The following is a 72,089-nucleotide window of genomic DNA, read 5'->3' as shown; positions in this document are numbered from 1 at the left end:
CGAGAAAGAAGGTCAATAGCAGAAACCAATTTGACATCCCTGAGCTTGTAATAGGATTTACCCTGGGCTCACAGACCTTGGAGATGTCGCCTATGCAAAAGCTGGTTGACAATTCTGCAGCCCTGGAGTGTGTATTTGGGACCAGAAGAGTTAAGTCTTGACTGCTTTGCCTCTAGGATGTGCTTAATGGAACACAAACAAAAAGGAAGAGACACAGTGTTAAAATAGAACTAGGGCACAGATTGAAATGAAATGTGATTACTAGCAGTTGTACACTTTATGGAAAAAATGTGCACGCAGGTCTTTTAGGAAGTGTAAATAAAACAGATGGATTTATGAAGGGGCAGAGTATGCTTTATATACCCAGCTCCTACATCAACAAATGTTGCCCTCAAGGTAAATTAAAAAAAAAAATGTTCTAAGCTTGTATTAGTCACACCCATTTATTTTTGGCATAATTTGTGCACTATTTGGAAGTTGGCAAGAACGGGAACGTTAGGGCCAACATTTGGTCTTGCTTCAGGAGTTTTTATGAATATGAATGCCTGAAGTTTACATAGGCTTATGCCATCTCTATAGCAACGCATGTTTGTTGTGAAAATCTATCCTTTTAAAGTCAAGAATCTGTATGTTACCTCAAATTCAACACGCTATCTAATTCTGGTGTTTTGAAACACTTTAGGGCTGTTGCACGTTCAATATTGGATTGGATTGGATTAGAGGGTGAGTTGGTGGGTGTCCTTGGAAACACACACACACACACACACACACACCTTTCACAGTTTTTTCGAGGGTTAGCTCTTGCTTATGGAAGTTAACCTTAACGTGCTTCCAAATAAAGCCAGATGAGAGGAACATCAGATCTTGGAACAGCCCAGGCAGATCTGAGAGTCTAGTTTGAAGCACCAAAGGAGAAAATGATTGTTAGATTGTGATTTTTTCCCTGGGTTTTTAAACTTGGGGGAGACCTTCAGAGTATGTGTCAGGCTGGCTTCAGTCCTTTGGAGGCTGGAGAGCAGAAAGGGGGCTGGGTGGGCGCTGGCACGCATGAAGTGGAATAGCCCAAATCTTTTTGTCAGCCCAAGACACTGGAACTCATCTGCGTGGCTCCATCTCTGTTAGGCTTTCATGTATGTGTGTGTGGGGTCTGGTCTTGCCTTTGATGGGATTCTTGGTGGAATTCTAGTCAGTTACCAGTTGTGGTTGGGAACTTGAATGTATTTACGGGTCCTCCCAGTGAAAAGAGCTGGCTTTTGGCAAAATTATGGTGTCACTTATGTCCACAGCCTCTGGGTTCTAATATTGGGGATGCTCTTTCCTAATCCTCAATGCTTCCCAGGGTCCTCAAACTCTCCCCTCCCCAAACTGGCTCTCAGAAGAGGATAAAATCAACTCTTCTATACTGAGGTATAAGAGAGGAGTGCTCTGGGAAAAGCGGTGAGCTTGGAATGAGGATTAGGTTCTGTATTAGAATTTGGGACCTGTCTCTTCATAGTGACATGTCCCTGAACTGCTGTGGAAAGGTTTAAATCCTCCATTTTGGTGTAAAGGAAAAGAAGATAATGCCTGCTCGAATGAGATAATAGGTGTGACAGAGCTTTGTAAAATTCTCAACTCTTATTTAAATACAAGTCTATTATTGCTCTCATGTTAATAAGGGACGGCAAACGGTTTTCCACTCATATTCCAACCTTGCTCATTTGATGATGGCTGCTTGGAGTGTTGTGCTGAGAAGGATTCTGAGATGCTCTCACAGGGAGAAGTGCTACAATTGATCAGTGATGCCTGTCATTGGCACAGGGAGGCTGGAAGTGTGCCTTCCAGTGTAAAGTGTTGGCACTCCGGGGTCCATTTGACTTTCAAGAGGGGTAGAGAATATGAAATAAGGCAATAAACCTTTAACAGTAAAATTGCAGGTATTAGAGCACGGAGAAAGCATTATTTTAAGGAAACAGATCCCCTGATGCCCAGAATCAAACATGTGTATGGTTCTGACTCTGCCTATAGGAGAGAATTCTCGTATTTCCCAAGGCTGGTCCCCTTGTTGCCTGGTTAGGGAGATGCTAATAATTGGGGCCAGCACTGCGTCTTTTCTTTCTGTTGTCCCGTTGATCCTATTGTCTGTTCTAGTCATTCTGACATTTGGTAAGATTCAGTTTAGCACTTGGCTGTTTGTTGTCCTGTCTTGGTCTCTAATGGTTTTTAACTATGTGTATGGATTCATCTGTAAAACTGTAAATTCTTTGAGGGACAGGATTATGTCCCACATTTTTTCTCCTCTTGATTTTTTTCTCCTCTGGTATAGGATAGATAACAATTTGCTTAGCAAATTCTGAATTGATCATTACATTTTTTTCTGATTGTAGAGTCACACACTGCATAATGTAGTTTCAGTCAGTGATGAACCACACATACGATGGTGGTCCCATAGATTAGGACCATACAGCCTAGGTGTGCAGTAGGCTATACAATCTAGGTTTGTGTAAGTACACTCTATGATGTTCACACAACGACAAAATCACCTAATGTGTCACCTAATGACGCATTTCTCAGAATGCATCCTCATCACTAAACAATGCATAGCTGTATCTAATATTAATTTTGGAAAATTTGAAAAATAAAAAAATACAAAGAATCAAGTAAAAATAGGTTGTAACATTATACCTAGAGGTAATTAGCATTACCATTTGGTGTGATTCCTACCAGCATTTTTTCTCCTGTATATTTAGATATAATTTTTAAAATAGCTGAAAGCATGCTCACTTTAATTATGCAATCTGGCTTTTGCTTTTATGCTACATTATAATTACTTCTCTGAGTCTTTAAATGAGTATTGATAAATATTGAAATGCTTAAATTTTAATTTTTAAAACTTCAGCTGTTTATTAGTTTGTGACTTAAATAGTAATACCTATTCATGGTCAAAAAAATCTTGAAAGGTACAGAAAGATGTGGAATGAAAAGTGAAAACCCTTCATCCCCTCATTTTCTCATTCCTTCACTACCTGTAACCCCTTTTAAACAGTTTCTTGTTTCCTTACAGACATTAGTTTTATGTTCATGGACATACAAAATATGGTTCATATTATTGATACAGGTTTTCAACAAGATTTTTGAGCTTACTATATCTTGGACATCTTTTGCGTTATTGCATTCAAATTCATTTCATTCTTTTAAACTGCTATGAGGTATTCCATTCCACGGAAATCTTATCCTTAACCGAATTCCTATTGATAGCTATTTAAGTGGTTTCCATTTTTTTGGCTGTTATAAACAACACATCATTGAACATCTTTGCACATATGTTTCTGTGCACAAGTGTGAGTGTTTATGTAGGATTAATTCCTGGGAGTGAAAATTCTGGGCTAAGGGGAGAGTTCACATTTAAAAGATTGAAGGATATGGGAAATTTGTCCTCCAAAAACGTTTTTCCATTTATATTCTCACTAGCTATGAGTTTTCTGGTTTCTCACATCCTTATCAATAATCGGGCCTGAAACGAACAAATGAGAATCTCACCGTTGTTTTAACTTGCGTGTCGTTCATTATTATTGAGGCTGTACATTTATTCACACATTTATTGGCTACTTGTATTTCTTTTTCTACAAAATGCTGTTTGTGCACTTTGCACTTTTCTATCGCGTGGTTGGTAAGTTTGTTATTGATGTTATAAGTCGCATGCTTTCCCCCCAGGATCCTCAGGGATCCTGAGTTCACTCTTCACTAAGATCGGTGCTGAGCAGACTTTGGAGACATTTCGTGTAGTAAATTCTTAGGTCTTTTGGAAATTTCAGTTGTCCATTGACATCTAGGAATGGAGAGTGAATTTTGAGAGGTGTCCTTCCATTTTGCTATGAAAAAGCAGAAAAGACAGAGGAGAACCCTGTCCCACACACACACACACACACACACACGGCTGAGACTCTGCAAATTGCACAGAGTAACTTTGGGTTGAAGTGGGCCAAAGGGGAGAGGTTTCCAAATTCCATACCCCAGATAGGTCTCTGGAACAGAAGGGCTCCTCCCGCTTTTCAGTAGAACATGTCATTTGGATTGCCCATGTTTAGAACTGAGACGTGTTCATGTATAACAAGCAAATGCCAAACTTAATAGGAAAGCCTGCGATGGACAGCCGGACAGCCCTCCCCGGGAATGCTTCTTTGCTTTGTGGTTTTTATTCACTCCTGTGTACTTTGGTGGGCATTGAGCGTGGGAATTAGACCCTTAAAATGCTCTCATTCCATCTGAATACCCCTTCTGCTGCCACCACCTTGCCATCGAACCCCCTCCGTCAGGTTTTTTGGTGGGGCGGGTGGTGCTTTTACAGGGCGGTTTCTTTCAGGGCGAGTCTATGAAGCCTGCAGGATGTTTTAACTGGGGTGGTGTAATGGTAGGGTGCTACAAGGGCCCCAGCAAGGGGTACTTCATAAATCACATTATTATGCTTAGTTGTGTTAATGGGCATTTATATGCCTTAAATCCTTCATACAGCAGTGGGATAATAGCCATTAAGGCCATAGTTACTATTTTGGGTTGGGCCCACTTGTAAAACTGGACCTTTTTATTGTGAAGCTGTTTTTAGTTAGAGGAGTACATAAAACCCTTTGAAAGACAGAATTTAATTTTGTGGTTGCCGTCTTATAGAGTTTAAATGGTAAAATCACCACATATATTTTAAAGTCTAGAACCAAACAGTTAAAATCTTGCTCCTGAAGCAGGACTTCTTAACAATGAAAACTACAAAATCTTAGTGGAATTTGGCCAAATATACATCCTTTCCCCGACCAGTAATAATTTTTAACTTTTGGGGACAGCTTCTCTTTGTAACATTGGTTCTCAGGGGTTGCAGTGCCCCCAGGAAGATTTGGAGACTGCAGTCCCGTGCCGGGCGCTGCTGGGGAGGACACAGGCTGTGTGGGCATTTTTGGGGCTGTGAACACACTGGTGTTCATTGACAAGGTTTTTTGGGGACATTTCCACCCCTAGGGGAAAGACAGAGTGCCACGTGGCCCCATGGGAAGTCCCTGGGCTCCCCGGGAGCCTGGCGACTCTGTTTAGTGGTCCCCAGTAAGCAAATTGAATAGATTGTAGGCAGCTGGCCATGCTAGTTGTGATGTGTAGATGTGGCTGGAATCTGTTAAGACTGAAAACTGCCTGCCATGGAGGATGAATCATTTCCCAACCGAGAGGGTCCAGTGCATGGGGAGATGCCCTCCTGATCGCAAACACCTGTGTCCGCCTCTGCCACCGATGGACTTTTTCCTAATCCTTTTTCCTTTACTTACAGTGAGAGGGCTGTTCCTACCTTTGCAGAGCACACACCTGCACACACCCACTTGATTCTGAGGAGGTGACTGGGAATATTCCGAGGAAGCTACGCTGGGGATGGAAACTTTATCCCAGATACCGGAGCACTGAACAATCAGATGCTGGGACAAACTTCTCATGCTCTTTCTATGCTTACTATGTACTTACAAAACGAACCCTGGTGACTATGGTCTCTCTTCCCCTTTGCCTCCTGTCCTTCTCTTTCTGGTGCTAAATTTGTTAGTCTGAAGGACTAGCCATCAATCGTAGTGATTCCCATGGCACCAGTCAGGCTGCTTCAATCTCCCAGTTTCCACATTTGCTGCCAACATTTCGCCTGTATGTGACCCCAGGCCCCTTGTCTGCCCTTCCCTTGTAAATCTGCATCGGGCTCTCTCTTCTTTGAAGCTTCTCTCACTACTCCAGGTGTTCGCAGACATTAATTGTATGAGTTGTATGGGGCTTATATCTCCCCGCTCAGGTATTTATGTAGCAAAGAAGTGGTAGATATACTAGTTAAGAGTTTGGCCCCTGGAGTCAGACAGACCTGATTTGAGTCCTGGTTCTGTCCCCTGCTGGATGTGTAACCCTGGATAGGACAATTCACCCCTCTGAGTCTCAGTTTCTCATGAACACCAGGACCTACCCCATTAGGTAGTCATGAAGATTAAACATGAAGCCATTGAAAGCTCTTATCATGGTGGCAGTGGACGGTGAGCACTCAAAAAGTCTTAGCTGCTATCACTGTTGCTGTTATTATTCTTTTGATTGATTCCTCACGTCCCCGACATCCTCATATGTCCTTGAGAGCTTGCTTGTATCCACCTGAGCACCTAGGCCCATGCCTGCAGGGGTGGTTCTTCATGGAGGCTGAGGACGGTGCAGGCCCCCTCTCCTCCCAGTGCTGACCCTTTGGTTCCTGGAATGCCATGTTTGGCAGCACAGAGGTCCTGCTGAAGTTCTTGGCAAATAAATAACAGCATGTTCTTTAGGAAGCAAATAAGGTGGCTTTCCATTGTCCCGTGGTTTCCCGTGTGTGTGGGTGGGGTGGGAGGAGGTGAGGGTGGCAGGAGAGATGAGAGCTTGCAGAGGTGGGATGAACAACTGGAAGCCAGTTTCCTCTTTATCTGTCCTATAGTCCTATAAATTGCTGCTTTTGGAGGCCACGTGGTTTAGGGGAAGAGCATAATGTTGGAGTCAGAAGGGCAAGGTTTTGGGTCCTAGTTCTGTCACTAACCAGCTACGTAAGACTGGGAAATTCACAAACTTTTGGGGCCTCAGTCTGCGCATCTGTAAAGCTGGGATAATGCACTTCTCAGGGCTGTTGGGAGATCCAGTGAGGGAGTCCCTGTGTAAGTGCTGTGTGAAAGAAGACGCAAACATTAGCTGTTATAATTAGACATGTCCTGTATTAATAGCTCACTTGTTTCCTTTTTCTTTGCCCTTCTGTGCTGGGCTTCCCTGCCTCTTTTTTTGCCCTCTCTCCTTCTCCCTCTTCAGTTGCTGGGGCAGATCCTGAGTCTGCAAGGAAACAGCAGAGGGGAGTAGAGCTCCAGATTTCTGGCCGGGGCCTCTGCACGGCTCTCACTTGGAATGGTTTTTCTCATACCTTTCAGACTGGCTCAGTGCTGAAGCTGGGACCTTTCAAATCCCTGCTCAGAGCTCCTTCCCGCTCATACACGTTCCTGGGTGTTACTATTGTCTTCCCAGCTACAGCATATACTTGTTTAGGGCAAAGATTATGGTTTGTATTGCTTCGTACAAAGGTATGCACACAGCAGGCAGTCGATAATTGTTTACTCAGTGGTGCTCCTTGCTGGGGGATGGATGAGAAGAATGGGACAAGTGCCCCTATAGCCTGTGGATCAGTAGCCCCTGGAGGGTATGCTTGAGTGGTGGCCTAAAGGGTCATGGGCTCAGGCTCCTGGCCTCTCTTTTCCATCAACGAGTATAGGCTTGAGAGGTGGTCTTCAGGGTGGGGAGGTGGGTGAGCTCCTTGTTGTCCAGGTAGTCTGGGCTGAAAATTATTCCTGATTCCTAGCCTGAGGAGGAGAATTTGGGCAATCTTCATGGTCTACAGCTTGTTCGACGTCGCAGTTCCTCTGATTACTGAACAACATGGTGTCAGGGTCCTGGGGGACTTCGTTTCTTGTATGTGGCTCCGGAAAACCCGCCTCCTGGACTTCCATCCTATGGCTTAGAAGGGTGGAAATTTAGACAGTTGCTGAAGGGGGCCTTAGATATATTCATACAGCAGATAAAAGCTGTTTTGCTCAAAAAGAAGCCCATGTGGTTTAATCATTCATTTTTCCATTTGTTTCTTCTCAGTTGAGTATGCCCTCCGTAATGGACTCAGGGTGATACAGGACAGAGCATTTCAGAAACTGTCATTATCCCTTGGAAACTTACAGTCCATTGGAGAGACAGACACATCATAAATAATTACCAAACATGTATAACTATAATTGTGGTAAGTGCCATGAAGGGAACGTGGAAGGATAGTGACTGACGGGGAGACCTAACCTTGTTTGGAGGGTCAGGGAAGGCTTTTCCCTCCGAGCAATGTTTAAGAGATCCAAAATACAAACAGGGAAAGGGTGTTTCAGACAGCCCTGATGCTAGCTGATATGATGAGACTCTTAGATAATTAGAAAAACCCACTTCTTCTTTAAGACAGTTTAATTCTATGCATCCGTGAGGCCAATGAGGTGAATGGTGTCCCAGGAGTCATGCAACCTACAACTGATGTAGTGCAGGTGAGGTCCCCATTTCAGGAAGAGGAACAGTATGTGTGAAGGCCCCAAGGTGACAAGGAGCAGGTATAGCAGAGAACAACACTGTGCACTAGGGTGCAAGCAAGCTAGGGGAGAGGAGTGAGCAAGAATGAAGAGGCAGCCTGGGGTCAGGGCACGTAACCTATGATAGTCCATGCTAAGGCATTGAAGAACTTAGAGCAAAGAAGTGACTCAATCATTTTTATATTTTAAAAAGCTCACTCTGGTTGCTGGATGGAGAAGAGTCCAGAGGACTGAAGTGGGTATACAGAAGAGCACAGATTAGACAAGGTTTTAGGAGGTGGAATGGGTAGAATTTAGGAGTTAATGATATGTATGTGGGAGGCATGAAGGGGAAGTAGGAGTCCCTTTTTAAAGGCTGTGTTGAGGAGCAGGAGCTGGCTAAGGTGATTGAAAGGCGCGTCCAAGGAGGTAGCAGGTAAACCAGGAGAGGATGGTGTCCTGGAAGTTAAGGAAGGAGATTGTCTCTAGAAGGAGGAAGCAGTTTGTTGCTGTGTTGAAGGTTGCTGAGAGGTCACGTCGGGGGACAACTTGGACCTAACAACTCAGAGGTCATTGGAGGCTTGGCAAAGTCAGCCTTGGTGGAGACATGAGTGTGGAAGTCAGACTGGAACAGGCTGAGGGGTGGACAGGGGATGGAAGAGGAGACACTAAGTTCAGGTAACTTGCATGATGGAAGGAAGAAAGAGTGGGTAGTAGGTAAAGGGGAATGCAGGTCTGGGGGTTTTAGGGAGGGTAACATGAGAGAGAGCAGGATGGAAGGATCTAGTAGAGAGATAAAGGGCGAAGAAGGGGTAAAATGATAATGTAAGATTCCGTGGGAGGCAGAAAGCAATGGGAGCAAGTTACTCAAGGCAGAATTGGCCTTGAATAAGGGGAAGAGAGATCTCCTTGGAAGCAGGGGTGAAGGAGGAGAAGATGGAGTAGATTCAGGAGTGTCTGTCAATTTGGTGGTACGAAGCTGGGAGAGTTTCTTTAGTGTGGATTCTATTAACTATGTGGAGTAAGCGGTAAGGTTGTCTGCTGGGAGGCTGAAGGGGAAAGTGAGATTTATGTAATGGACCAGCAGCAGATGAAGATTAGGAAGAACTTCACCAAAAGAATGAAGGAATGAGTGGAGTCACCAACATCCGTGTAGCATTTCATAACTTATAAATCACCCCTGTATATTTCCTTTCATTTGATCCTTATTTCAACCACACTAGTTGGGTGATATTATCCTCCATCTTTCAGATGAGAATAAGGTTTAAATTGAGTTCAAATTATTCTGGGACCCACACCCTCTCAAAAGGACTCCAGGGAGCCAAGGCAGCACTCCACCCTAACCAGCTTAGTGTTTTTTGTCTTTGTAGGTCTCCACTGTTTCTGAATCCCCTTCCTACATTTGGAGAATATGTCATCATGTGATTCTTGGTGTGAGCAGAGCTGGCCTCTCAGCAGTGAAGTCTAGAAGGCCGGTTACCTGACCTCCGGGGCCCCTCTGGTGTCCAGTATGCAGGAGACTGCCCCATGCTCCAGCAATCACATGACCCTTCCTGAACTGTGAGGCTAGGAAACAGGGATAGTGGAGGATGCTTTGGGGGGGGGGGAGGTGGTAGCAGTGGCAGTGGCAGCAGCATTGGGTTTCCAGGGGCTGTGCCAGAGATGAAGTCACATGCAGCAGTGACGCAGACTGAGGGAAACTTTCCAAACTGTCTGCAGGGAGCTGGGGTTGTGCTTCGTCGGCCTTCTTTCTTTGGTGTCTGCCTGTTCTCGGAGCCTTTCTCCAGCCATTCTGAAGAGTTTGTGAGCTGCCCAGTATCCTCTCAGTCAAGTCCACTTCTGCTCTGTTCAACCAGAGTCATTTCTGCTGTTTGTGACCAACAACCCTGACTGGTACACTGGTTTAACCCAAAAGCTTAGTTCTGTCCGAGAAAAGAGCCTGCAGTTCACCTTGGTGTATTTAAGTTCTCAACATTCAAGTTATGTAGAAGACCCCAGATTAAGGAGTGGGCACTGACACTCATCCTGCTTGCTCAGGAAACTGTGCCTCATTCAGACTGTACCATCAGAGGAGAACAGGAATTCTTACAAACAGGAGGACACCTTACTCATGCATTAGGTGTTTTCACGTGACTTGGAGGAGTTTGAGGGTGGAATGACCCATGTGTCAGAAGCTTAGGAGCAAATCAGGAAGCAGTGTTGAACCATTGGGTTGACTTTGCCACCTGAGGGTCAGGGATAGTCTTCAGTTTTTCAGAGATGGCTTAAGTCTCAAAAGTCTGTGTGGTATTTATTTGCCATTGACACCAGGCTTGCCAAAAATCTCATTCTGACTGTTGGAAGGCTAGCTGGAGAGTGGTTGATTGGTGATGTCTGCCATGAGTGCAGGGATGGGGGCTTGTGCCGATCCCTGATTTAGATCCAGATCTTGGAGGCAGAAGCTCATGAAGGGCACATCAAGGTTAGCCCCAGCTTCATGTAGTTATATTTATGAGTTCCCCTTTGGCAGATGAAGTAGCCAAGACCTATATTATCACCATTGAAGCTCAAACCAAGATGGAATACAGGCCTTGTATTTTCCTTTACTTCCTAGCATGGAATCCTTACGTGGCATTAGGGGATCTGGCAAACTGTCCTCTACTCCCTCTGTTGTTCATCTACAAAGGGCATTTGTTTTTGAGAAATTCATAAAGCAACAATTATAGTTATTATTACACATCAGTGTTAGAAAACTGATAGCTCAAATGAAACAAAAGTAAGCAGAGAAATAGATCATTTGACTAATACAAAGAAAAGCTTGAGCTATTACAATTGTGTAGAACTCTACACCCAGCAATAGAAAATGCAACTCTTTTTGGACACACGAGAAACTCTTGTAAAAACTGATCATATACTAGGCTGCAAAGGAAGCCTCAATAAATTCCAAGGAATGATAATTATCTAGATTATATTGTCTGATCATAATGCTATAAAACCAAAAGTTAAAATAAAGTTACCAAGAAAAATTCCAAATGTCTGAAAACTAAATAATATTACTAAGAAACTCTTGGATTAAAAGGGAGATTTACTTGTTAAATTTCTAATAATCATGAGAAAAATTAGTAAAAATAAAAATAATACTGAAAAAAAATAAGAATACTCTGTATCCAGTTAAGTGGGGGCATAGCTAAAACAGTTGTCAGAGGAGAATCTTGCTTTAAATCTGTTTTTCAGGAAACAAAGATGATTAACATTGAATGAGTTAAGAATTCAACACAAGAAGTTGCAAAAGAGCAACAGAACAAATCAAAATAAACAAAAAGGAAAGAAATAAGAAATATGAGGGCAGGAATCAATGGAGAGCATACAAACAAATAAAAACAACAGAGAAGACTGATAACTAAAAGCTTCTTTTTCATTTTGGAAATATAAACAGCAGAAACCACCCTATTACTATTTAATAATTAATAAAGATATAAATTAACACAGACTAATCAGGGAAAAAGATTTAATAAGGAAAATACAGATCTTTTCAACAGAAAAAGCTATAGATACAGAGATACAAAAATGATAAGAGAACTAAGTTATGAATAACTTTATCCTACTAAATTTGGAAACCCTGTATGAAATGAAAACATCTGGAGAACATGATTAAATGCCTATATTGGTAAAAGAATAGAAAATTTGAATAAAGAAATAAGCACTAAAAATTAAAAGAGTAATCAAAGAGCTCCTCTCCGAAAAGGTACCTTGCCCTTACAGTTTTACAGTTCAATTCTAGCAATCTCAAAATAGAAAAACACTAAAATCTGTCTCCATCATTTTTAAGTTGAAGATAATCTTTATCCAACGTTTGATAAGGACAATACAAGAAAAGAAAATTACTAATCTCTTTGGCTTATGATCACAGATATAAAAGTCCTAAATAAAATATTGTAGTAGCTTGTTAAATGTTAATAGTTAAAAAAATTAATGTATTGTCATTTGGGAGGTTCATTCAGGAATCAAAGGATGACAACATAGTAATATAGTCACCACATTAAGAGACTAAAGGAGAAAAAAAAATCACATATTTATCTCAGTAGATTAAGAAAGCTCAATACCTATTTGTAATGAAAAACTTAAAGCACAAATTATACTTAATGGAGAAAAATGCATTCCCTTTAAGATCAGGAACAAGACAAGCATCGCCATGATCACTCACTAGTGTTAGCACAACACTGGGTTTCCTAGCCAACACTATAAACAAAGAAAAAGAAATAAGAGGTGTGAATTAGTGGGAAGGAATGAAACCGTCACTGTTTGCAGAGAATGTGATCATCTACACAGCAAAAGCAACAGATTCAACTAACTATGAGAAGTAAGCAAGCTGGCCAGATTCAAGATCAGTTCAGGAATAGCAATAGAATTTCTCCAGACCAGCAAAAACAGATTAGAAAATATATTTAAAAAGAATAATATTCATGGCATCAACCAAAACTATGAACTATTTAGAGATTAACAAAAAAATAGACAAGACCTCTACGGGAGAAATATTAAAATTCTTAAAGCCTTTAAAAGTAAGCCCTGAATAAATGGTTAGAGTAATTTCTATGTATTTGAGTGAGATGACAATATAAAATTACGTTTATTTTCTCAAATTAACTTATATAGTCAAGGCAATCCCAACAAAATTCTAGTAGGACTACTTGTTGGAGTTTGATAGATGTGTTTGGAGAGTTGTATGGGAAAAATAAAGGTTCACGAAGAACTCACAAGTTTGAAAAAGGAGAATGAGGAGAGAGAATTCACCCTATCAGATATAGACACGATACCAGTCTTGTTGTGGCAAAAAACAGACAACAGAGCAGTGTAACAGAGCAGAGCGCTCAGCTGCAGACCATGTGTATAAAGGAATTTAAGAAGTGATAAAGATGACCTACTTAAGATTGGATCCTGTGGCAGATTCTATTCCCAAAGATGATTGCGGCATTCTCTCTTTTCCCCCCAAGGGCTTTCTACAATGTGACTTTGACTGTTTTCCTACTGAGAGGTGGGGCATATGTTCCCTCCCCTTGATTCTGGGCAGGTTTTGACTACAATCGAAGTAACGCTAAGTGAATTCTGAAGCTTGGGTGTATGAAGTGGTACAGACTTTGCCTTTTGTTTTTGCCTTGGAACTCAGCCATCATAACGGGAGGAGGCCCAAACAGCCTGTGATGAGTGAGGTGCAAGTGGAAAGGAACTGTGGCCGCCAGCCCTCAGCCTTAGCCAAACTCCCAGCTGCCAGCCAGCAGGAACCTGCCAGCCATAAGTGAGCCATCTTGAAAGCGCATCCTTCAGCCCCAGTCAAGCCATCTCAGCTGGCGCTGTGTGGCACAAAGATGAACCATCCTTGTTCATCCCTACCTACAATGCAGGTATGTGAGCAAAATAAATGTTTGTTGTATGTTTTAAGCCACTACATTTTGGAGAGTTTTGTTATACAATGTTTTTTTAAGGAGCTCCCTAGCTCACATCATATACAGATATGGGCTCTACATGTTAAAGGTAAAACAGTAGAGTTTGTGGAACATTATGCAGGAGAATTTCTTTGTAACATAGGAGTGGGGAAGGATTTCTTAAGCAAAATCTCAATTACACAAATCATAATTAAAAAAATGGATGAATTTGATTCAACAGAAATTAAGTAATTCTGCCCAATAAGGAATTGATAAAGTTAACAGACAGATGATAGTTTGAGAGAGGATGTTTGTAAAGCATCAAACTGTAAGGGACTAAAAGGAGCTGTTGGAACTCAACAAGAAAAAGACAGGACCCTCTATGAAAAAGTGGGCAAAAGGATAGAAATGGGCAGTTCACAAGGAGACTCATATGACCAAAATGCATTTGAAGAAGATGTTCAAACTCATTAGCGATTAGAGAAATAAAATTAACAAGATATTACGTGATACCCATCAGACTGGCAGAACTTGGAAAGCTGAGTGTATAGTGTCCTGGGGCTGCTGTAGCAAGGTACTAAAACCTAGGTGGGATAAATAACAGAAATTTATTGTCTCATGGTTCCGGAAGCTAGAAGTTCAAAATCAAGGTTTGGGCAGGATTGGTTCCTTTTGAGGGCTGTGAGGGAAAATCTGTCCCATCCTCTCTCCTTGCTTCTGGTGGTTTGCTGGCAATCTTTGGCATTACTTGGTTTATAGATGCATCATTTCAATCTCTGCCTTCACCTTCACATGGCGTTCTCCCTGTGTCTTTCTCTTTACATTGTCTTTCCTCTGGGTATGTCTGTCTCTGGGTCCAAATTTCCCCTTTTTATAAGGACACCAGTCATATTAGATTAGGGCCCACCCTAATGACCTTACCTGCAAAGATTCTATTTCCAATTACCGTCACATTCTGAGCTATTGGGGGTTGGGACTTCAACATATCTTTTTTGGGGACATATTTCAATTGTAACAGTGAGTGTTGCTCAGTGTTGTTGGGGATGTTAGCCTGAGAAACCCTCAGCATGGCTGGTGGGAGAGGGGACTTGCGCAGCTTCTCTTGAGAGCGCCCTGGCAGTACTTACACTCACACCACGGGACTCAGCTTTCCGGCTCCTGGGCATATGGGCCTGGAATTTTCCAGGTAGGTTTTTTTTTTTTTTAAAGATTGGCACCTGAGCTAACAACTGTTGCCAATCTTACTTTTTTTTTTTCTGCTTTTTTTCCTCCCCAAATTCCTCCAGTACATAGTTGTATATTTTTTCAGTTGTGGGTCCTTCTAGTTGTGGCATGCAGGACGCTGCCTCAATATGGCCTGATGAGTGGTGCCATGTGCTCGCCCAGGATCCCAACCAGCGAAATCTAGGCTGTCAAAGTGGAGAACACGAACTTAACTGCTCGGCCACGGGGCTGGCCCCTCCAGGTAGATTTGTAAGGAACTTGTATGAGGATGTTCACTGCAGCCCTGTTTGTGGGAGTGGGGAGTTGGAAACATTCTAGTTGGCCATCCTTAGGGGGCTGGATATGTAAAATATAATGGCTACAGATTATGGAATAGTATGTAGCGTTTAGGAGAAATGGACTAGATGCATGTTGGCAATATGGATAGGTCTTAAAAACATCATGCTGGGTGAAAAAAGGAAGAGCTAGGATGATATCTAAAATATGACAGCATACTATTTCTATATATTCAAATATATGCACACAAGACAATAGTCAGAGAATACATACATATAAACACAATAAAATGATTGTCTATTGCAAGGAGGGAAATTGGACTGGGAAAGAGTGAGGGAAGAGGGTTTGTGTGTGGACACAAAGCAATAATGTTTTGTGAACTGAGCAATCTGATCAACTCAACTCTCAGTCCTGAAACACACAAGCAACTCCCCACTACATGCTCCACGTGCACTAACTTAATGCTTGCCTTGGGAGATGTTTTGTCGTCATGTTACTGAACTTATTCTGTTTGAAAATACTTTCCTCTATGGGGAGTCTTAGAATCTTTGGGTTGGAAGACATCTTCTCTTCAGTAGCACCTCCTTGCTCCTTTCTCCATACTGCTCCTTGAGGCGGGTACAAGAGAAGCCAGAGGTGCTTCCTGCCATCAGGCCACATCATCTACATGGGGAGAAAGGCAGCTCAAGAAACAATTAGATAAGGACATAAGACAGTATGTAATTAAGTGTTAAATTGCATGGGGCAAGCCTGCAGCCAGCAAAGGCAGAGGCGCTGGGGGAACAGGATGTCTGTTCAAGATAAAAATAGATAGATGGAATTTTATTGACTTCAGAAGAATTTGTTTAAGTGGAGCCACTGCAGCAGGATTTCCCTGGCCCCTGAGTTTGCTGCCTGTTGCCAGGAGCTGTGGATTTCCAACTATGCTGCCAGGAGGATCAGAGGTCGCCCCGACCTGCCTATGGCAAAGGAGGCCGGCAGGAGGGTGTGCTGTGGATTTGCCACCCAGCTTCCACCAGATCGGTTACACACAGGGCTCTAGATGAAGATTTTGCCTGAGGACAAATTTCTGCGTTAAAAAGTTTGGAAACTAGAGGCCTACAGGATAAAGTCCCGGTGCTTTAGCAGGCATGCTGGGGCCTCCCTCCCTGATGTGGCTCTCACTGACCTCGGGGGCCTCTTCTGATCCCAGTAACCACAGCTTGCTGAATACCTCCTTGCTCTCTTATGCCTTTGTCTGCCGAGTGAATTCCTCGCATCTTTCAAAGTGTAATTCAAGCGTCTTCTCTTTGGACCCTTTCCTCTCCTCATCAGGCACCTAACCAGAGCAGATCTCTTCCTCCTTTGTCAATTCACCATGCACTGTGCTGTGACTGTCTTGCCACTGGGCTATGAACATCCCAAGAGTGAAGCACGCACTTCTCCATCTTTGTAGCTTCAGCATTCAGAATGGCACCTGGCACATAAAGAGCGATAAGTCAACTTTTGCTGAGGGAATGTGTGGTTGATACACGTGTGTCTCTTTCAGAGTTCACGTATTTGGTTACCTAAAAAATGTGGTATTTAAAACGGGCTCTCTCTCTTGGTCTAGCATGGGGCCAGCCAACTATGCATGTAGCCTGTTTTACCCCACAAGCTAAGAACGATTTTTACATTTTTAAAGACTTAAAAAGAAGATGATGACTAAGAAGACGATGTGACAAAGACTGCGGTCTGCAAAGCCTAAAATGTTTACTATCTGACCCTTTACAGAAAAAATTTGCCAACCCCTGGGAGTCTGGCAGAGAACACTATGAAAAAGGTCATGGGATTCTGTAGGCTGTGAGGAGCCCATTAGAACTGGTTAACACTGACCAGCTGACACTTAGCTAAGAGAATAGAACTTATTATGTGCCAAGTATTGTTCTAAGACTTTACATATGTTAACTCATTTAATTCTCCTCCAAACCTTGTGAGGTTGGTACCATTATCAGCCCCATTTTACAGATGAGGAGACTGAGGCACAGAAAGTTTGACTTGGCTAAGATCCCGTGGTGGCTTTTCTCCAGATGGGCCTAAGAATTGGCAGAGTATGATGGTTAGGAACAACAGGGTTCTTGTGCCATCCTGCCTGGTTGGACTCCTGGCTCCACAACTTAAATGAGTGTCTGGGTGTCAAGTGCTCAGCTTAGTTGCTGGTACAGCATGGGAACTAGGTAAGTGTTCCTATGATTATTACTGTGATGCTGCAGAAGTCACCTTGACAAATACCTTTGTGTTGCTGTAATGGAATCAAGAATATCATTCACTAGAATTGGAGGAAAGCAGTCAGATTGGGAGAAGGCCTACGCTCCCAGGGTGCTGTGCCTGTGGGGGGCAGTCATGCAGAATGAGTGTGGTATACAAGCAAAGGTGGTATAGATTGAATGGGGAGAGCAGTAGGGTAAGTAGAATCTGTGGGTGTGTGTGTGCACGTGCACATGTGCAGATGTTTGAGGGGGGAAATGGGGAGAGGGAGAATGTGGGAGAGAGAAAGGCTGTGTGCGCATTGTCAATCTTTAACATAACTGTAAAACTTTGGGGACAGAATGAGGTGTCTAAGGAGGGCTGATTGAGAAGATTGCTGGGGGAAGCACCTGCATAAAATTTTATAAGAAAATCCCAAGACTGACATTGTCTTTCAAAGCTTCTGGAATCATCTTTGTGATTTTTTTTGAATGTCTCTTTATGTTGGGACTGGGTTACATAGTGGCCAGCATTTATGTGGGTTACGTTATGCGTTGACTGAGCACGGTGACTAGTATTGGCCTCTCTACCTATGATCCTATAAGGGCATATTTAGCCCAGAACATTGGCAGGAATGCCTGAAAACCGTTCTAGAAACAGACTGGCTGAGAACAAACTACGATTTACCTCTAGAACTGCTGTCCGATGTCAAAGGTGCTGAGAGCATTTTTAAATCTCAGGCATCCAGTGGTAGAACCAGCTTCCAAGAGCCAGTTGTGTGTAGATAGTCCCGTCTCTGCCCTTCAGCAACCTCACAGTGCTAACTTGAAATTGGCCGTGATGGAGGTATTTACATCATGGAAATCAGCAAATGCTACAAATCGCAGTTTTTTCCCTCCTCACTTTGAGCTGGTTGTTGAATATCTACCAACACACCACTGTAGGCATCAGACACCTCTCTTCTCAGTTCTAAAATTTCTTTTATTACGCAAGAGTGTAAGGATCAGGGTAACAAGGGCAGAAACATGAGGAGAGTAACCTTATTGCAGTGGTGAAATTTTATTTTTAATCGATAGGCTGAATAGCAGTTCTTGGTTTTGAGGGGCTTTTTCAATGTTTCAATGCTAATTGATCTAATTCTGACATCAAACATTCTAGGGAAACACAATGGATGTAAAACGATTGAGCTTCTGTGTTTAAATGGTGTGTGTGTGTGAATGTTTGTGTGGCACGAGAGACTTCTGGGTGGGAGGGAGCTGGTGTGTGGCAAGGGTAGTTATTTTAGAAAGGAATATATTTTAGCCAATTATTTCTCTCTGTTTCACTCAGGTTTATTTTCTGTTTTTTGGAAGGGAGCTTTGTTGTGCGTTGGCTGCTTTCCAATAGGATATTACTGGGAGAGAGGTGCATTTTTTAAAGTATATTTAAGGCTAGTCCTACCCTGGGAGAGGAAAGATTGCTGAGTTGTTGTCCATGCAAGGTTGAACATTTTGTCGAGACTTTGGTTTTTCGACAATAGCTGATCTTTCAATAAAGAGATTATCCTGTGAAAATGAAATAACTCTGGAAGAAGAGTCACAGTTTCACAGTTATGTTGTGGAAGTTTGTTATTATCAGTGGTTAGCTCTAATTAACACAAGAATGTGATTCCGATGACATTGAAGCCGGGTGTAAAGGCCTTTGTTCCGTGCCTCTTACTGTTTGTGGAAGAACCAACTCTCGTGGAAAATGTAGACTTTGTAGCCATTGGAATATAATTATGAGTGTTTTGTTTGTTTTTACAGAACAGATGTAAGACAAAGAACATAGTATGAGATACTGGAATGCAATTTCGAAACATATGTTTCCAAAATTATGGAAACGCTCTGGATGATAAATAAATCCTTTCAGCCTCAGAGGGTGCAGGCTTGTAAGGCTGAGGAAGAGCGGGGTGTTGGACGAGGAGGAACGTGGTTTAAGTAACAGGCTGAATAGTAAGCACATCAAAGCCATTAAAGCATAAACCCCCAGATTTAAAAACGTGAGAGGCAAAAGATTATGTAGCGTGGTCTGGCGGCTTTGCAGAGCGCGTTTCAAATGAGGGATAGAACAAAAGAATGTGTGATTGAAGCTCTTGAAGAGATTTATTTCAGGAGAGAGGCAAACATTTTGCTCTGATACCAATTAACCAGGAAAAAGCACCACGTCATAAATGCCAATATTAAAAATGTAAATCCTACACCCGAGAGTGTACTGAAGACAGGTCACAGCGCTTTGAAGACGGAAAGCATAAAGAGATAACAGGAAGAGAGCTTTGCAACCTCCCAGCCTACCTGCTTCCTTCTGTGTCCTGTCTGCTGGCAAAATTTCCAGTGGGGAAGGGGGCTCTTGTTTGGGGTAGTTTGGCTACTTGACCTGTTATAATGTGGGATTTTGATTCTGTCCAAGAGAATTTATCACGGGAACTCCAGAAGATCCTCTTTATCATGCTGTTTCATCTGTAATAGCCTGGAGATGCTCCAGAGTTTTTTTTGTGTTATTTTGGATAGCATAGTTCACATAATGGATGTATAAAGGTATTTACAAAATGCAGAGTGAAAGCCGTCAAGTGCTGTGTATAACACTTTTATGCCTTTTAAAGCATATTCACATCCATTAACTTAGTTGTTCCTCACCATAATTCTGTGCAAAAGGAAAGGCATATAGAGTCTTCATCTTTAGAGCTTGAAATGGGTTTAGGATGATTCAGTCCAGCCCTTTCACAGTGGAAAAGAGGCCCAGGGAGGTTGAGAGATATTTGTACTCATTAGCCTACTAGGAAGACCGAGCAAGAAGAGATCTGAGCTTTTCTGCCACCAACAGCATTGTGTATTGAATCTTGGGTTTCTCTCATTGATAATAAGGCACTCCAGTCTTCTGGGAAAGGAAATACACTAAAAAGTCAAATAAAAAGTGTTGTCTGGAATAGAGATGTCTGTTGTTAGAAAAATATTTAACTCATCATTACTGAGCTAAGATAATAAATCTCTTTACCTTTTCTATTTTGGTGCATTGAAACATTATCTTTTATGACCATAGGTGTTTCTTCATTATTTAAAGCATACTTGTTATTGCAGGGAAGACAAGCTCGTGTTTGATTTATAATGGAACGATTGTGCTTTGAGTTAAATGAAAGTTCAAAGGAAAATGAATTCTAAATAAGAATAATTGAAGAGATTCAAGGTTCATTTGAGTTTATATTCATCAAGGCAATTGTCTCCAGAAATCCTCTTATTTAAAGCAACAGGACAGATTGTAACTTACAAACTTTGTCTTTATGATATCACTTTATTCTATATATCATAATCAGAAATAAACCTCAGCCGTAATTTATACAAAACGGATTGTTACAGAGTTATAAATGTCATTAAGTGGTAGACTTATGCCTCTGTGTCATGCAAGTTGAACCCTGGATTTAAAAAAATTACCCATAATGCAAATATTCTATAAAAATATTCTCAATCCTTTCTCCTCTGGAGCAGTTTCATAGTAAAAGTTCAGTTTCATTTTACACCTGTACTCTGCTCTGGGAAGTGCAACCTTTATTTCTCCTTCATGTTTTTAAAGTCACCTTCTTAATTCTGGTGGAACATAACTCAAACAACTGGAAATGTTAGGAATGGATTTACAGTCCCTCTGGCTACTCTCTATCTGGGATGGAGAGGAGAGTGAAGCTGGAGATAACTTTTCCTGCCATCAAGGGACTCCTCGGGAGAAGAGGCGATGAATTGTAATGTGCCAACCAGTTTTGATTGCTCAGGGACTCGTGATGGAGTTTGTGGATTCTTCAAATCTCTGGTTTCCTCTTTTGGCTAATTTCACTGCTCAGTGGCACCTCTGGTGGTCAGGGACAACCGTCCACTGATGGAGGGGGTCCCCAAAGTGATGGTGGCAAAGGAACAACCCCTTTTTGAGCACCTACTCTGTGTCAGACATGGGGAAGAATTCTCACAAATGTACTGTTTCATTTAATCCTCATACTAAACCTGTGAGGAAGGTACTATCATCCCATTTTGTAGATGATAAAGACTCAGTGTAATTCATGCATTTCTCAAGTCTTTATTGTATGTTCCATTTTCTAGTCCCTGGGATAAGGCAGTGACTGAAAGAGATGTGGTCTCTACCCTCTCTGAGCTTAGAATGCAGTAGGGAAAAAAGAAATTAGACAAATCATCCCACATATAAATTATAAAACTACAAATGGTGATATGTGTTATCAATAAAAATTATAAAGATTATGAGATTCATAAACAGGGGAGCAGATCTAGTTTGTAGGGTTAGAGAGGGTGTCCCTGAGGTTGTAACCTTTGAGCTGACAGCTAAAGGGTGGAGTTGCAGCTGTCAAAAGTTGCAAAGTTAGCCAGTGGCAGAGCTGGGATTCAAACTCAGATCTGCCTGACGCCAGATTCTATCCACGTCCCACTACTACAGGCAGTTGAAACTCGGCACTGAAATCAGCCCTTTGACTCTGAGCCACCAGCTCCTGCCTCGGTGCACCCTGTGTCTGTGGGAGTTGGTGAAGGTGGATTGGAGGCTGCAGTGGGCTTCTGCTTCTCAGCAAATTATACCAGCAACACGAAGCAGCCCTCACTCTCTTGTGCATTCTTTCCATTTTCTTCATGGTTCTGTCTAGATTGGACTTGGGACTGGTGATAGGGACGACCCTCTGGCATGACTCCTGATGGGGGAGAGGCCAAGTTCTAAGATATGGGAGGGGCTTGATTAATGACCAGCCCAAGCCAGAGTTCAGAAACATTGCCTGGGGCCCCTCCAACTCCCCCTGGGGCGCCTGCCTCCTAGTCTAACTCCCATTGCTCAACCCTACCTCCCCTTATCTAAAGCCATCTTGGGGATTGGCTACCTGCCTGAAAATCTCCTGGACCTGCGAGGGGCTGCAGCAGGGAGTCCTGTTAGCAGCTGTGGGAGGGTGGTTGGCGTCTGACCAGAAAATTCCTCACTCATGTTTCCACCCACTTCGTGTCTGCAGGGTGAGCTGCCCTGTTGGACACGGTGGCCACCCCAGAGCTGCACCTTCCAGCCGGGCACAGGGGTGGGAGCAGCTGAGGATGGAAGTGAGAAGTCTGGGAAATGGAACATTTTCCTGAGTCCTCTGCTGATTTCTTCCCTCTGCAGGGGTAGTGATTTATCAAAGAAATTGAGGCAATGGATAGCTCTTCAAAGGCACTCTTCCAAAAAGAGAAGAAAATAAAATAACAACGACAAAACAAAAAATCCTAGGAAAAAAATCTTTCTCCTTAAGCCTAAATTTCTACTATGGGTGATTTATTCTTTTGGGTTAAGCAGCGTTGCCTTCTCGCTTCAGTGCTTTTGTTAAAATGCATACAGACTGGGAAGAAGGAAGGTTTTTAGTCCTGGCCACCTTAATGTGAATGAGTTTATCATTCTGTTTTTCTGTGCCTGGTGAAAGGGCAGCTGGAGGCTGTGGCTATCTTGGGGAATACCTTACCAGAGAGGGGGGCAGCCACTTTCACTGGTCCCAGCTCCCTAGTCTCCCTTTTGCAAAAAGCCATAATATGTTATGATCACTAGGGGGCGGAAGTAGGCCAGCCATTGGCCCCTAGTACTTGTTACCAATTCTGAAAAACAGAGTTGGCAAATATGCATTATTAGTGCTCTTTTTCTTAGGAATCCGAGATGGTGTGAAAGCGTGAGGGAGGCCACTGTAGTGCAATGAAGCAACTATCTGGAAAATAAAAGCCCTGTATTGGTAAAGCAGACACCCAACAGATTCCATCAAAGAACTTTGATATCGTTCTCCAACTGTTTTTATTATGAAAATATACTGAAAATTTCTCAAGGCTAAAATTCAAATGAGAACATTTGAAGCCAAACTGGTTTGTCAAATGCATATTTTCACAAAAGGGTAAAAACTTACATAGAGATCTATTTTTCTGATTATAGAGAACAAACTCTCTTGAGGAATGGTGAAAAAAATCCCCTTCACAGTCAAACATATATTGTACTGTTACGGATGGCTCTGTTCTTACCGAATAAATCTTGCTTAGCAACTCACCTCCAGACTAAATAATAAATCATGGCTGCAAGCTCCAGGCATTTGGCTCTGTCTGGGCAGTGAAACTTTGCGATGGTCTTGATAGCATTTTGTAAAATCCTAATTGCTTAGGGAAAGTGATTCTAGGTGTCTTAAAATGTTCAGAATTAAAGAGTAGCTATTCCTTTGAGGAAAATTATTCTAATGCCATGTGTGTGTCTTATCCTTTAGATGAATTCTGGATTATAGTCTACATACCCTCGTTATTCCTATCAAGAATGTGCAAGAATTTGGAAGCACAGCCTCATGTATCGTACTCAGGTTTTGTAGGAAACTTTGTGACAATTAGGGTAAAGATGCTTAGTTATCTGTGCACACTATACACAGGCCTATCTAATATGTATATAGCCTGAACTCTGTCCCCCTAAAATTCATATGTTGAAATCCCAACCCCAGTACCTCAGAATGTGACTATATTTGGAGTTAGCATCTTTAAAGAGGTAAAGAGGTCATTAGGGTGGGCCCTAACCCAGTAGGACTGGTGTCCTTCTAAGAAGAGGAGGTGTGGTCACAGACACACAAAGGGAAGGTCATGTGACGACAGATGGAGAAGACAGCCAAGCCAGAGAGAGAGGTTTCAGAAGAAACCAACCCTGCTGACACCTTGGTCTCAGACTTTCAGCTTCCAGAACTGTGAGGAAATAAATTTCTGTCTTTTAAGCCACCCAGACTGTGGCACTTTGTTATGGCAGCCCTAGCAAACGAATATTTTATATCTATATTATATATAGATTAAATTTTTTCCAAAAGTCAATGGATTAAAATGGTATCTCTACATGTTTAAATCAGAGCTCATCATTTGGATTTAACAGTTTTGATATCAGTAATTTTGAAGTAGAATTGTTTAAAATGAAATAAAATCTTTACAGAGACTCACGTTATTGAGCTGATCACCCCTCTGTAAGTGGTGGACGAACTCAGTCAACTGTGTTTGTGCCTGGATTCAATATAGCCACTTGGCTGTTTCAATTTCTCGTCCTTGGGAAGGAGGAGGTACATTTAGATATTACTCTCTTCTATCTTTCCCCCAAACTGTCATAGGACATTTAACCTCAAGTCCTGTAGAGTAAGTGAAGTCTCTTTCTTTGTCTTATTTGATCCAGCAAAACTACAGTGCGTTGTTCCCAGGTTCACCTCTGGGATGAGATCTGGACGAGAATAATCATGCCTGCCCCTTCACCTCTGGCCGCACTCTGAGAAGTGCCAAGAAGGTCATATCAAAGACCCAGAGGGGAGAGATGGAGCTAAGTGGTTCCAAACATTTAGAGCACGGAATTGAGCTACTTTTTCAAAATGGAGAATGCAGGTGAGAGTTTTTAATCTCATTTTGTTCAGTTGGTTTATTTACCTCTGTCACCAGGTTTGTTGAAGGCTCCTTAGATGAGAATTTGGACCAGCAGTCAGGAGGCTGGGACCTCTCTCTGCTTCCCTCCAGCGCTAATGTTCTCTATAGTAACTAAGTTTTTGAGGTCAGTAGGCAAATGCTGGGCCTAAGATAACCCTTGGCAATACTGACAAGTTCAACCTTCCTGCCCTGGCTCAGTGGCCCAGTGTCTCCTTTCCAAGGCTGCTTTTGCATCCATGAGACCCTCTCACTTCACTCTTAGGTGCCATGGGCCAGTTCTCTGGTGTTATCTTCTTTTCCATCTCTCCCTCTAGGAAAACTCGTTGTCTAGAGAGTATTGGATACAAGTCACTGGCAACTTAGTGCCAACTTAATAGGTTACCTTACTCCAGGGCAAGGGTGTTTAAAATCATATTCCTTATCTTATCTATAGGACTTTCTCCTTCTGAGAGCAGTTTCAAACATCTAGGAGCAGTGGGGAGGCACCTTTGAGGGGAAAGAGCTTCTTATGCATCTGTCAGGCAAGCAGTTCCCTCCTTTGCTGGAGGAGAAGCCCAGGTGCGAATAAAAGAGCCATATTTGTAGCTGTTCATAATGAACAAACGTTTGTGCCAGGATTAGGAGCCTGGGGCTGGTTGACCTCTTTCATCTTCATCCTCTTATCATGGGGTGCATTTTTGGATGTGTATTTGCTCACTCTGGGCAACTCAGTGTTGTACACCAGTTATTTGAGCCATGAAGCAGCCTGAGCCCCATGGGCAGCAGGACAGGACAGGGCATGACCAGCCTCTGAAACACGCCTGCTTGTTGCTTCTGTCTGATGCAGTTTGGGAAACAGAGCATGGTACACAGGAGGAGATCAATAAAATATTTTTTTGCACGGATGAATAATGAGTGGATGAGTCCTAGGTGCTTACAGAGGAGAACTCACTTTGGGTTTTTCCCTGTGTTTTCCTGCTGTTCATTCTAGTTAGGTGTGAGCCTGGTGCCTTAGCACTGTACACTACTGTGTGGCTTTGCCACATCCTACACCTGCTCTCCCGTGTAGTATGTTCTACTATGTAGTACATGCCACATATAGACTTACATACTGCATGTTATATCCATTACAAGACAGATACACAAAATTAAAATATTTAAAAGACTGAGAAAAAACTAAGTATAAACAGAAGTTTGAATATATCTTCCTTCACCCCAATGGCTGTAAATGTGCACTCTGTGAGGGAGGGGGTTGGGCCCCACTTTGGAGACCACATGCTTGGTGCAATAGTTTCATGTCTGACATTGACCAGAATCTATGTTACATCCACTAAATGAAGTAAAGCCAGAACTCAATTAAATAAATAGTCACTGAGGGCCTGTCTCATGGTGGGTAGTCTGCTAAATGCTAAGGGGATAGTGACTCTATGTCTTAGATTATTCCAGGCAGAACTAATTTAAAATACTCGCTCTCACTTTCCCACTCATAATGGCTGGTGTAATGCCCAGCCATTTCTTTTACTACAGAAAATATTGTGACAAGAATTGTGGAAGAAACACAAGATTTAGAAGAAGGGTCTTCTTCTTCAGGTCTTATTTTGGGTTGTGTTGCTAGGCGTGGCCACGGTTAGAAAACACAAGGCCACCAGGGAGGGGAATACAGGACCTTCAGACATCTTAGTAATGTCTGTTTCTGAACCTAAGAGGAAAATGCACAGAATTCCTTTTGTTATTCTTGTTTAATCAATGCATGTATGCTATAAGTACACTTCTGGAAGATGAGCTATTTTATTAAAAGCAAAAAGAAATTTAAAAAGGCATTAAAAAACATAGGACGTTCTGAGATTGAGTACAAAGAGAATGAAGCAGGAAGTACGTTACACAGACCAATGGCGCTGGAGCAGCCTGGGGAAGCTTTGCCAATGAGGTCGTCTACTGCTGGACCTGGAAGTACAGTGCAATGTGGGCAGGTGGAGAGGCGCTGCACGGATGCTCCAGGCAAGTTGAACAGCTAGAGCTAAGCATGGCGCTGGGGCTGAGCCTGGAAGTATGAACATCGGCCTGGAAGTCAGTGGGAGGCTGGCTGATGGGCATTCATGTTGGGTTACAGTGGGGGTCCAGTGGAGAGATGGGGTAAAACTGATTGAAGCATGTTTTGAAAGCCAGACAGAAGAGTTTCGAAATTATGTTGAGAGCACTGAAGAATCATTGATCAAAGCAAATTAACTTTTGGGAGGGATAATTTGAAGCTGTGGAGAAACGACACCTGTTGATGGTATCTACCTGAAATCTTCCAACTCCATCCATTTCTGGGTTTATAATGCAGCCATAGTCTCCTTATTGGCCTCCCTCCCACTCGCGCATCTTAACCCTAGCTGGTCCATTTCCTACACTTTTGGCTGAGAGATCTTTTAAAAATGCCATCTGACCATATGTCTTTCCAGCTCAAATATTTTTTAATGGTTCCCACTGTCTTTTCCATAAAGTCCTAATGCCACAACTGGATGTACAGAGGCCCCTGCGCCTTTCCCCTTGTCTTCCTCTCCAGCCCTTCCTCCCACTTCCTACTCAAGCCAAACTGAAGTTCTTGTGCTTCTCTGAGTCCTCCAGCCCCTCACAGCTATACCTGGGCCGTGAGGCCCCCCACCCACCCCCAACTTCCGCTTGCCCTGCCTGACTTCTACTCATTCTTCAAGACTTGGCTCAGCTGTCAGTGTCCTCTAAGACTTTACTACTCACAGCGTGGTCTGTACACCAGCAGCATCCTCAGCATCTCCTGGGAGCTTGTTAGAAGTGCAAAATCTCAGGCCCCACCTCAGACCCACTGAGTCAGAAATCTGCATTTAACAAGAACTCCGGGAGATTTGTGTGTACAGTGAAGCCGAAGAAGTGCTGCTCTCGGCAGTCTGGTCTGTCCCTGCACCACCCCCGAGGCTGTGATGGTCAGGCCCCCATGCACTCCTGGAAACCTTCACAGTGAAGGGTGGTTATCTTCTGTCTACTTCTCTGTGTTTCCTTACCAGGCTTTGAACTCTCTGAGGGCTGGGACCACGTCTTATTCATCTTTGGTGACTCAGTAACTGCTCTGGAGCCAGCACACAGCGGCTGTTCAGTAAATGCTGTTGCATGAGTAAAGAATTGGTAATGGCCTCATACTGTGAACAAATGATGGTCTGTTACTTACGCACTGTCAGTGGCCAGGTTAACGGGTACTCTTTTTCAGATACTTTATTGGGACTTAGTTTAGCTTCCTCTTTTCGAGAATCTCTTTACTTTAAACGAACTGTGAGGCCAGCCAGGCCCCTGGCACCTGCCAGAGCCCAGAGCTCGCATTCATGATGCTGACATTTAAACCCAAGAGACTCTTCCCTTTAGTAGGATGCTTTAAAATGGCTGCCCCTTGGGGAAACATCAACTGTTCCTGAAAAGCAGTCTTTTCAATTAAACAATATGTTTCTTCTGATCAAAGATCTACTTTGAAGACTTAAATTGGGCTTCAGTTGAGGATTAAGAGACTAAGTGGCACAGGGCACCACCTCTAACTCCTTCTCTATGCTGGGGAGCCCTCATCAGGACTCTTGGCTCTGTGTAAAGAATGAGGAGGCCACCTCAGCCCCAGAACTGACTTTTCTCTCTTTTTTCTGGGAGAGGGAGATGGGCAACCCTTATGCCAGAACTTCACTGGAGAGAGACCCTACATTCAACGTTGGATTCCAACGGATGTGATTAGGGCTGCCTCAGTTCTTTCATGGCCCGCTTATAAGAGCCTAGAGCACCATGCCAAAGAGGGCAGGGGCGACTTGAAGGCCAAGGCTTGACCCAGACCTCCTCGAAGGCTTCCTTACTCTCTGCTACAAAACAGGTTTTTGATTCCCCTCCTTCCCACCCTGACACCCTGAAATTTCCCTTCTAGTGTGTTTGGACTCAGGAAAGTATCTTGTCTTTGTGATGAAAACAATGCCTCGTATTTGCAAAGTGCTTAACTCTTGGATGCCCTTTCCAACCTTTGAGCTCGCTTGGCCCGAATGGGAGGCAGCAGAACCTTTTCCTTGACTTCTTAGAACGTGTGGGATTAAGATGCAGAGAGAAGAGGGGACTAGCCCAGGGTCATGCAGCTAGCTGGGCCAGAGATGAGGCTGGGATTCAGGGCCTCTGACTCTTGGGGCAAAGCTCTGGCAGACTGCTTCCTGACTTTATAGGATGGATTCCTGCATATGGATACCACAGGCCAGGATTTAAATACACCATGTCTTTTAATTCTCATTCCTCTGAGAGATAGGTACCCTATCTTCCTCATTTGACAGGTGAGGGAGTCAAGGTGGACATCCCCATCTTGCCCAGGCAAACTTCTCCTGCAAGACCCAGCTCGACTGTGACTCCAAGATTCTTGCCCTGTCTTCCCAGTAGCCGTGGGTGCTCCTTCACTCTGCTCTTGCGCTTGTTTGTCTGTCCGCCATGGCATCCGTCCTATGGGGTGGTAATCATGTGGCCTGTGACTGGTTCGAGAGCATCATTTCTTCTGACGGGATTCAACACTAGGTGATAGTGTTCCTTCCCCTTCCTTTGCAATTTCATCTCAAGTTTTGTTTCTTTGGGGTCCTCTGGAGTGAAAGAATGCATGTTACACATCAGGGCACATTTGACAGATGCAAGTGATTATACTAATAGTGGGATTCTTTCCCTATGTGTCTAATGTATTCAGGCTTCTTTCAAATGAAATGAGTTTAAAACTCATCCCTAAAAGTGAAATGAGGTCTTTAAGTTTTTCCTACCAACCTCCTTCTTTTATCTGGGTTTTAAAGCCTCTTGGTTTTTAATGTGAGGAGGATATGGTGTTGCCTATAATTTGCTTTAAAATACTTTGACACAGACAGCCTGATTTTATATCTATATATGTATACACATGTATATGTAAACATACATATATACTTCTGCTGTGGTCTTACCAAAGCCAGTTTGGTTGTTTACAATTATTAGGTTTTTTCTGGTAAACAATTCTATAGTAAATAATTCTATATATGTGTGTACATATATAAGTGTATATGGGTGTGTTATATATACGTATATATGTGTGTATGCATACATATGTTGGTATATGTGGCGTGTATGTATTTGTGTGTGAATTTACTTTGACCCCTATCCTAGGGACAGTCTGTTACCCTAGGGGGGAGCTAATGCTTCAGGGGTAGGTGGCGAGTGTTTTGAAAGCTTCTCAGCAGAAGCGCACACTCCAGAGGTGGACTTCAGCTATCTTTATATCTAACTAATGACGGAGGCTTTGTTATTTTTCATGGGTGAAAAAAGCAGCGTTCAGGATCAATGGATCGGCCAGAAATATTGCAGAGGCCCTCTACCCCTGTATAAATAGGGCACAGGAATTTAGTCCAGTAGTCCAAACCTTTCAAAATGATGCCCAAGGCTTCATTTTGAAATGGTCCCGCACCCAGCCATTGATCAGAGAATTCTGGTCTCATGAATTTAATTATAAATTAAATTACAAACCTGCTACTAGATTATTGTCATGTTTGCCTTTGGTGACCCTAAAAGTTTCTACCAGGACAGAGCGCTGGAACTTCTTCAAGTGGACAGAGTGGGTTGTACGAATGTTTTAGGACTGCTTGCTAAATGAGCGAATGCTTGTGTGGCAGAATTTGGTTTGAAACTTACTTTCATTGTAATCAAATGGCGAGGGGAGAGATAGACTTCACCCATCCCTAACTATTGGATACTGTCCATGTTTACTAGAAAGAGCCTAATAATTGTGAACAACCAAACTGGCTTAGATAAGATCACAGCAGAAGATCATGGAGTAACTCACTTCATCTCTTCCAGTGGTCTTTGCCTCATTAGATGACTCTATTTCCATTTTTACGATATTCACTCATTAACCTTTTCAATTTTGCAAGGGAGGCTAGAAAAGAATCCTCTAAGCAAACAACAATAAAAACACAAAACCTTTAATGATGTCTTAGCTTCATCTTGGCATGTCTCTGAAATTTAGTTTTAAAAATACATTGTGGGGCCATGGATGAAATTGATGCCTGTGTGACAAGTATCGTCCTGTCCAGAGAGGCAGGATTGTTGACAGCGTGCAAGAGGGCAGTTATGGTGGCGGCCCTGCTATCAATCCAGGGCCACCGGGGAGAGACTCTCCAGTTACTTTAGCACGGTTTGCCCCACGGGGCCTGTTAGGATTGAGGGGAGAAGGTTGCTGCAGATATTGTGGGAGTCATCCTTAAAATCCATGGGAGCTCAGCATGGAACAGCTGGTTGGGCAAATCCTGCCTTGCCAGGATGGGGTTTTCTCTCGTTTCCAGAGTTGGAGGGTACAGTGTTTTTAAAATACAGCACAGTAATAACTCAGCAAAAGAGTCTGTACATAGAAGAGAACCCTGGAATGAAATACACCAACTGTCAGTTATGGTTGTCTTTGGATGGTGGAAATACTGACAGTATTTTTCATTCATTTTTTTGGAAATCATTTTGGTGCCTGATGCTGTTGTTTTGAGGCACCGAGTATGGAGTCCGCTAGCAATATAGCCTTTGAGTGAGTTGGGGGGTGGGGTGCCTGACCTCTGACCTGGCCACACGGTGATAGCAACCCAGGCTGAGCCCTGGGGCATTGCCAGGCTTATTATAGGAGGAAAGAGCCCAGAGAAGGAAGAGAGAGATTCTCTCAACAGAGAGAGGGAGGCTGGGATTATCTTAATTTCAATATTGGAAGAGATGTGACCTGATTTTATATCTCAAGCTTCTGCAACAGGTCATATTGGTTACAGAAGCATTTTCCCATGTTATCACATACTTTTCATAAATATGTATATTTTAAGGTCTCACCATCCAAACACACTCACTAAATTTAAAGGTTACATACTACATCATTGAATGGCTATATTATTGTTCAGTTAACCATACCCCTACAGTTGGAAATTCAGATCTTTTCCTTTTTCATCATATATTATGATGACTATGATGGTGCATAAAGCTGTTTTTTTGGTTTTAATAATAATAATACTGGTTAGTATTTATGGAGCTCTTTCTACGTACTGACTTGTGGTAAGCATTTTACAAACATTCTTTCATTTAATTCTCATAGCCAGTCTGTGATAGATACTATTATTATTTCCATTTTACAGATGAGAAAATTAAGACTCACAGAGGCTAGTATATTGCCCAAAGTCACCCAATTAAGAAATGGTAGACCCAGGATTTGAATCCAGGGGCATCTGACTTATAAAGTCTATGCTTCTGGTCACTAGGTATGCTCCCTCCTCTATATTTAAGATTATTTCCTCAGCATAGGTTTATAAAAGCAGAATTACTGAGCCAAAGGTCGCATATTCATTTATAAGGCTCTTAACACCTACTGCCACCAGCATGTTTTATATCATCTTCATGAATATTGGGTATTATTATTAAAATAATTAAACACTTGGCTAATTTGACATGCAAACATAGCATCTTATAGTTTTTATTTGATTACTGGAATGGGTATACAATTCCCTACATTTACAAATTAGTTATAATCCTTCTTTTCTGAGTTTTCTGCCCTGCCTTTTGGTTTATTTATCTACCAGGGTCTTGGCATATTTCTCACTGATTTGTACGAACTCTTTACACAAAAATGGTTTTAACTTTTTGTTACATTGCTGCAATTTTTCTCTCTGCTATCTGTCTTCTAATTTGTCTATCAGCTTTAAAGATTTAAGATGCCTTTTCCTCATCTGATTATTGTCCAAATGTGGACATATTTATTCCCCGTCTGATTATTGTCCAAAGGTGGACTTATTTATTCACTGATGAATAGGACTTGATCTGATCGTTAAGCCCATCACAGAAACCCTTGTTAGCATTTATTTATTCTATCATCACCTAGTTAGTGTCTACTTTGTGTAAAGCATTGTGTTAGGTGCTGGGAGCGTCTGTGTGTGCACGGATGGGAGAGGCTGCTTACCCTTCAAGAACTTCAAATCTAGTTGGGAAGTAGGGCCCAGCACACATGTAAAATAATAAAACGACACAGAACAAGACCCCATAATAATGAGCAACAAATACGTTGTTCAGTTAGCATCAAAAATTTAGGTGAAGTAGGAACCCAAATATTATTCATAAAAGTCTACTAAACTCACCCGATTTTTGTTTCAGATAGAGTTGAGTTCAAATGCAGGTACCAACATTTATTTGCTGTGTGATTTTGGATAAGGTACTTAACTTCTGACCCTCTTTTCTGAAAGCTAATTTTTGGAGGGGCAAAAGAATGACTCATCTTATATTTAAATCCAATAAATGCATGCCAGGATGTGAGACACTTTTAGGCAGCTGTGAATTTTAGGGAAAGATTTTATATATATACATGTATTTGTTGAGGAAGATTCGCCCTGTGCCTACCTCCTTTGCCAATCTTCCTTTTTTTTTTTTGCTTGAGGAAGATTTGCCCTGAGCTAACATCTGTACTAATCTTCTGCTATTTTACATATGGGTAGCTGCCCCAGCGTGGCTGATGAGTGGTGTAGGTCCATGCCCAGCATCTGAACCTGTGGATCTGGGCAACCAAAGCAGAGTGCGCCGAACCCAACCACCATGCCACGGGGCTGGCCCTGAGAGATAATATTTTAATGGGCCGTTCTGGAGTTCCTAAATCATACCAAGTATACGTTTACACCTCCCCTGAATTCAGTAGATGTTTAGAATGCGTCACAGACTGTCCTAGTTACTTCACCTCACTCATTCATGGAACTAATATTTACTGGCACTTAACCAGTGTCAGGCACTAGCGGCCATGGACACTTTTTATACCCTCTTTAAGGTCTATCAGCCTTATCAAAAATTGTCCGAAATCCAGGATACAAAGATTTTCTCTCCAAGCAATTGAAGACCTGTGTACCAAAATAGTTTTTTTAAAAAAGATTAATTGACATATGTAGTCTGATTGCTCATAAGCTCCCAATGGAAATGTCAGTGAGCAGCAAAATGGTGGGCGACAAGAGTCTCTTCAATGAGTTTGTGTTTAGGGGATCTTGTGTGGAGACTGCTCCTGCAGCGTGGCTCGAAGAGTTTCTCAAGAAGTCTGCACCTGGGGTGAGTGCTGCCAGCCCAGTGAGTACTAGTGATAATTACTCCAGAAGGTGATGTCTAAACTGAAGCACCTCTCTCCACTCCTAACTTTCAGGCAAGCCAACTCAGCCTCAAGACCTGGGTCAGTGACAGTGCAACCCCAGAGCTGTAGCCAGCTTTGTCACCCTGTAGCTAGCATGACACGTCCACTTCTCCAGTCTCCCACTAACGCTGAATGTTATCAATGTTTTTATTTTTGCCTTGTGTCAAATATTTTTCCATCTCAACAAATAGACTTCCGTAAAATCATTCTTAATGGGAACATAGTGTTCTATTACCCAGAATTTCTGTAATTTGGCCAACCAATTTCTTATTGGATGTTTAGATCATTTCAATAGTTTGTCTTTTAATTCTTCACGAAACTCAGTTTTATTAGTCTTTTCTTCTCAATTAGTTTCTGGTGAAGCAGCACCAATATGGACTCCCATTCCAGGATAGCAGAATGCAATTTCTCTGCACATCAGCAAGAGATACAATAACAATTCTAAGAATTGTTTGCCAGTATGATAGATAGAATATATAAATGGGATTTCATGATTTAATTTGCATTTCTTTGATCATTGGGAAAAGAAGCACATTTTTCACATTTATTGGCCATTTACACTTCCTCTTTGTGAATTGCCTGTTCACTCTTTTTGCTATTGGTGTGATCATCTTTTTCTTATTGATGCATAAGAGCTTTTTACATATGAAGAACACACATTTAATTTTAAAAGTTAAGATTATAGTTAAAAGGAAAAGTGATCAACATACAAAGAAAGTATAAAAATAACAGTGTCCTGCCTGGTCTCCAGTCTTGTGTTTCTCTAATTCATTGTCCATGTGGAGGTTAGAGTGAGGGCTGTAACATGCAAGTCTGATCATGTCCTTCTCTCTTTAGTAGCTTCCAAGTGCATTAGGATACAGTCCAACTCCCACATGTAGAGTGGGAGGCCTTTTATGATCCTGCTTGCCTTTCGAGACTCACCTTTCCTAATCTCCTACATCCAATTCTAAGAGCCTTTCATATTGAATTAGTTTCAGCTCCCAGGAAGTACCAACCTTTCTCTCTCTTCTGGACCTTTGTGCTATTTCCTCCGTCTGGGCCTCTCTTTCAATTCTTTCTTTTCTGATAAGTACCACTCAACATTCAGGTCTGCCTTGGACACTGCTTTAGATCAGTGGTTCTCAACCAAGGGTGATTTTGTCCTCAGGGGACTTTTGGCGATGTCTAGAGACATTTTTGGCCATCACAGTGTGGGGGAGCTATGCTAACAACATCTAGTGGGTAGAGGACAGGGATGCTGGTGAATATTCCACAGTGTACAGGCCAGCCCTCCCCGACAAAGAATTATCTGGCCTGAAATGTCAATAGTGCTGAGGTTGAGAAACCCTGCTCTATACCTAAAAAGTCTTTAGCAATTTTCCCACCTACTGCCTGCCCACTCTAAGACTGGTTGAGTATCCCTTCCGAGGTCTCCCAGGACACCACCCTGCACTTACCACATTCATAGACCTACTACACTGTATTGTAGTTGCCCTCTGGGCTAGGAGCTTCTTGAGGGAAAGGAACATGTTTTGTTACTCCAGGGCCCCGGGTTGGCTGGATGATTGGCAGGTCCCCAGTGTGGACTGGGGAGACAGAGTGCCTAGATTTGAATATGAAGCCCTGCTACTTACTAGCTGTGTGCTCTTGGGCAAATTACTAACCTCTCTGTGCCTCAGTTTCCTCTTCTGTAAAATGAGAATATTAACAGTACCTACCACGTAGAGTTATTAGGAGGAATACATGGGTCAGTATTTGTAGACTCCTTAGAGAAATAAGCTCTATATAAGAGTTAAAGAAAGGAACAGGAATGAAATAAGCACTCAGTACATCCTTGTTGACTGAACGACTGGTGCAGGCCCCACTGTGGGTTGCTGTTGCTCCCTTTCTTGTCTGTCCCCTGTTTCACTCAGCACATAGTGGTTTCCCCCAAGAATTTAAAAAGTTTCTTTTCTTTGTAGTTCCTAATTTTCCTAGGCTCACATTCTATCTCTAAGTATCTCTGTAGTCATGAGCTGCTAACTGTCCTAAAAAATGTCCCTGTTTCTGTTGTGTAAAGGGGCGAATGAGAGTAAGCCAAAATATGGGATCGCAAACATGCTCACCCCATTTGGGGAACAATTTTCTTTTAAATAAATGGCATATGTGGTTCCTTCGTTTGTATGTGGGCTATACCATGGCGAGACTTTTACAATTGAGTCTATTTGAAAAAGAGAGATTGACGCAAGGTACACGGAGCACGCTCTGCGGCAGCGTTGTGTACTGCCTCAAATCAGTGTCGGCTGTTACATAGTTGAAGTTAATTTGACGTTGAAGTAAACAAATCAAAGTGTGTTTATGGAATAATTAGGCCCTATTCTCAATGCTGTGGCTAAGAAGTTTTGTCACAATTACCGATCAGTGGTTTTCTTTGTTTTGTTTTTGAAATTCCATAGCAACACACAAAAATAAAGCTGTTGTTTTTACACTAGTACTTATGTAATTCCAGTGTCTTGGCGGGCAGAGTAGCCAAGGACGAAGTCAACAAATTCTTGGAGAATCTTCTCATCGTGGTTCTTAGAGCGTAACCTTGGTTGGATCTTTGGAACTCAGCAGGAAAAGGGAGAATCTTTTATAAGTGTGGTTCGATCTTTCAAAATGGCTTTGAAATGCATGCTCCCGGTCATTCCTTGCTTGCATGTGCAACTGTCTCGTGTGTTGTGGCTTTCTCTCCTTGTCACTGGGGCGAACTGGTTCAAGATCTTGTGGAACGAATGCTTCCATCCAGATCAGCAACAAGAAACCTGAGGTGGGAAAGCAAACTGAGGGAGCGTCACGCTTTGTCACTTTTTTTTTAAAGGTTTATTTCAAGGAAGCTCATTAAGCTCCCTAAAGGAGTATACTTAATCATGTATACCACAGAGGGGTCTTTTCATGGGGATACCAGTCGACTGCCTGGAAGGCATATCTAGGAGAAAGGGTCTGCAGGAGGCTGAAGATGTGATGGAGAGGTGGAGGTGGAGATGGGGACCCCTGCCCAGCAAATCTCCTTGAAGTTGTTCTGACCCACTAGAGAGGTTTAAGATTGATCCAACTCTTCTCCTCAGACGCCATCTGCCCAGTGCCTTTCTCTGGGCATTCTGGCGTTTTGGATGGGTTCTTCTGCAAAGAACCTCTCTCTCTCCTGGTCTCCTTTAAAGGGAGGTGTGGATCTTAGCATTAACGTCAGTCCCGTCTTTCCTTCTCTGTTCAGCCCCAAGACTCCCTGCCCTTTGCACACAGCGTCCTGTTTCTCAACAGCGTCCGTCCCCGCCCCTGGAAGCTCTCGCTGCTCACTGAGGACCTTTGTGATCGTGGGCGCTGTGCGACTGTCAAACTCTGGGGCCTGCTGCTGAGTGTTATTTTAATTTCTCTTCATCTAAATTCCTCATAGAGCAGCTTTTGAAACATGAGATTGTCTTATTAAGAGGTACTTATTGTAAAGTAGAGTGAGCTCCACCTTTGATGAAGACAGAAGGGGCCAAGTTTGATGGGTTGGACAGCGTTAGACAAAGAGAGTAATTAATGACTTAATTGCCTCTTCACTCTTCCCTTTTTAAGAAAAGAAAGTTTCTCTTCTTTTCTTTCAAAACTCATCAGCCTGAAGATTGGAATCCCCAAAGCTATTTTAAAGTTTAGCGAAAGAAAAAGAAAAAGAGAAAGAAAAGTAAACTGAAACTCGATCTTTCTATTACATTTTCCTGTAACATCTTCCTCACTGTCCAGAATCATCGTCTATTGATTTTACCTTCAGTGGCCTTGGAAGTTGCAGTCATCTGTTTGTAGAGAGTTCAGTACCTTGTATGGATTTCCTTGTGTTGGTTTAAACGCTGATAAGATACGTGGCAAATTAATGAAATAAAAATAGCTTTGTCAATAAACAGAAGAGAAGCCACTTTCAACATTTGTCCGGTACCCATTGTTTTTCAGGGCCTAGACAAAATTAGTGGGTAGGATTAAAGAATATATTTGTCTTTTATCCCATGTTTGAGGACTTGATCACAGAGGCATGGTTTAATCCGAACATCAATAGCACCTCGTCAATTCCGTCAGAGACAGCTGTCAAAGTGGACTTTGGGTTTGTTAGAGCTTTGTATTTTATCCTTTTTTAAGGTCAGGGAGTATTTTCTTTGATTTTTGATGCTGAAATCTTTCTTAATCTGCTAAACTTGAGAAACATCTGTTAAGATTTAATGGGATGGCTTTTGTGTTAAAATTAGAGGCCCATCTTGCAAATCTTTCCACCTCCTTTCCTTCCTTTCCCACTCCACAATTTGAAAAACAGGGAACTGGGACAGAGGACATAAGGCACACGCCCCCCTTATCAGACAGAAGCCCTTCTGGTCAGTGTGTGAGAGAACCGGTCAGAATGACTCTCGGGCCGGGCACAGAGCTGCTGAATGCTGAAGGCTGTGAAACTGCTGTTCAATTTTATTTTGTTTCCTGGTGACATTAGTGATTTTCCCGTAGCACATCACTTAGCCTGGTATCTGAGTGGCAGATTTATGGATCCCAGTGAATAATGAGACAAAAATCATGTAAGGAAGAGAAATAGCTGGAAATAGGAATTTTAACCTTTCCCCGTAAGCCTCCTTGTTACTGGAGTGCATCGTGTCAACAAAATTTAGTCGTTAAAGTAGCTGGAGGTACAGTAACAGCATCTAAAAATATATGCCTCCAACTACGTATAGACAGCTGTCATGTCTGTTGACAGAATGTATTAGTCATTATCCTCATCAGTAGACACAAAATCATCGCAGTTTTCATCATGGAGGCATTTCATACCACATAATTGCTAGTGATTTTGGAAGTCCCCTGATAAAGTCACCACCATTGTAGTCACGGTGGTTTCATTTGCTTGCTTTTTATATTCTTAACCTGGATGTTAACACCTCAGCCAGAGCTCTTCACAGGGAAGCATTAAAAGGCTTCTATTTATTGCTTCGGACACATTTCCACCTCCCCTTGCCATGGAAATACAGGCTGGAAACTACTGTCCTGAACAAAGAAGGTGGTCCAAGACCTTTCACATTGAAGGTGCCAATATCCGAACTGAACCTTCCATAAACGCCATGTTAGAGAAACGTGTCTAACTCCTGAGAACTGGACTTGTACTGTCATTCAAGGATTTCTCACTTCTCCTCGAAGGCGGGAAGGAACCCCGCTCCCCACTGCCTGCAGAGCGTGTGGGAGGTAGTGGCAGGATGCGGGTTTTGGGAGGCAAGAGAATTTGCAATGCCACGTTTAGGAGCCGTGTGACTTTGGGGACCTTATTTAACTGTTCTGAGCCTCAGATTCTCAGTGGAAAATGAGGATGATTATAACTACCTTACAGTTTTATTCAAGCATCCATGGAAGCCCCTAGAACATGTCTGTGTATAATAGATGATTGAAAAATACTAGCTTCTCTGTTTTCCTTCCCTAACCCCTGCACTCTCCCGCCACTGAGTTCTTACCACCGTCCTCTCACCACCTCAACACATGCATGCACTCTTGTTCCCGTTTCTGTTGGAAGGCCTCCCCAGAGCTGGTACCAGATTTACTCATGAAACGGGGCTAGAACAGCAGAGTCAGCCCTCCCACCCCTATTTTTTGGCCCTTCTCAAGTTTGGCGAGGGGAGAATTCTCATTGTTATAAACAGGAACAAAATATTAACAGTTATCACTTACTGTATGGGGCATTGTGTGAAAAGCTTACATATATTATCACATTTCATCCTCATGGTGACCCTATGAAGTAGATACAATTCTTATCCCCATTTTACAGGAAGGAAGCTGAGACCCAGAGAGACTGAGTCACTTGCCTACAACCACACAGCTGAGACTGGAGAGACCTGGCCTTGACCCAGACAACCTGTCTCCAGAGGCAGCAGGCACCCCATGCTCCTATAGCAAGTGAGCCCCAGAGTTGGGCACGGGCCTGGAGCCCCATTAGCTGCATCCTTGCAGCCTTTTTTGGTTTATCATGCACTGTTTCCCAGAGCCTTAGTCCCCACTCCTCTCAGCTGGGCGGAAGGACTCCTGTGAGGCTGAGATGGAGCAAGGCCTGCTCTGTAGGGAGGCGTGTTACTGTTCACCAGACAGAGGGTCCTGTCAAAGGTTGTTGTTTTTCCCCCTCTGCCTCTTCCTCCTACTTCTGACAAGGTTTTCAATTAGCAGCTTGTAGAGGCCCAGCCTGTGGTCCTCATTTCATTCAATATGCATAACTGAATTCCCCTGGAGGGGATTGACAGGCAGAGGGAGAAGGGGAGCGGGGAAATAAAGGCCCCTTGAAAAAAGGACAGAAATGTGCTGTGGGTGCAGGCTGAAAGCAACGCCTCGTTGAAACTTATGTGGGGTCAGGGGTCATTTGGGAAGTGACTCTCACAGAGATGAAAGTGGGCAGCTGCTGAAGGATATGGGGCCACTGGGGTGCTTGTTGCACTGCTTCACCTTGTTTCTGGTTTCTAGTAGAATGTAGACAGAAGCTGGAGCAGGCAACTGCTCAGACCTATTAGCACTTAGGAGGAAGTAATTTCCTCTCCATTTTGGAAGGTGAAGGCATCTCCCAGATCCCTGGTGGCTTCTCCCAGTGGAAGGCCTTGTTCATCTTGAGGTCTGGACTGCTTATTTAATGCCTCGGTTGAATTGAACCAGCGCCCTCCTATCTGTCTAGGGCAGGGGGGCTGCCACTGTTTCTGCAGCGATTCTTCTGGCTGCTTTCTCTTGATTGCCAGGCTGTGTCCACGCTTTACCTGGGAGCCACGTTACCTTTCTTTTTATCTGTCAAAAGCAGGATTGTTGTTCTAAGGAAAAAAACAAAATCAAGAAACGCGTGCTTCCAAACACAAATGCTACACATTGGCTTCCTCCCTCCAATGCAGAGCTCATGATCTGCCTGAGCAGAAGGGCCCTTGAATTGGATGATGGAAATGTGCTGTAGGACAGGCTGAAAGGAGAATCCTGTTTGAACTTATGTGTGGCCAGGGATCATCTGAAAAAGATGATGGATCAAAGCTAAATTCTGGTTTCTAAATAGAGGGAAAGGGGACTTTTTAAAGAGGGTGTGAGCAGCCTTTCAATTCCCAGTATGGGGTTTATATCCTTTTCTTAGGGTCCACAGATACAGTTTGCTCTTAAAGAGGCCTGTGGGCCTGGATGCATTACTAGCGATCCTGAGAGGGCCTGACGTCTGGGGGTCAGAAAGAAAAGGTTCTAGAAGTCTGGGGGCAGAGACCCAGCTCCTTCCTCAGGGTCTGACAGGCTTGTGGGTAGCAGCCACAGGCATATAATAAGGAATCAGACCCTTCCCTCCTCTTCCCTCCCCACCTCTTCCCTCCCCCGACCCCTGCTTCCCTCCCCTTCTCTTCTCACCCTTCCCCTCTTCCAGCCTCTCCTCTCCCCACTCCACCAGCAAAAACATCCTCTTTCCCAGCCAACTTTTTGTTGAAGGCTCTTTGGAGTAACTCTTTCCCCCCAGGACAGATGTGAATCATCCTGTGTGGGGTGTATAGTCATGTAACAGAACATGTGAAAACAAGCCCTTGAAGAAGCTGGACTCATGGCCGCCCACTGCCAACATTTTCTAGGTGAGCACGATTGAATTACATGGGTGCACAGTGCAACCGGACAAGAACTGCCCATGTTGAGGACGGTGAGGGCGCGAGTGAAAACCTGCTTTCCAGCAAAGAGTGACTGAATCTGATGATGTTTTCCTAGACACAGTTTCAGCTTTTAAAATCTCCTGCCAATCAGGCCTTTCCCATTCTGGGCAAGTGGGTTCTCCCCTCCTCCCTCATCTGACATCCCTGCCACCGCCCACTGATTAGGCAGGAGTCAGGAAATGGGCCGCCCGCTGCCTGGGGCAGGCTGATTCGAGGGGGCATTCATCGGAGGTTTGGGTGTCCCCAACTGGTAACTACACTTGCTGTTGTGAGCCCCATACATAAAAGCAAAAGTATCACATTTTCCTCTGAATTCTTGAGGAAATTGCTCTCATATACAACACCAACCTTTGGCTGTGTGACAGACACGGAGAGTCGTTTGCATGCCATTACCAGGCTGTAAAATCTGGTCGGGGCTGCCTTTTCCGAGTTTGCAATCTTTTGGGATCCTTGGAGGTCACCGTGGGGGTCAGGTTTGTTTAGTCTGGTCGGTAATGGTGTAAAGTGGCCTTGACTGTCGAGCCTACCTCAATAATGCCCTATCTGTTTGATACTTCACCAGTCCCTCTAGCTTGTATATATGTTTCACTTTCTAATATTCGAAGTCGAATTGGATTTCATTGTTAATAGAAGGCAAATTATTTCAAAAAACAGCCTCATCTCGCTTTGAAAATTAGCCAGAGTTCAGAGGGCCCCTGCTTTTTAATGGGGAATCTAAATTTTCCCTGGGAAAACGGCATGGCACCCCTGTGTCTTTGTATTGCATGTTACCGTCTCTTTGAAGAGATTCATTTGAACATATACTATTTTTAAAACTTTTTATCGAAGTATAATATACACAGAGAAAACCTCATACATCCTAAGAGTACAGCGAATTTTCACAAACTGAACATACCCTAGCAACTGGCCCCCAGGTCAAAAACCAGAACCTCATCTGCCTTCCAAGGGACCCCTTCGTGGCCCTCCATTTGAGCATATACAATTTGAAGTTTCTCTTGTTTATAATTTACTCAGGGTTTTCCATCTTGCAACTTATTCCTCTTTTCCTGATGGTGCAACGTTCTCTGAATTGTCACAAACCAATCAGGAGGGGAAAGGGTCTGAGTAATAATAAACAGTGCGTTTCTGCAATCCTTGAATTTGGCATTGTCATGTCCTATGGAACTTTGCAAATTCACCAATACCTTATTTAAATAGGGTACATTTTTATACGGATCCCTCTAGAAACTCAAATCATGCTCCTTTACATATTTCATGCAATAAAAACCTGGTTTCACAAGATTAGTCTAAACGGCATGAGTTTGTCTATCTAACTCATACCCTAGTTTTGTGAAACACTATCGAACCCACTTTATAAACGTTAAGTGATTCCGGCCTTGAGGGTGGAGAGGATAGTGGTGGAAGAAAGATGCTCATTGCAAAAATTTTTGCTTGGAGGCTTTTAGGAGTAAATAGTTTCTCCTCCCCCATCTCTTTGTATTTAGAAAGGAATCTTGTTTGAAGCCCTATAGATGGATTTCCCCTCCCCCACTTTAAAAATAGTTCAATTCCTTTCTTGCTAAGCTCCTCAGCTCCCAGCACAGCTTTCATTACAGCAACATAAATAAAAAGTGACATAAAATTATACAGCCCTGTGTAAAGTAGTTTAAGGAAAATGTCTTTTATGGCAGCTTTTATGGTTTCACCAATTAGTTATTAGATTTTCTCCATTTTTAATTTGATGTCCTGCGTGTGCTTTCTGAAAGGTTTCTTCCCCCTTCTTCATCTCCTGGCAGGAATAGGGCTGGCGGGCGTTGAGCTCCCGCTTAGCTGACTTTCTTGTTTTGCGAAGGCATTTCTCTACAGCCTGTTGCTAGATTTGGGCAAAGCAATTTCCTCGGGAGGGAAGCCAGCGCAGAGCCATTTTCAAGGGAGCAGAGTGTCACCCCCTTATTAACACGCTGTGTCCTCTGCAGCCGTGGGCCTGTCTCCCGCGGAGGGTAGCTGCAGGCTGGCCTGATCACACCACAGCGGTCAGACCTTAAACTGATAAATCCTGAGTTTTTAGTAACTTTCCAAACATTCCCGGGGAGTGAGAATAACAGAGATTTACTCCTGCCAAAATTTAATCATGCAGAAAAAGTGAAATCTAGATCAGCGTATAGATTATTTTTTAATGTGATCGCTCGACAGCGGAGGGCAAGGAAGCCAGAAGTTGATCACTGAGCGTGGCCGCGTCTAGACCATTGCAATTTGATTCATTTGCGAGAATTCTATTAGGTTTTCGGCTTGGGCTTGGGCCGGGCTGTTCTGTTTGGGAGTGCATGATGTCATTGTGTCAAGCGTGTCACGGCCAAGGCATTCTGGTATTTATGTTGGCTTCAGATCTAGCCCGGAGTACATGGCAGGCTCAATTTATTGCTACTTTAACTTTGTTTAGTCATGGAGAGGCTTTATTTATGTTGGTAAATTTCAAACAGTGGCCAACAGTGACCGCACAATGAAAAGGCCTGCAAGATTCATCATCGATAAATCACCTTGTTGCTGAGTTTCTTTAATTAAGGAAAAACTCCGTCTGTTGATCCCTGTGGTTGCTGGAAGGAAGGCAGGGTGGGGAGCGCTTTGATTAATCCATCTATCAGCCGGGCCTTGGAAAGCGAGTCTCCTGTTTCTGATTGTAGCTGGGCAAAGACCTAAATAAAAATTTATCTTGTCAAAACCTATGGGCTAACTGAAAGCAAATAAAGAAGTTTTATGGCATCCACATAAAGTTAAATAAATAGCGAGAAAGTGCAGTGTGTCCTACGGACATTTTTCAGTACAGTACGTGGCTGTTCTTTGGGGAGAGCTCATTAACTTAAAAAAAATTACCTTTAATGGGCCACTCATTATCGTCATCGTCAAATGCTTCGCTTGTCTAACGTTCCAGTGTTTAATATCTGATTAAAACCAAAGACTGGGGCTCCTGGCTTGGTGCTGTTGGAACTGCTCCTGATGGTAAGCACAGCGAGTTTCTAAGGGCAAATATGGACACTGTGAGCACCATTGCAAGTGTCAGGGGCTCTTTTTTTCACTGATCCCTCTAGAAGGTTGTCAACCTTCCTACTGATGACATACTATAGGGGGCAATGGGTGAAGCTTTTCATGTCTGACTGAATAAGAGACCTCATCTTTGGTTGAACTTAGCTTTCCCATAGGGGATTCCCTCTGCTGGGAAAAGTCTAGAACAATATATAAGGATTGGAAGGTTCTTTTCACTAAATGCAGTTGAAGCAGACTTCTCCCTGAGCTTGGGCTCATGGTAGAGTACATTTTATTTCTAGTTGAAAAATGTCTTTGCATCAGACAAAAGACAGCAGCTGGTGATGGAGAAGGCCAATTTTATACTAGAATGGGCTTAAGATTATTTGCCTTTCCTTTTGAGGTTATAGAAAGGGTGCTTTCTTGATACAAAGCTTCAGGATCCAGTCATAGGAAAGTTCAATTTCTCAAGCGTCAAAATGTATCATGCCCCAAGTCTGGCAATCAGCCCCTGTCCATTTGATGGAGTTGCACAATAAATCTGGGCTTGGGGGAGAAAGGAACATTTTGAGAAGCATCTCCTGTGGGATCCTGGTGCTGTAGGCTACTTTGGGAGATGACATCCTTGTGTTGACAGACTAAAGCTGCTCTTGGATTTAGCTGATGGTTTTGCAAGTTCTTGGCTCCTTTCCTGCCTCCTGTCAGAGTCTTGTCTGTTAATGAGTCAGGGCTCCCCATGACTGAGGGTGGTGGCCATGGTGATGGTTGTGGTGATGGAGTGTGAGAAGCAAGGCTGTTCTGCCAGCATCTGGTTAGGAGAGGTATGGAAGCCAGGCCTTTCCTCCCATTGACAAGACAAAAATTTGCTCAAAAATGGGGTAATTTCAAAATAGAGGTCACAATTTGAACCATAGAAATTGGTCATAGATTGGTGATAATTTCCAGCCACTTTGTAATGACTGTAACTCATGCACTTTCTATCGTCTTTAACTCCAAGATCTAGTTCAAGGCTATCCTGGAGTCATCTCAGTTTTCCTCTTGCGTAACAAAGGGCACCTCAGTTTTCCCCAGCATGGAGGTCAGAGATTAAGAACAGGGCAACAAGTATATGTTAAGCTCTCGCTAAATGAGTCTAGCAAGTGTGCAGCAGTGTGGAGACCCTGAAGAATCCTAAGTCACGGCCTCTGACCTCCTTGAGGAAGGGAGCATTGATGGAACTGTCAGATGGAAAGTGAGGACCCCTCTAGGGTGCAATCGTGAAACGTCATCATCCTTTCCTTCCACGCCTGGGCTGTGGGGCTAGTTCTCCGTCCCCAGGTGAGATCTAGGGCAACTTCTGCCACTTTCCTGGTCACTCCATGATCTTTTGTTTGCGAAAACGTTCTGCTTCAGTATTACCGTAGTGCTTTTCAACCTGGGCTGCCCATCAGAACCACCTGGGCAGATTTTAAAAAATATCAATGTCCAGGATGCCCCCCAGACCAATGAAATCAGCATCTCTGGGGATGAGGCCCAGACATCAGGACGTTTAAAAGCTCCCCAGGTGATTCCAATGGGCAGTCAAGATCGAGAACCACTGAAATGAAATGAGCGCTTCCAGAGAAATAATGAAAACTTCAAACTTGATTTCAGATGAAAGCTTCTCCTCTTTTCTTTCTCTGGCCTGCCGTTCTGCGTTGGGGACGTAGGTGTGGGAATCTTCTACTTCTCACCTTACAAGTCTTTTCCTCCCCGTCAGCTCACTCACCAAAGTTGCTGACTGCTCTGCGGTTGAGGTGGTGGCGGAGGGAGGAGAGTAATGGCTGGAAGGGTCTAATGTGACTAGCATCAGTGCTATCTGACATGGCTTCCTCTGACGGTGGCAGGTGTTTTAAGCCGATTCATTTTGGGGGTGGGGACAAGCATCTGTATATTTTCAGAGACTGACTTCCATCTCTGGGAATCTCTTCTCTGCTGTTCCATTGGTTTTCCAGCAACCTGATTCACATAGAAAGACTCTTCTGGTGTCCCAGTGCCTTCCCAGGAGGCCATCTTAGGCAAAGCCCCTTTGGGATGGTGCTGGGGTTGGCTCTCTCTCAGTCATGTGGGCCATCCCCTCCTCTCTCTGCTTTCAGATCAGGTAGCCACCGTTTCCTCTTAGGCTAGTCAATGCAGGGTTCTGGCACCAGCGCCTGGTGTCCTACAGACTTCAGGGGACACTGGATAAGCTTAAACTGGTCCCCTTAAAGCTCCTTCTACTAGGCTGGAGGTGAAGGGAAGCATCACTTTAGCAGAAAACATTAGTTGTTCCCCAATATTTGTTCTACTTCTTTCCACAGTGCAAACATGGCTTCCCAGAATAAAGACTGTTTCCCAAGTTCCCTTGTGGCTAGACATGGCCGTGTGACTGAATTCTGATCAACAACATACTGAGTGGAAGTCATGTGGGCAATTTCCAGGAAATGTGTTCAAAGGGAGAGGACATTCCCTTCTCCCCATCCCCCTTTTCTATTGGATGGAATGCAGTTGACTGGGCTGGAAGAGTCATCTTAGTCCCAGAAGTGGAAGTGGCCTGTTGACAAGGTAGAGCAACAATCTAGAAGGGTCTGGGCCCCTGATGAGTGTGGAACCAACATGCACAGAGCGGCCACTGAAACTTCCATGTGTGAGAGAAATAAACTTTCATTCTTTTAAAACTCGCTGTGATTATGGGTTTTCTGACACAACTGAAACTAATTCTAACTAATCCAGAATTTTGTCCTGAAATAGAGTGTTAAACATGAGCTTAGGCAGGTGGCAGGCCACAAGGACAGATGTTGCAGGCTAGATAGGTGGTGACCTCTGTTCTGTGGTGACAAAGCATATGGTCAAATTGTCTTCTGCTGTACCTTGGTAGGCTACTCTGGTGGACCAGTGGTTAAAATTTGGTGATCTCATAGCTGTTGCCTGGGTTCGTTTCCTGGTAAAGGAACCACACCATTTGTCTGGCGGTTGTTACACAGTGTTGGCTGTGTGTTGTGTGATGCTGAAAGCTGTGCCACTGGTATTTCAAATACCAGCAGAGTCACGCATGGTGGACAGGTTTCAGTGGACCTTCCAGACTAGACAGACTAGGAAGAAGGACCTGGCCACTCAATTCCGAAAAAATTGGCCACGAGAACCCTATGAATAACAGCAGAGCATCATCTGACGTAGTGCCAGAAGCTGAGAGGAGGGCACGAAAAGACCGAGCAGGGTTCTGCTCTACTGTGCACAGGGTTGCTAGGAGTCGGAATCCACAAGGATCAAGGCTGCCCCAGCGAGAGAAGCCCAAGGCGTCCTGCCCTACATACTGATCTATATTATCCTCCAGGAAGCATAGGACGTCCTGACCTGGTTCGACCTGATTCATATCCAAAGTTATAGGACCACCCACTAACCAGACCCCACCTGCACTGATACCATTTTAATGAGTTTTTTACATGATCTTTCCTTTGTCTTGTGAAGAAATAACTCATATACCTATGCCTTATAAATTTAGCCCTACTTTCAACCCATTAGAGCTCTTCACTGCCCATGGGTCCTGTCCCCACGCTGTTCTCTGAATAAAGGAGCACTACTACCAGACGTTGAGAGTCCAAGAAATCTTTCTTTTGACTCCTCGGCTTGCCAAGCCTGCATCAATGGCACTAACAACAAATACTTTGGAAGGCAGGCCACCTATTAATGGAAATGGTAGAAAAAAGGCCGGAATGTTGGTGTTGGCTGCTTCTTGCCACTTTGAGCCAAGTCCTACGAAAGAGTGGAATTCAGCGGAGGGCTAGTGAGTCTGCAAACAGAGATGGAAGGAAATATGGCTTTGCTGAGAGAGGCACTTTGTGCTGCAGCCTGCTTTCTAATTTAACCGAGAGTCTGGCAATTGAGGTTTTTGAAGTGTTGAAAAAGCTAACTGTGTCTGTAACCCGAATTGAAGCAGTCCTGAGAGTTGGCCACAAAATGGCAGCCTTGATAGACAGCGCTGTAGCCCCAAGCCTTCTTCAAGCAACTTCCTTTGGGAGTTCTCTGCCGTTCGGTGGGAATCAGCTTAGCTGGCTGTAAAACTCAGAACCCACTGAAGCCTTTTGTTTCCACTGTTGAGAGAGGAGTGTGGCTGGAACACAGGCCGGTAAATAAAAGGCTTTAGGCTTAAAAACTCTGACTAGATGAGATCCTTCACTGTGGTTTTTCACACATAGAAACAAACAGACTAGAAATCTACTAAGATTTTGAAGGAATTGTATTGGGGAAAAAAGCCTGTAAGCGTCAACCTCTGCAGTAATGCCTGGGTTCCCAAGCCTGCATGAGCAGAAAGAGGGTGTGAGAGGGTCGTGTGCAGAAACAGGGCCACAATTCTCTTCTCCTACACCACACTGCCTCGGCTGCTCTTTGTGAGACTGCCTGGACAGGGCTACCTCCTGCTGGTGACCCCTCTGCTACTACCATATTGACCTCAGGAGGAATGGACCCTGTTTTTACCATTGACTACTGTATTTCAAGCATGGGACCAGTCCCTCCGGGAATTATCCCCCATAATCCTGACAGGACAGCAGAGACCAAGAGGTAACGTCACAGGAGTTTTCACAGAAGGTTCCTGGACTGTGGAGAGGAAGGGCACCTGCACAGTAGTTAACTGTGGCCCTGGCTCAGGACCATCTTCAGGGTGTCTCAGCAGACCAGCTCCAGCCTTATTCCTGTTTTGCCACCACGCTGCTGGCCCCACAGAGAGCAGAAAGATTTCTCTTGTCCTTGCTATGCAGAAGTGTGGTCCAGGGATGAGCAGCAGCATCACCTGGGAAATTACTAGAAATGCAGACTCTCAGGCCCCTCCCTAGACCCACTGAATCATAATTTCAACAAGAGTTCTAGGTGATTTTTAGGCACATTAAAATTTAAGAAGCTACTCTAGTCTAAGGCTTGCCTCTGGAGCCCTTGTGATATTGTGACTTATAATAAGAAATACGTATTTGGTATATGGTGATGGGTAAAAATTAGGCCAGTGGTGGTGAGAACGATGTAGTCTATACAGAAATTGGTAAATAATAAGGTACACCTGAAATTACACAATGTTATAAACCACTATGATCTCAATAAAATAATTGAAAAAAAAAGAAATACATATTTGGTCTGTGTCCTCTTCCTGGCAGAGCTCCTAAAACCCTTGGAATTTCCTTAGTGATGACAGTGATAAAGGTGTCTTTTGTTACATGAATGAGGTGACTTTTGGACCTCACCTAAGGACGGGGCATGGTTGCCAGGGTACCCAACCATGTACTGAGAGGGTCGGAACTTTCAGTCCCACCCCCTAACCTCCGGGGAGGGAAGAGGGGCTGGAGGTTGAATCCATCAGTCATGCCTATGTAATGAAGCCTCCATAAAACCCCCAAAGGACTGGATTGGGAGAGCTTCTGGGTTGGTGGAGATGTAGAGATTCGGGGAGAGTGGCTTCCTCTGAGAGGGCATGGAAACCCCTTGTCCTTTCCCCATATTTTGCCTTGTGTATCTTCCATCTGGCGTTTCCTGAGTTATATTCTTTTATAATAAACTGGTAATCTAGTGAGTAAATGGATTTCCTGAGTCTTGTGAGCTGCTCTAGCAAATTAATTGAACCCGAGAAGCGGGGTCATTGGAACCTCGAATCTGTAGCCAGTTGGTCAGAAGCACAGATATCAACTTGGGCTTACGTCTGGCATCTGACGTGTATGGAGTCTGATGCTATCTCCAGGTAGATAGTGAACTGAGTTGAATTCTACGACACCCAGCTGTTGTCTAGAGAATTGCTTGGCGGTGTGAGGGACCTCCTCTGCTCTCCCAACACGCACATTGAAATTGGTGATCAGAACTTTTTTGTCCTCATTTCCTGTTCCAGGTTTGAACTCTACCTGGGATGAGTGACAATGGGAACATCTGGGTTTTTTTTCAGAGAAGAATCCACCCTTATGGTGTTGTGGCCCTTTGGGCTTACTAAGACGGTCATACAACCCCAAAGCGAGTACACATCCCCAAATCCAGGCTGTTCAGCTTTATAAATGTCAACTATGGGGCATCAATAGCCCAACCCAGGTAAGGCCTAAGCCACTTCCTTTTATTTTTCAATATTCTTTTATTACAAAAGTAATATTAAAGTGTTAACATTTAAGACAAAAAATGAGTTTTATGTAAGTTGACATTACCTTCTCATCCTGGTCTACATACATGTTCAGTTTTTACATATTTGATTCAATATTTTATGATTCAATTTTATATTCTGCATTTTCATTCAGTTTTATACCTAGGTATGCTTCTATTCTGCTATAGTCATTTTTTCTTTGCCATAACCTGTATTCTCCAATTCTTGGCCCTCTGAGTTTACTACTGTTAAAAGTCTGATTTACATCTTTGCACACTTATTTCCATCCTTATCCCAAGATAAACAAATATGTATATGTCAAGGTTTTTTTTCCTCCCATAAAAACAGGATTGTACTAAGCATGTAGATCAACTTAATTTTTTCCTTAACTACATATCATGGAAGTCTCCCCAGGTCAGTAGGCATAGAGATAACTCATTTTAAAAGATCGTTGTATAATATTTCTTTGTATGGATGCATTACGATTTACTCAACTCTTCCCTTATTGATGAACATCTGGGTTGTTTCCAGTTTTTCCAGTTATGTATTTCCTTGTCCATAGAGTCTAATATGCTGCTGTTACTTTTACCCGTAAAGACAGATGCCTAGAAGTGATATTGGTGAGTCACAGGATGTATAGGTCAGAGTACACTAACTCCCATAACAAATAGGCCCACCAATATGTAACGCTTCAGATATATTAAAAGTCCAGGTTAGTTTCAGAAACTCAGCAGTCTCTGCTCCACATAGCCATTCAGGGGCCCAGGCTGTGGGGGCTCTGCTACCTTCAACAAGTGACTCCAACGTCATCCTTGAGCTAGTCACCTGCTGCAAAACAGTCCAGCAAATGTAGGTTAGGTGTGTCTGGGAAGAAGAGAGACAGGTTTTGTGAAGAGCTAATGAGTTTCTGCCAAAGAGAAAATGTATTTTTAGTTTAAATATATATTACCGAGTTTCTTTTACAAATGGTAGTAACAATTTACATTCTTACCAGCAATATCTGGGAGTGCTCACAACCCTGAATCTTTGCCAGTAATAGATAGTATCATTCTTTAAATTTTTCCACTTCTGATGTATGAATAATAGTACTGCCTTAATCTTCATTTCCCGGGATAGTAATGGTTGAATAACTTTTCATGAGTTTCACAGTCATCTGGCCAATTCGTTTCCATCTTTTTAAATTTTACTCTTCGTTTTCTATTTGTCTTACCTTTTTCCTATGTTCCTTTTTATCTTTTTCTTGGTGTTATTTTCGATGAACTACTTTTTATCATTTAATTTCTCCCCTTTATTAGTTCGTTAATTTCAAATTTTGTCTTACTACTTCTTTAGAGGTTACCCTAGAATTTAAACATGCCTCCTTGACCTATAAAAGCTCATATAATATTGCAGGTGGGGCTCCCCAGGAGACAGACTTTGAGATGAAGACCCGTGGTCAGGAAGTCTACTGGGGGGATGCTCTTGGGCTTGTCACCAGTGGAAAGGAAAGAAAGGAAGCAGGTTTGGCAGAGGGGGAAGTTGGGTTGTGATGCAATTACGACAAAGGCCTAAAGCCATTCCCAGGGGACCTCTGAAGCTGGATGGCCCTTCAGAGTTGTCTTGAGTTTGGGTGAGAAGGCCAGATTTTTATATCAACACATTGACTAGTCACTGGATACAGGCTACCCTGAGAAGCGGGCATGTCGTTGGGCAAGGTGGCCTTCTTAAGCTTTCGGCAACTCCCAAAAAGAGATGACAACTGAAGGAATAGATCTTTACGTCTTGAAAGAGGGGTGGGTCTAGGTAGTACAGATTTGATTGTACTACATATAAATTCTTTTATCCGTTCCCAGGCAATGCAAGGACTTTCAAACATTTTAACATCTCTTGACTCTTTTGATTTTGTGTTATTATCATCATTTATGTTTATTCTATCATATTAAATCCTATCATATTAATATTATTGTTCTTTCATTATATATTCATTTAGGGTTACCCACTCATCCTTTAGGTTTACTTACTGCTTTTGTGGATCTTCATTTCTTTCCGCATCTCTGAGCATCCATTTGGGATCCTTTTCCTCTACTTGAAGAATTCTCTTTAGAATTTTCTTTAGTACAGGTCCGATGGTAATAAATTATCTTTAATTTTCTTTGTCTTAAAAAATCTTTCTTTCACTCTCCTTCTTGAGGAATGTTTTCCTCAGTGAATGGTATAGATTTCCAAGTTGGCAATTACTTTCTTTCATCTGAAAATGTCATCATTTTGCCTTAATTCTTTAAGTATATTTTTACTAGAATTCTTGGTTGACAAGTTTTTGTTTCAGTTCTTTAAATATATTACCACTGTCTCTTGCCTCCTACTTTATATGGAAAGTCAGTGGTATTTTTAATCATTGTTCTGTATGTTATATATATTTTTCTCTGGTTGCTTTCAAGATTTCCTTTATTTTTGGTGTTCAATAGATTGAGTTTGGTGCAGTTGGTGTGGTTTTCTTTGTATACTCCCTTCTCATGGATCACTAAGTTTCCTGAGTCTGTAAATATATGTCTTCCACTAAATCTGGGAAAATTTCAGCAATTATTTCTTTAAATATTATTTATGCCCCAATCTCTCTTCTTCCGGGATTCTAGTTACATAAATGTTAGGGCTTTGGATATTATCCCACAGGTATTTGAGGCTCATGTTCTTGGGTGGAGTCTGCCCTGTGCATGCGGTTCAGTTGTCCACCAGAGATTTGGGCAGAGTTTAAACACAGAAATTGTGGTTCCCTTTTCTGGCTCTTTTCTTTCTGGAATTTCCCTCTCACTTTCAGTGACTATGATTACTCCAAACTAATATCTTCTGGGGTTTTTTTTCAAGCCAATAAAGTTATGGATTTTCTAGTAGAGTTCTATTGGATTCACTCTGCTCAGCACTGACTTTGGCCTACACTGACCCAAATGCCATAAAAATGGGTAACTCGTCTTATGCTGTTCCTCCTTCCCAAGTGTCTACTCTCCTCCACAATCTGCCTGCTTTCATTCACTCTCTAGTGCCTTTGAGTTGTTGTTTACTTTCTTGAATTTTGTCCAGAGTTTATAGTTGTGATCTGTGGGAAATTTGAGTATGGGAGGAGCTACTTCACAATATTGGAAGTAAAGCCCAGTTTCTTCTCTTAGTGCCTTGAAAATACCAATCCATTGTCTCCTGGCTTCTATTATTTCTATTGGGAACTCTGTTGTCAGCCTTATTGTTGTATTGAAGATAATGAGTCTTTCCCTCCTCCCTCCCAAACCTGTCTGCATTTAGGATTTTCTCTTTGTCTTTGCTTTTCAAAAGTTTTACTATGTTTGTTAAGATGAGGAATTCCCCACACCCCCTTTTCTGTTTGTTTGGGATTTACAGCACTTCTTGAATTTGTAGCTTTCTTTCTTTTGTCAATTTTAGAAAATTCTTAGTCATTAGCTCTTCTATTAGTGCTCCTGCTTTATTCCCTCCCTTCTCTACCTCCAGGACTTCAACTGCATGTATTTTTTTTTTTTTTTTGACTTTCCATCATTTTTTTCTTTCTGTGCTTCAGTCTGGCTGTTTTCTTCTGACCTATCTTCCAGTTAACCAATTCTCTTTTCAGCTGCTGCTAAGTCCCACTCTTGAATTCTTGATTCCAGTCACTGTATTTTTCACTTTTAGAATTTATACTTGATACTTTCATGAAAGTTTACAATTCTTTGTCAAAGTTCTTCATCTCCTCCTATAATCTCTTGAACAAATTATTCTCAGTTACTTTGTAATCTGTGCTTGAAACTCAAACATATGGATCTCATGTGAGTCTATTTCTACTGTCTGTTTTTTCTCTTGGTTTTGGGCCATTTGGTCTCTTTGCCTAGCATGCCTGGACGTGCATAGAAAATTGTAGAGCTAATTTCAGGTTCTGTATGATGTTACATTCTTTCAGAGAGGATCTATTTTGTGTCTGGCATGAAGATATCCCAGGGCCAGATCACCTTGACCAAACCTGAGATTGAATTCATTTGAAGCTAGGCTTCACATTTGGAGGGCAGATCTACTTATGTTCATCATTATGCCTAGAGTAGAACCACTTTAGAGTTTCAACTGGAAACTTCATGTGTTTATCAGGGCCCCTCCTCTTTGGTGATCTCTGAACTCCAAGTTTTGTTTCCTTCTCTTTCCGAGACTGCCAGATGCTCTGCCTAATCTTCAGCTAACACTTTCTGCTCAATCTCGCAGCCTCTCAGCTGTTGCTTTAAAACCAGTAAATGTCTGGAAGGCAAAAGCAGTGTCAAATATTGGACTCATTTCTCTGCGCTTCGTTTCAGGAACTTGGCTCCTCTAGTCCTCATAGGCTTGGTAGCTCTCTGAAGCCTTCAGACAGATCTAAAAAAATTTTTGTCCAGGTGTTGGAGTTGTTCTCAGTGGGAAGGTGAGCCTTCAAATCCTTGTTTTTTTCTCATCAAAGGCTCAGAATACCTCAGGGTTTAGTGTCAACTTGAAGCCTCTTTTTACATGAGGAAAAAGTTCATTCAGTTTCAAGGCTGATTGTGGCAGCCAAAGAGAATCAAAAGAAGACACAGTATATTTTTAAATGTCCACAAATAGGGTCAAATTTTCTTTTATCAGGATGTTCAGCTGCTTTATATTATTCCTCTGGCAGCAAGCTATTGTTGTTTTCGTGTGATCCTTTATAGTAGGGGGAGTGCTCCAGAAGCTTACTATTGTATATGAAGGGGGCCAGTCCTCATTGCAGGGCTCTTGTGTGGGGGAACACAGTAGCTATCAGGCTAACAGTTTGCTCAGTGCTGATTGCCATAACTACATAGCCATATCTGAGTTGTCATAATGACTCAGGTCAGAATGAATCTCCTACAACTGCTGAATTGTTTAAAGGTTGTTGGTTTGGGGGAGCAGAGGTTGTGTTCATGGCAGAGCAAAGGATAATGGACATATCTTCCCAGCCCACATGGCTTCATCCCATGCAGAGGGCATGAGACCCAGTGATTACGGCAGAGGCCGTGCCTTTTCCCTCCACCTTCACTGTGATACCCCTGCCACCTGTTCCCTGCCCATCGTCTTCACCCATAACCTCCAATTCACTTGCTTCTGCCTGATGTTTCCTGAGACTTTCATTTTGCTGCCTCTGTTTCTCTTTTACCACTAAATCTACCTCTTCAACCTCCGAGTTCCTGTTGTACAGATCCATGCTTGTCAGGGCAAAGACAAGGGAGCAGTTTCTCAGGAATAACTTTGTGATTGATAATGAGGTACACAGAATGGTTCCTGGAATATTTCATTAGCAGAAACAGGAAACAGGAAGCAGAAACAGGAAAAGACCCGGGAATGCAACAAGTCTTGGGCTTTCTCACTCCAGCCTGCAACTGACATGCTAATGATCTTGTGATTGCATCAGCAACCTTTATGAAAAGTATAAAAATCTTCTAGCCAGCAGATCAATACCTTCTTCAGCTTCTCTGCCCCTGCTCTCACTTAGAGGATAATTGTTTGAAAAGTTAATTATACTTTTACAAGCTTTTTGGCAAAATCCAGAGTTTGGGAAACTCACAGAGCAGTTTGGTTCTTTTAACAAATAAATTTCAAGGAAAGAGATTGAGGGAGAACCTATAGTTTGAAAAAAGACTAAGAGACAAATCAATCAATTGAAATGTGTAGACATTATTTGGAGCTTATTAAAACAAATATACTATTAAAGAAGTATGACATTTATGAGACAAGTAGAAATTTGAACCCTGGCTGGATATTTTATATTAAAGAAATATTATTAAGATTTTAGGTGTGATAGTGGTAGTCTAGCTGTGTTTAAAAAAGAGTCCTTTTAGAGACACATGCTGAAGTATTTGTGGATGAAATGAAATAACGTTTGGGATGGGCTTTGAAATAACATGATGGGGGGAAGTAGGTAGAAATCTAAATCATATAAGATTGTAAACTGATAGTTGTAAAATCTGGGTGGAGAGAACGTGGGTGCTTGTTACACTTTTTTGTCTACTTTTGCAAGTGTTTGAAGTTTTCCATAATAAAAAGAAAAAAAGATCTCTGTATCTTTGGGTGACTTTTTTAGAAAGAATTCCAAAATCTCACAATTAATACAATTCACCTTGTCCATTCCATTTTGCATAATATCCCCAAACTGAGGCTTCTAGCATAAGGAAGCTTCTGGGTCTAAAGAACATAGCACATATTGTGGGGTGGATTTTCAATTTCACATAAAATGCATATTGGCCTGAAGCCTGCTCTCTTTTAGGCTGAGTGCTTGCAAGAGAACATCCAGGTTATTCTACTTTTTGTGTGTGGCTAATACTCACTTTGGTGCCTTTGAAATGGGATTCCATCATATGCCATAAGACTGCTCCAAGGTTTTAGAGACAGCTCTTGATCCTGGATACTCCAGACAAATAGTGAACAGATAAAATGAAGTTTGATAGGATTTCTGTTCACATAGCTCATACTAATTGAATCCACACTGGGTGCAATACTTCATGAAATCCTCATAATTACTCTATGGAAAGGGACAATCATTATACCATTTTTTTTTTTTTTTGAGATGAGAAAATAGAAGCTCTGCGAGTTTACGTAACTTCTCCAAGTCACAAAACTGGTAATTAAGGTATGGAACCAGCTGGGGTTTGAAACATAGGCTGCTTGACCCCAAAGTCTGAACTCTATCTTGAACTCCAAGTTCTGTGGTAATTCAGTTTATTGCTGATTAAGTTAAATTTAGGCCCTTTGAAATATTCATATTTAGGCAAAAAAAAAAAAAAAAAAAAGGTTAAAACAAAGGAAAGATCAAATGTCAAAGCTCCAAAGGCATCTTTAGGTTTGCTAGAACTTAAAGGCCTATAGGGCTAGGCCAGATAGGTAGTTGCCACTATGGGAGTGACCACCTATGAAGCCTTCTAGAGTCTTTCTCAGAGCACCTCACAACTGTGCGTGGTACATTCTCTTTCTTGGCCACTGAAGGCAGGGATGGGATGGGCTTTCTTGATCCACAGGGTTGGCAATCCTGGTAATGACTCTAGATCTTGCTTTCTACAGGTCCTGTTGCATTGTCATTGGTGGTCCACCAGGCGGTGCTCAGCCTCTTAACAGACTGTCAGTGTCAGGCTCTCTCCCTGGGCATGAGATGGTGGCCAGATGGAGTTTAGGAGGGAAATAGATCAGTCCTCTGTGAAGGCCTCCAGCATCTCTTAAGTTAGCTTCATTTTTGAGCAGTTTTGGGTAACTTAAGGCCAGGAAAAGATAAATTGGGGGCTGGCCCCGTGGCTGAGCGGTTAAGTTCGCGCACTCCGCTGCAGGCGGCCCAGTGTTTCGTTGGTTCGAATCCTGGGCGCGGACATGACACTGCTCATCAAACCACACTGAGGCAGCGTCCCACATGCCACAACCAGAAGGACCCACAACAAAGAATATACAACTATGTACCGGGGGGCTTTGGGGAGAAAAAGGAAAAAATAAAATCTTTAAAAAAAAAAAAAAAATAAATTGCCCACTGTGATAAGGGTGGAGGGAATCTTGTATGGAAAATAAAGATCCAAGATGGAGAATAATTTAAATCCATCCCACCCTAAAATGTTCTTTAGGGCTCATTTCAGAGTGCTCCGAAGTATGCTTATTGTTTTGAAATATCCCCAGGGGACTTGGTAGCCAAGAGAAGCCTATGTTTCTGTGGCTATTGCTACAGGATGTGGCTTTCAGTCTGTGAACTTGCAGTCTTTGACAGTGATGACATTGGGAGGAACTCTGAAATTGGGATGAGCCAAGCTGGCAATCACTTGGGAAGACGAATGATGCTAAAGTGGCTGAAGAATAGACTTCAGAAGGAGGCATCCATTCAAAAGACCTGGTATGTGAAATCCCTGCCGTAAAGCACACCAGTTCTTTGTGACTATGTCGAGGTTACTGGGCTGGAGTCAAGCACCAGGGGTAAAAGAGAAGTGTAGTTATGTAGGCTGGGTCAGTTACTTTAAAGTAGGAGAGCAGATAATGTGTCTAGGAGGTCAAACTTCTTGGGAAATTTAAGATCCATATTAGGAGCTGCCCTCTCATCAGCTGATGGAATTCTACTGCCCCATAGATCATCTCTAGAAGGTCCCATGTTTTTGGGTGTACAGGTAAGTCGCTGGCAGAGGCTCTTCCTCCAGTGGGTGGAACCAGAGTCTCAAGATTGTAGTCCACTCTCCTCTCAGCTCCTGCTACATTTGTTTGCCAGTGCACCTGTTCACAGGGACTATGGCAGTTTCCCTAGAGAGCCAAGATTAGGAGAGCCATGGGATTTGCTCCTCTCTTTGCCACCTGAGAGGGAGAATGTTTCCTGGGGATTCTTTAAGGTGAAAGTTCCAAGCACGGCCTTTACAATAGGCATCTCTCCAGAATACTTCTCTCTGCAGCAGCACTGAATCTAGATGGTTCTTGATTCTCCAGCTCCCTCGTTAATGTGGTTACTCAGAAGAGAATTCAGAGAGCAAACTTTTTCCTTCTCTTCACCTTTCAGTTTCAGTTCAATTGCTTCTTTTACCCAATGATTGGTACCACAGAAATAGCATCTCATTGAGTTTTAAAGATAACAGAGCATTTAAGGGAAGCTGTACATTTCTCCTTTGGTATGGATTATCCCATAACTCTGTCTTGATTTCTTGGATTCATGTGCAAAAGATTTATGAAGGCAGTGCTCCTAAGAGAATAGGTAAGGAAGTGGGGAGACCAGAATAGAGCATGGGAAGAAGCTGTTCAAGTTACTTTGGCTGCATAACAAATCATCCCAAAACCTAGTGGCTTAAAACTATGGCACCAATTATTTAGCTCGCAAATCTTCAATCCGGACTCAGCGTGGGCAGCTTGTCTCTGCTCTATTCAGCATCATTTGGAGTGGCTCAAAGACCAGGGATGAGATCGCGTGAAGGCTCATGCACTTCTATGTCTGGTGGTGGATTCTGGCTGTTGGGCGGTATCTCAGCTGGGGCTGTCAGCTGGAATGCCTAAATGTGGCCTCTCCATGGAACATAATATTCAGAGAAAAAAAAAGTTGTAAAATGATACCATTTTTAGTATGATATAGTATATAGAAATTTAATAAACAGTATACTATAGGTTACTTATGGATACATATGTAAGTAGTAAAAGTATGAAAATATGGACTAGATACAGAAAAAGTTCAAAATACTGATTACATCCAGGGGACTGTAGAGGTTTGAACTTCAGCTGTGATATTTTATTTGTATAAGAAAGACCTGAAGCGAATATGATAAAGGATTAACATTTGTTATATGTGGATAAAGAATGATGGGTATTTGCTATTATCATTTGTGTCTTTGTACATACAAACTTTGTTTTATAAAGGAAAAAATTTGGAAAATAAGAACTTCCTTTAAGTTAAAGATATTTACATTAGTACCACTTAAAAAAGGCAATAGGGGGCCGGCCCAGTGGCATAGTGGTTAAGTTCACATGCTCTGCTTTGGTGGCTCAGGGTTTGAGGGTTTGGATCCCAGGCGCAGACCTATACACTGCTCATTGTCATGCTGTGGTGGCATGCAACATGAAAAATAGAGGAACATTGGCACTGATGTTAGCTCAGGGGCAATTTTCCTCAAGCAAAAAGAGGGAGATTGGCAACAGATGTTAGCTCTGGGCCAATCTTCCTCACCAAAAGAAAAAAAAGAAAAGGCAATAGGATTGAGGTGAAAACATAACAAGGAAGAATGAAAAAAAAAAAAAATGGATGAAATAATGAAGGATTGCCAGAAAGTTAGACATAAATTGGAGGTTAAAATCCGCAATGGAGTTACACAGTATAGAATTCATATTGTAGAAAATAAAACTTTTCTATGAATATGGAGAAAAAAGGGCAAAGATTAAAATGATAGGAGAAAGGATAACTATAGGGGCCAGGAAGAGAGACCAGAAAAATGACAGTTGTTGTTTTTGAGGAAGAGACCACCCTCTAAACTGGAAAAAGTGGTGATCAAAGATGTACAGGAAGAAAAAGTTTCCTGAGGCAGAGGAAGACGAATGAAGATTGAAAGGACTCCCTGTGGTCCTGATAGGCTCATAAAAGAAGCCTACTCCTAGATTCCTGCTGGGTCTTTGAATTATAAGGCTAAAGTAAAGATCCTTGACCATCCGGGGTCGAAAACAGTGTACCCAGCAACAGGAATCAGACTGGTCTCAGAGCTCTCTCTACGGAACTAAAGGCCAGAAGACAACAGCAGTCCACAGTTTTGAAGGTTGGGAGGCGGGAATGTTGCAACCCAAGAATCGTCTTAATTTGTAAAGACAGAATTAAAAGTTCTAAATATGCCAAGTTGTAAACAACTTGAAAAATTACTTAATGTTTTACTCCAGCCAGTTCAAGAAAAAAGGACTTGGGAATGAAGAAGCCATGAGATAAAAAGATTTACAGATACTTTCTTATTCTGTTTAGATGCCGCAATCAGGAATCTAATTGTATTAGATAGTTTCAAATGGATTTATAATCCAGGGGAAAAGCTAGGGTCTGTGATGTTTCCATTAGTCGTTAGTGTTGGTTTTTGTTATTTTTTCAATGTCAGGAAATTTGTTTTTTGGGTAATATTCTTTAGCTCATGGTTCAGATAGAATCTCCTGCTACTTAAAACACAGCCAAAACCATTCCTTCCATAGTCCAAAACAGGGATTACAATATTTCAATGACAGTGACATTGTATTTGCAGAATTACTAAACCCAGAATGTATTTTTTTCCTCCCTCCACTGACCCTGGTTTTTATTCAGCAGTATAACAGCGCTGCAATGACAAGGAAGTTGAGAAATAATTTTCTGCGGCTTAGAACTAATTTTGAATGACCTGAGTGTATAGGGTTCTTTTTTGTAATTATGAAAAATGAATAAACTACCAGTGGCAGATATAATCTGTGATTAAGACCCTCTTTGTAACATCTTCCAACTAGGACTTGTGAATGACTCTTCTTGGGTTAATTGTACTTAAAATCAGAATATGTAATATAATCTTCGCTGTGTTAAATTATGCGTAGAAAGAGAACTTTAAAGAAATAAAATACTAAATGAGGATATCACTGGGTGTTGAAATTCTGGGTGATTTTAATTTTCTTTACGTTTTTTGTATATTTAAACAATTTCCTACAATAATAAATCATATTTTTATAGTCAGAAAAATAGGTGCTATTATGAAAAAATCAACATATATGTATACCATATGATACAAATTATGAAAATATTGTACATGAGGAGAAGCTTATGAGGGGTACACTGTGGTGTTACATGGACAGTCTGCTGTCTTTGGATGTTAGAACTACAAATGACGTCTTTTCTCTCTTTTTCTTTTCCTTTTCTTTCTTTTTTTAAAAAGGTTTTAGATTTGGGGCTGGCCCCGTGGCCGAGCGGTTAAGTTCGCGCGCTTGCTGCAGGCGGCCCAGTGTTTCGTTGGTTCGAATCCTGGGCGCGGACATGACACTGCTCATCAAACCACGCTGAGGCAGCGTCCCACATGCCACAACTAGAAGGACCCACAACAAAGAATATACAACTATGTACTGGGGGGCTTTGGGGAGAAAAAAAAAGGAAAAAATAAAATCTTTAAAAAAAAAATGGTTTTAGATTTTAGATGGCTATATATTTCTTTCCTACTGAAAATTTATACTTTATTTTACAAACACACTAAAATCAAATATATTTTATTCAGCATAATAATGCTAAGATCATATATATAGAAAAGATATATTTTCTCTTTTTAATCTTGATGAGTAGCGTTTGTTTACCTGCAGCCCTCTCTTCTTACAAATAAATTGCTTTTAAAGTTGATGATGGTCCAAACACTTAAATTCACTGCAAGACTCATACTAATAACATAATTAAAAAAATTATTATTTTAAGTGAAATAGCTGTTATGAAATTAGGACTTTTACATAATGTTACAATGAAATAGAAGACCTGAGTTTTGGACTTGAAATTACAAACCACAGTTTTAGAGAAGAAAGGGCTTCTGAGTTGACTTCGGGTCCAGCTTCCTTATTTGATGGATGAGGAAACTGAGGCAGGGAGAAATGACATGAGTATCTCTGAGTTTCACATTAATTTGCACTAGAATTCAGGGTTCCAGTGATTTCTTTGATCATAACCATGTTCCCGGAGAGGACTGTCTTTGAGAGATGATACGGAGGAAGGTGACATGTAGACTATTTACCTACACATCTTCACATACAAAATAAAATGTGGTCTATTTTTGTTTTCACAATTATGTGAAGCACCTTTTGATTTCTGCATCATAACCCCATGGCTAAAGCTGCTTGGTGACCATCTCGAAAGGAAGCACAAAATCGCCAATGCTATTCTTCCCATCTAGAATTTCATCATAGAATTCCACTAGAGGGAAATCTATGAAGAGTTCACTGAAAACTGAAGAGCTTCTAGGATTAAACTAGCAAAGTATGTTTAGTTCATCTTGTAGTATTTTTTAGATTAAAATCAGTGGAACATTTACATTAAAAGGTATCTCAGGTTTTACCAAACCCACTATGCTTGCAAAAAAAAAAATCTATCAAATAGTCCATCTCTAGATTCTAGAGCTTAGAAGTCAAGAGAGAACAGTGAGAGGAAAATGATCTTATAGACACGGCTTTGGGGTGGTGTGGTGCTAACGGTGATTTCATTGCAGTGGGCAGGCATCCAAGGGTATTCTGGGCAAGTCTTATTTTCCAAGGCATGTTCTAGTTCTATGAAAGCACCATAGCAAATTTTTTTGAGATATATTTGAGACTGGACTCTGGCGTTGAGTCTTTCTGAGTATGTGGCAGCATAATGACATATTATCTGGGATTTTAGGCTCCCCTTTGACGTGCAAGTGATCAAATCTACCATTTCCACTAGATGGCATTAGAAACTTCTGAAGCCATGAACTAATTACTAGTCACCTTTGTTAGGCTGTAAATTACTCTTGCATGTTTTAGGAGGTAATTGACAATTGGCTTTCTGGTGCATTTTAACTCTGATGCCAGGCACATGGTTAAGATAGTGGTATCAGATCTCTCCCGTGACATAAATAGCTCCTGGGATTGTTAGAATGTCATTCCAAGTCTCACATTTCAAGGAAGCGTTTTGAAAGCAGCATATACCGTCACCCCACCGTAAATCAAAATCAAGTCACACTACCTCCTCCTATCCTGGCTAGGCCATCAATTTAGAGCGAACATATTAGGTGAAAAAGGTAAAGCAAAACTTTTGTTTTCCCAGCATTCAGAAGAATTTTTGTTTGTTTGTTTCTTTTGAATGCGATGCTGTGTTTCAAGCATGAGGGAGCCAAAAAATAATCTGCAGATTTGTCAGCTTCTTCCAGCGGTTGTTACAGAGGAACTGTGAGGGTTTTAAAATTATAAATGAAAATTTACAGTGCCTAGAATGGGTGCGTGTCCCAGTATTTCTGAAAAGTCTCTGCTACTTTAGATTCTCTGTCTAGCTAAGCCAAGAAACAGTAGGTTTTGGGGGTGTGTGCGCTTGTATGTATCTTTTTCTTTTCTCGCAGTGGTGTGTCTCTGTGGCTGCCGCCACCGCTGCTGCCTGCTTCCTAGCCTGGCTTTCATCATTTCTTCCTGTTGATTGGTGTCACCTCACATGCTTAGAATGTCTGCCTGTCTGTTCAGAGTGTGAACACATTCCTCAGAATGCTGATCTGCTCGTTTCACACCAGTGTCAAAACGACTTATTAAATTCAGCACCTCCTGATACTCAGTGGCTGATGTGTTGCTGTCCAAACAGTAAATGACAATAAGCATATGCAGCTGGTGGGCCTAGCAAACTCATTTAATTTGATAAAAATGTCACTGCAACATGCTTTAAATCGCTGTCCTTTTCATCATTGCTAATTGCTAGCTATAGACCTTTTTCCTATGCTTAATACAAGTGTTAGAATACTGCTCCTTCCAGCCTGATTAAGAATTGAAAAAAAAAATGTAGAATTCCTTTTCAGTGGCAGCATTATTTCATCAAGAGATGGATTTTGCTCTTAATTAGCCAACATGCCACTAGGGAAGCTTCAGAGTCCTGGGTGTGAAACAGCCTCAAGCAGGAGATCAATCTAAAGGAAAAAAATGGTGGCTGGGGAATAATTGGCAGCTCCGGTGAACGTGGGCTGGTTATAACAGTGACAATATGTTCCAGTGGAATATCACAAACCTCTCTCCCTTATTTCCAACTTGGCACATTTCAAACTCAACAAAAGCTGAACAATGTATCCCTTGGTTATTTGTCTATTGTCTTGTATTTTTATCTTGCTGCTTCATTGAGGTTTTCTCGTGTGTTGAGTTGACAATCTGGACATTTCCCCCGAATGGATTAGGGGATTAAGAAGGAATACGAATTCTAAAAATAATAATCCTTCAGTAGCTTGGTGCTTAAAAACAGATCTGGGACTGATCCATATACCAGAAAACAGGCAAACCTGTACTAATTTGCTAAACCCAAATGTTGATTTAAAAAGCACACATGCACACACACTCATAAATTGAACTCAAACTTCTTTTGAAGGATGCCTACCAGATTGAATAGGAACTGACTCCAAAAAACTTTCAGTCAAAACAAAATTGCAACATAAAATTTTTTCCCAAGTGAGCTGATATTTAATTTGGTTCAAATTCCTGTTTTTTTTTTCCTTTAAAAATAAGCTTTGTGTGTGGAGCTTCACTCCTGGGGCCACGCAGCCCCCCAGCCCTCTGCCCACCCATTAGCACCTCCTCCCAGCACGAGGTTTTCTCTGGGGTCTGACTTGTGCAAAATGGGCTGAACAAAGACAAGAACTCTGCCCTTGCTTCTGGTATTCTTGCATTTTAGAGCTTGGCAGCCTTTCTGCTTCCCTCCACTAAACATGGAGCATGGATCCTGTATTATTCCCTATTTTATTTATGTGGTTGAATGTATTTCCTAACGTTGTTCATGATAGAAAACATCACAATCATTTTGGTGTCAGTTCCAAGTGATCTCCCCATAGTCGTCTCCCCATAGTCTTCCTGCCTTGATTGGCCAGTCTAAATAGAGTCAGTTGAAGACATGGGTAACCTAACCTGAAGTAAAATTTTGCTTTGGTTCCTACTCTACATCTAGAGTTAAGAAGTACATTTTGGTCACCAGACAGTCTCAGGCTGTGAAAGGCTGTTTCGTTTTCTCTTCTCTTCGTATGCTCTTGGTGCCTTTACCGCTGGCGTGTACAGGAAGAAAACGTCTTTCCAGGAAGGCCACGGAGGCTCTTTAAGCTTCACCAGAGCAATGCTGAACAGTAAGCCTCTAACTCTCCCAGACCAATCTTGGTCCACCTGGCAGTTCCATGTGAGGAGCGACCAAAGGCTCTGTGTCCTGATTAACAGGAGGGAGTGTCATCAACCATATTAAAGTCCCTGGAAACTGGCTTTTGTGGGTGTTGATGGGGGTGCATGTCCCATACCTGGCAGGCACGTGGTGAAAGGCAAGCCTGAGGCCCCACGGGTTGACATGCTGGGCCACAGAGACCCCATCCAGGTTTTCCACCCCTCACAGAACTTCCCCCGTCCCAGCTGCGATTCCACTTTACATATCAGTGCCTTACAGAATCCATTTCCAAATAGGTTTGGAGCCAATTTTTGAAAATTTCAGCTCAGTAAGGGAAATCATACTTACATCATCCTGATTTAGAACTCTAGGCCTTCTAAGTTTGGCTCATCTTAACACTAGCTTTCATTTATTGACTGGCAGAGACTCTTCTAGAATTACTATATTCCCTGAAACAAGCTAGAACCTAGTTTTCATTGGCCACATAAAATACAAGTTTTCTTTTCTCATGCATAAGCAATATATAAATACTGTCTGTTCTGAACTATTTAAGTTATAGGATCCCCTTTCACTCTCCCCGGCCCAGTCCAGGCCAGCTCCCAGAGAAGAAAGACCACCCTCATGCCTTGGTGTGTGCGTATTAGTCTATTCTTTTCTGCTCTCTCACATATATGTCTGTGGGGCTGGGGAAATCATCCAGTGTTGTTTCGGTGGCTTCTTTTTCCAAACACGAATGCTATCACCCTATATGCACCATTCCACAGCTTTCTCTTTTAACTGAATAATGTATCTGAGAGCTAGCCAAGTTGTTCTATGAGACTGGTTATTCCTTCGAAGAACTGCATGGGCTGCCATAAAATAAAAAGAGCAGAGTTTGTTTAGCAGTTTCTCTTTATTTCATAGATGAGAAAATGGAGGTCCAGAGAAGTTAAGTGACTTATCCAAAGTCACCCAGCTACTAAGTGCTGGAGCGTGGGTGAGAACACAGGCTGGGTTGATTGTCCAACACGCGTGGATCTTTCTCTAATGTCAAGTTCCCGCTGTGATGCTGCCTTCTTTCTCCCCTCTCTGCACTTCTCTCTCACCTGCTTTTCTCTTGAAGCTACTTTGGGCTGTAGTTCCACATTTCTGATATGAATCTCCCAATTCTTAGGACCAGATCTACACCAACCTAGAAAGTACACCAGGATGAACAAATGTTTTGAAAAACATTTTACACAGGCATGAAGTGCCTTTCAGCAATTTAATATTTGATTTGATTTGATTTTGCCAATGAAATGGTTTTGTAAACCCTTGGGCTATCTTAATCCTACCTATCTTGTAAAGACTTTTCCCGAGCAGATTCACTTCCCATGGTCAATAAGAAAGCGTGTAGGAGGGCCGTGGGCAGCAATTGCTTGGGAAATACTGCCCTCACAAACACAAATATGGCGATCACAATGGTTCCTAAACAAATGTTGAAGGCAGTATTGTGGGTCAACAGGAGTTGCTGTTTTTGGAATGGCTGCAACATCAGAATGGGGAGGATAGGCTCAGGAACTCAGTTGCTTTATGAACGAACGTGCCTTTATCCTCCCTTAAAGACTTTCATAGAATTTGGGACTCAGTGGCTAATTCTAAAGAGGATCCATTCTTGAAAATGATCCATTTAACGCAGCAGTTTGAGAAGCCATCAGTAAATAGGAATGGGTGAACTATCTCAGAAAAAAAAAATTGTAGTTAAAAAAAGTCCTGTTTGTAAATTCTGCTTCCCCATGGAATGCACTAATTTTTGTATCTCAGTACCAAGATTTGGAACTTCACATAGATGTATTTGAACATAAAATTTTAAAGCTGTTGTTGCTCTGGCTATGAGCTACAGACACCCCCCGTCGACCACCTGGCTAGTTTTCTGAGAGTTTCTGCGGGAAAGGTTTACAATGGCTGGTTCCTGGTTTGATGTCATATCGATAAATTATGGTGCTTTAAACAGATGTGATCTCACAGCGTGGAATCCTTCAGGGTAAAGCTCATGAAAAGGTTTCTTTCCTCCCTCGGTTTCATGGTAGTTTTGTTGTTTGGAGGTTTTATGTTGTTCATTTAGTTCCCTGGCTATTGGGGTTTTATAGTCGTATTTCCTTTGTTTAATATAATTTCCTTTTTTCTTTTAGCTATTTTTGTTAGGGTGCCCAGAGGCTTCAGTTATGAGTGGCTGTAAAGTAAAATATATTATGATTATTACAATGATAAAGTATAAGCTTTTAAGAGTCTGCTTATATTGACCCATATATTCTGTTTCTCCCTCTCTCTGAGATACACACAGAGGCACACTGGAAATGCAATAGAACAACGGCTGCCAATTTAAAAGCAGAAGTTAAGAAGAGCAAACCCGAATGTACAGCGAGAGAGCTTCGGGCTGGATTGGCTCCCGGCAGAAGCGAGACTGGAAATCTTGGATTCTGTTGCCTCTTCTCTCCTCTGTGATGTGGAAGAAGATGTCAGCACCTGGGTGTGGACTTGGTCATTAACGCTTATTTCCCAACCTTTGCCAAGCTGCCTAACTCCCTGGAGTCTTAGTTTTCTCATATGTGGGAGACAATGTGTTCTTTATCCTGAAGTCATTGTGAGGACTGAGTGAGAGGATGTATGTGGAAGGAAGCACCAAGCGTGGTTCCTGGTATATACTAGGTACTCAATAAATGTGGACTAGCGTGAATATGAACTCCACTCACTTCGTGCCCCCTCATGCTGGCTGGTCCCCGGTGCTCTGGGCTTCCCAAGTCATGGCAGTTTTCCCAAAGTGGCCCCTAAAGTCATGTCAGTCCTTGGGGCCTCATTACTTAGGTTTCCTGTGCCATCTGCTCCCTTCCAGTCATAGATTCCATGCTCTGTTCTGACAGAAGCTTGCTTCTGCTGGCTGTCACACTTAAAAAGTGGCGGATGACCATTCGAGCGTTAGATGATAATGATTTATGAACACCATCCCTCCAGACAGCATTTGCAGTATTACAAGTTTTGCTTTTATTTTATTTGTCACTAGGAAGGCACTGAGAACAAAAGGAAACTCTCTCGAATGGTGGGATCGAGGCACTGTAGCACATTTTTTATGGAGGGGAAGGAGGCTTTTCGCCTGGAAACCTTTCAAATCACGCCCTATAAGTAGCTCACGAGTCTCTCTACTCACACTGATCTCTTCATCTGCTGAGTTGAACAGTGTCCCCCAAATTCATGGCCACCCGGGACCTGTGAATGTGACCTTATTTGGAAATAGGGTCATTGCAGATATACTCAAATTAAGACGAGGCCATATTGGATTAGGGGGAGCCCTAAATTCAATATGACTGGAGTCTTTATAAGAAGAGGAAAATTTGGCCACAGAGATATAGACCTACGGGGTATCAGGCCCTGTGAAGACAGAGTCAGACATTGGAACGAGGTGTCAAGTCAAGGATCAACAAGGATTGCTGACAACCAGCGCAAGATGGAAGAGGCAAGGAAGGACTCTTCCTTAGAGACTTCAGAAGGAACAGGCCCTGCCAACACCTTGACTGTGGACTTCTAGCCTCCAGAACTTTGAGGGAATAAATTTCTGTTGTTTCAAGCTGCCCAGTCTGTGGTGCCCCAGGAAACTAACACTGTGACTCAGCAGGCTGTTTGCTGACTGTGCAGGATTAGCCCAGTGGGTCCGGCAACTGGGAGGGGTCGCAGGGAGATTTTGATGGTAGGCAAGTGATGATGGAGTGGAGAGCACGAGGTGTGTGCTCTCCAACTGGAGGAAGGGCGTGTGTAGGCTGTGGGGAAGGACAGTAGGACAGATGTTGCTGAGTGAGTGACTACCTCTGTTTAAAGAGAGAGCGCTTCGCTTTACAAAAGGAATGCTCTCTTAAAATACTCCACGTGAGCTAACTTGGCCTTGAATTTCTCCGAGGGACTGAAGTTCGAAAGGATCAATGACATTTCAAGACACTCTAAGTCTGTTTACAAAACGAAAAATCTACTCCCCTTCCCAGTTGGGGATATTTTTTATTTTGTAAGTGTCTATCCTGATGCTTGTGAAAGTGAGGGCTTCCTGAAAGGCAAGCGAGAGCCCAAGGAGGTTTGGGAGAGTGAAGGGAGGCCGACTTTTTCTCATTTTTTACAGGGAAAAAAAAATCATACAACTCTGCTAATTTAAGAATTTGAGAATGATCTCTTTAGACACGATAATTTATTTCTGAATGTTAAGGAATGGAATTTAGCAAGAAGAGCCTATTGTGTGTCAAAATAGAGGAGGTCCTTACTCCATCATTTGAAATAGCAGAGAAAAACATTGTTGTTGAACCATCTACTCAATAAACATTTTCCAAGTGCCTGCTGCATGGTAGACACTCCATTGGGCACCCGGGGAGAAAGATACCAATAATCTTGATCCTGGCCCTCAATGGCATTGCGGAGGGGATACACAGGCTTATAAATATGTAATAATAGCAATACTAATGCTTCTGAATGCCCACAAAATGCCAGGCCCCAGGCCAAATGCTTTACAGCCAAGAGAGCATCATTTATTCCCCAACAACCCTGGAAGTAGGTTTTGTTACTGGTCCCATTTTGCAGATGAGGAAATAGGCTTGGAGAGGCTGAGAAACTTGTCTAGTGTCATTCAACTAACGAGGTGGGGAAGCTGCAATTCACACCTGGGGCTGGGGCCCTAAAGGCTCCCCTCTTCACCACTTTGAGTGGCTGAGATGTAGGTGTTGCATGGCCTCAAGAGTCAGACTCCCTGGGATTGACTCTCATACCCATTTGCTGCTAATTGTGCCCTTGAACACATTACCTCACTGCTTGGCTCCTCAGAGGAGGCTAATGGCAGTACCCGCCTTGTAGGGTTGTCGTGAGAACTAAATGATCTCATATGAGCAAAGTGTTCAATGCAGCACCTGACACGATGGGGACCGTCATGAAACATCAGTTTTTGTTACTACATGCTGGTGGGGCTACCGTGGGGGTGTAACCGGAGAGCTGAGGAGCAAGAGGAGCGCCCAGATGAGGCTCTGCCCCCTCCTGCGTGGAGCTTTGGGTCTGGTCCAGGCTTGGATCTCTTTTGAGTTCAAAGGGAGACTTGTGTGTGAGGGAAGCTTTGGGACTGTGGGTGGTGGGGGAGGCGAGGAGCAAACACCAGGGGATTGACTTTCACAGAATCTCATTTAAAAAGTGATAGCTAGTGGTTTCAGTCTATTTAAGTGTATTCCGCCATAGTATTTGCCATATCGACCACAATCAAGGAGGTGGGAGTGGAGGTGTACAGGAAAGTTCCCTAGGCAAAAGTTCCTCCAGTTTGAGTAGGTTAGGGAATTAAGGGTCTTTTCCAAATACAAGTGCATTTGGGAGCAGTAGGACAGTTGCTTCTGCTAGTTGGGAATGTTTTACCTCAGATCATTTGAACACATGAGTACCAGCAGAAAGCTGGGTTCTGAGAAAACGGCAGGTAAATTTACAGGATAGGTAAATTGATGGGGACTGGGGTGAGTCTAAAGCTACCTGGTCCTGGTGGCATTTTGAAGTGCAGAGGCTTGAACTTGAATCGAGGGCTTGGCTAACCCCTATGGAACCTTCAAACTTTGGCTCAAATATCACCTCCTCTAGGAAGCCTTCTCTGATCCCCCCAGAGCTCCTCATCTGTGCTCTCCTCCCACAATCTGAACACCTCGAGTGCCGTGCTCGCGGTCCTTTGTTGGAGTGATCCCTTGAGGAGGCGGCTCTCTTACTCCACCCCCCGTTGTACTTCTATCAGCTTGGAAGCAGCACATGGTAGGTACCCAAGCTGTGACTGAACTGAAGTAGGTATTATTGGGTTGACAAAAGGAGAAGGCATGGGTCCAGAAAGGGGGGACTCAAAGAATGCTGACAGCAGTAGTCTCTCATGCCATGATCTTGTATCAAACAGACCTTGGTTCTACATATTTAAAGTCCAACGCATTGTCAATCGAGGCCCCTTTTATAACATTAATTCTATCTAGAATAATGCTTTTTCTCCATCTAGACTGGAAAAACCACAAACCTTTCTTGGAAGCAAAGTAAACCTGGCTGGCCTGGGTTCAGGAGAGGGAAGAGACATTGATTCATCTTTCCTACCGTCCAAAAAAAGAAGAAGGAGATCAATGGAGCTTTGGCAAGATCCGCTGGGAGGAGAATCTGCACTGTCAAGGCCAACAGGGCCACCCATTATCTCCTTAACACGCTCTTCCAACATGGTGGGCAATTGGGGAATTTTACACAAACGCTTCAGATCAGCTGTATTGTCTGGGGCCAGCTCTACCACCTGTGCCTGAGATGTTGAAAATGATT

The 72,089-nt window shown here is 42.6% G+C and overlaps 1 long non-coding RNA gene across 2 annotated transcripts; it reads left to right on the top strand.

The window, feature by feature from the left end:
* Positions 1-12,294: 12,294 nt before the first annotated feature.
* Positions 12,295-62,079, top strand: LOC139075752 (uncharacterized). 2 transcript variants are annotated; one of them, XR_011526507.1, is made up of 4 exons: positions 13,120-13,462; positions 24,383-24,585; positions 50,267-50,460; positions 61,843-62,044. It is a non-coding gene; the product is annotated as an uncharacterized lncRNA (long non-coding RNA). The 2 variants fall into 2 exon arrangements; XR_011526508.1 differs by lacking the exon at positions 50,267-50,460 and having other exon boundaries at positions 12,295-13,462; positions 61,843-62,079.
* The last annotated feature ends 10,010 nt before the right edge of the window (positions 62,080-72,089 follow it).

Source organism: Equus przewalskii, chromosome 14 (genome assembly GCF_037783145.1).
Source record: "Equus przewalskii isolate Varuska chromosome 14, EquPr2, whole genome shotgun sequence".
In the NCBI taxonomy this organism is placed as follows: domain Eukaryota; kingdom Metazoa; phylum Chordata; class Mammalia; order Perissodactyla; family Equidae; genus Equus; species Equus przewalskii.
This window is presented reverse-complemented; position numbering and strand designations above follow the sequence as displayed.